This window comes from Thermochaetoides thermophila (assembly GCF_000221225.1).
Source record: "Thermochaetoides thermophila DSM 1495 unplaced genomic scaffold scf7180000011806, whole genome shotgun sequence".
Lineage (NCBI taxonomy): Eukaryota > Fungi > Ascomycota > Sordariomycetes > Sordariales > Chaetomiaceae > Thermochaetoides > Thermochaetoides thermophila.
In genome coordinates, this window is record NW_006383023.1 from 1,261,447 (window position 1) to 1,326,877 (window position 65,431).

General features: G+C 51.0%; 18 protein-coding genes across 18 annotated transcripts in view; 9 read left to right on the top strand and 9 right to left on the bottom strand.

The window, feature by feature from the left end:
- Window positions 1-890, top strand: part of CTHT_0003700 (uncharacterized protein) — a gene marked incomplete at both ends in the record, with an annotated part of 2,452 nt that extends 1,562 nt beyond the window's left edge. The window contains 3 exons of the mRNA XM_006690852.1: window positions 1-543; window positions 601-674; window positions 789-890. The exon at window positions 1-543 is cut by the window's left edge and continues 807 nt beyond it. Of these exons, the coding sequence (XP_006690915.1) occupies window positions 1-543; window positions 601-674; window positions 789-890 (719 nt within the window). The remainder of the gene's footprint in view (window positions 544-600; window positions 675-788) is intronic.
- A 4,034-nt stretch (window positions 891-4,924) lies between these two features.
- CTHT_0003710 (uncharacterized protein) lies at window positions 4,925-6,139 on the top strand (the record flags this gene model as incomplete). Its single annotated transcript, XM_006690853.1, has 4 exons — window positions 4,925-5,076; window positions 5,137-5,564; window positions 5,627-5,742; window positions 5,801-6,139. 4 exons carry the CDS (start codon window positions 4,925-4,927, stop codon window positions 6,137-6,139), a joined length of 1,035 nt encoding a protein of 344 aa, XP_006690916.1.
- Window positions 6,140-6,941: 802 nt separating this feature from the next.
- On the bottom strand, window positions 6,942-8,067 carry CTHT_0003720 (uncharacterized protein; the record flags this gene model as incomplete). The annotated part of the gene is made up of 3 exons (XM_006690854.1): window positions 6,942-7,819; window positions 7,885-7,948; window positions 8,011-8,067. The coding sequence occupies 3 exons, from the start codon at window positions 8,065-8,067 to the stop codon at window positions 6,942-6,944; spliced, it is 999 nt and encodes a 332-aa protein (XP_006690917.1).
- A 500-nt stretch (window positions 8,068-8,567) lies between these two features.
- Window positions 8,568-9,852, top strand: CTHT_0003730 (uncharacterized protein; the record flags this gene model as incomplete). Its single annotated transcript, XM_006690855.1, has 4 exons — window positions 8,568-8,597; window positions 8,673-8,820; window positions 8,893-9,517; window positions 9,798-9,852. 4 exons carry the CDS (start codon window positions 8,568-8,570, stop codon window positions 9,850-9,852), a joined length of 858 nt encoding a protein of 285 aa, XP_006690918.1.
- Window positions 9,853-10,041: 189 nt separating this feature from the next.
- On the bottom strand, window positions 10,042-12,657 carry CTHT_0003740 (uncharacterized protein; the record flags this gene model as incomplete). The annotated part of the gene is made up of 5 exons (XM_006690856.1): window positions 10,042-10,262; window positions 10,325-11,907; window positions 11,985-12,216; window positions 12,376-12,446; window positions 12,506-12,657. The coding sequence occupies 5 exons, from the start codon at window positions 12,655-12,657 to the stop codon at window positions 10,042-10,044; spliced, it is 2,259 nt and encodes a 752-aa protein (XP_006690919.1).
- A 2,851-nt stretch (window positions 12,658-15,508) lies between these two features.
- On the bottom strand, window positions 15,509-16,889 carry CTHT_0003750 (26S protease subunit RPT4 (26S protease subunit SUG2)-like protein; the record flags this gene model as incomplete). Its single annotated transcript, XM_006690857.1, has 4 exons — window positions 15,509-15,629; window positions 15,691-16,147; window positions 16,225-16,611; window positions 16,679-16,889. The coding sequence occupies 4 exons, from the start codon at window positions 16,887-16,889 to the stop codon at window positions 15,509-15,511; spliced, it is 1,176 nt and encodes a 391-aa protein (XP_006690920.1).
- Window positions 16,890-18,384: 1,495 nt separating this feature from the next.
- CTHT_0003760 (uncharacterized protein) lies at window positions 18,385-19,327 on the bottom strand (the record flags this gene model as incomplete). Its single annotated transcript, XM_006690858.1, has 2 exons — window positions 18,385-19,154; window positions 19,219-19,327. The coding sequence occupies 2 exons, from the start codon at window positions 19,325-19,327 to the stop codon at window positions 18,385-18,387; spliced, it is 879 nt and encodes a 292-aa protein (XP_006690921.1).
- A 4,183-nt stretch (window positions 19,328-23,510) lies between these two features.
- CTHT_0003770 (glutamine synthetase-like protein) lies at window positions 23,511-25,267 on the top strand (the record flags this gene model as incomplete). Its single annotated transcript, XM_006690859.1, has 9 exons — window positions 23,511-23,513; window positions 23,656-23,688; window positions 23,757-23,812; window positions 23,889-23,925; window positions 24,088-24,404; window positions 24,463-24,656; window positions 24,712-24,866; window positions 24,926-25,194; window positions 25,249-25,267. 9 exons carry the CDS (start codon window positions 23,511-23,513, stop codon window positions 25,265-25,267), a joined length of 1,083 nt encoding a protein of 360 aa, XP_006690922.1.
- A 371-nt stretch (window positions 25,268-25,638) lies between these two features.
- On the top strand, window positions 25,639-26,718 carry CTHT_0003780 (uncharacterized protein; the record flags this gene model as incomplete). The annotated part of the gene is made up of 1 exon (XM_006690860.1): window positions 25,639-26,718. One exon carries the CDS (start codon window positions 25,639-25,641, stop codon window positions 26,716-26,718), a length of 1,080 nt encoding a protein of 359 aa, XP_006690923.1.
- A 1,501-nt stretch (window positions 26,719-28,219) lies between these two features.
- On the bottom strand, window positions 28,220-29,360 carry CTHT_0003790 (uncharacterized protein; the record flags this gene model as incomplete). Its single annotated transcript, XM_006690861.1, has 4 exons — window positions 28,220-28,249; window positions 28,338-28,409; window positions 28,518-28,889; window positions 28,953-29,360. The coding sequence occupies 4 exons, from the start codon at window positions 29,358-29,360 to the stop codon at window positions 28,220-28,222; spliced, it is 882 nt and encodes a 293-aa protein (XP_006690924.1).
- A 320-nt stretch (window positions 29,361-29,680) lies between these two features.
- On the top strand, window positions 29,681-31,401 carry CTHT_0003800 (uncharacterized protein; the record flags this gene model as incomplete). Its single annotated transcript, XM_006690862.1, has 2 exons — window positions 29,681-30,734; window positions 30,797-31,401. 2 exons carry the CDS (start codon window positions 29,681-29,683, stop codon window positions 31,399-31,401), a joined length of 1,659 nt encoding a protein of 552 aa, XP_006690925.1.
- A 482-nt stretch (window positions 31,402-31,883) lies between these two features.
- Window positions 31,884-33,279, bottom strand: CTHT_0003810 (alpha-1,3-glucanase-like protein; the record flags this gene model as incomplete). Its single annotated transcript, XM_006690863.1, has 2 exons — window positions 31,884-33,125; window positions 33,187-33,279. The coding sequence occupies 2 exons, from the start codon at window positions 33,277-33,279 to the stop codon at window positions 31,884-31,886; spliced, it is 1,335 nt and encodes a 444-aa protein (XP_006690926.1).
- A 7,080-nt stretch (window positions 33,280-40,359) lies between these two features.
- On the bottom strand, window positions 40,360-42,165 carry CTHT_0003820 (uncharacterized protein; the record flags this gene model as incomplete). The annotated part of the gene is made up of 4 exons (XM_006690864.1): window positions 40,360-40,529; window positions 40,593-40,905; window positions 40,968-41,689; window positions 41,931-42,165. 4 exons carry the CDS (start codon window positions 42,163-42,165, stop codon window positions 40,360-40,362), a joined length of 1,440 nt encoding a protein of 479 aa, XP_006690927.1.
- Window positions 42,166-44,255: 2,090 nt separating this feature from the next.
- CTHT_0003830 (uncharacterized protein) lies at window positions 44,256-45,522 on the top strand (the record flags this gene model as incomplete). The annotated part of the gene is made up of 5 exons (XM_006690865.1): window positions 44,256-44,309; window positions 44,382-44,418; window positions 44,497-44,553; window positions 44,618-45,038; window positions 45,108-45,522. The coding sequence occupies 5 exons, from the start codon at window positions 44,256-44,258 to the stop codon at window positions 45,520-45,522; spliced, it is 984 nt and encodes a 327-aa protein (XP_006690928.1).
- Window positions 45,523-47,106: 1,584 nt separating this feature from the next.
- CTHT_0003840 (dehydrogenase-like protein) lies at window positions 47,107-48,788 on the top strand (the record flags this gene model as incomplete). Its single annotated transcript, XM_006690866.1, has 4 exons — window positions 47,107-47,389; window positions 47,462-47,474; window positions 47,558-48,124; window positions 48,203-48,788. 4 exons carry the CDS (start codon window positions 47,107-47,109, stop codon window positions 48,786-48,788), a joined length of 1,449 nt encoding a protein of 482 aa, XP_006690929.1.
- A 144-nt stretch (window positions 48,789-48,932) lies between these two features.
- CTHT_0003850 (putative high affinity copper protein) lies at window positions 48,933-49,594 on the bottom strand (the record flags this gene model as incomplete). The annotated part of the gene is made up of 2 exons (XM_006690867.1): window positions 48,933-49,484; window positions 49,541-49,594. 2 exons carry the CDS (start codon window positions 49,592-49,594, stop codon window positions 48,933-48,935), a joined length of 606 nt encoding a protein of 201 aa, XP_006690930.1.
- Window positions 49,595-50,984: 1,390 nt separating this feature from the next.
- On the top strand, window positions 50,985-52,907 carry CTHT_0003860 (putative FAD binding protein; the record flags this gene model as incomplete). The annotated part of the gene is made up of 1 exon (XM_006690868.1): window positions 50,985-52,907. One exon carries the CDS (start codon window positions 50,985-50,987, stop codon window positions 52,905-52,907), a length of 1,923 nt encoding a protein of 640 aa, XP_006690931.1.
- Window positions 52,908-58,838: 5,931 nt separating this feature from the next.
- On the bottom strand, window positions 58,839-59,999 carry CTHT_0003870 (uncharacterized protein; the record flags this gene model as incomplete). Its single annotated transcript, XM_006690869.1, has 1 exon — window positions 58,839-59,999. The coding sequence occupies one exon, from the start codon at window positions 59,997-59,999 to the stop codon at window positions 58,839-58,841; it is 1,161 nt and encodes a 386-aa protein (XP_006690932.1).
- Between the last annotated feature and the right edge of the window lie 5,432 nt (window positions 60,000-65,431).

Genomic DNA, 65,431 nt, shown 5'->3' on the forward strand with positions numbered 1-65,431 from the left:
ACGAAAAGGCCGCCCTCGAAGCCGCCATGCAGTTCAACCCCAACCCTTCCCCGACAGGAGGAGCTGCTGCGAAGCAAACTACCGGATCCGACAAGCCTAACGCCGCCGCCGGCAGCGGCATCGGCCAGCAAATGTTCTTTGGCACGGCCGCTGATCTAACCTGGCACACCACCCTGCCCTGGCTGGCCAAGCACGCCCGCGGCCTACCGATCGTGCTCAAGGGCATTCAGACGCACGAAGACGCGTACTTGGCTGCTCGCTATGCCCGCGCACACCCGGGCACGGTGCAGGCCATCATCCTGAGTAATCACGGAGGGAGGTCGGTCGATACGGCGCCGCCGGCTGTGCACACGCTGCTGGAGATTCGGAAGTACTGTCCAGAGGTGTTTGATGTGATTGAGGTGTGGGTGGATGGCGGCGTGAAGAGGGGCACGGATGTGGTGAAGGCGTTGTGTCTGGGGGCGAAGGCGGTTGGTGTGGGCAGGCCGGCGCTATGGGGATTGGGAGCGGGTGGTTGGAAGGGGGTTGAGAGGGTCTTTGAGAGTAAGTACATCTCTTGGTCAGGAGAAGTTAGCATGGGAAATGCTGACTCTGATGCAGTCTTTCAGGATGAAATCGTCACCTGTATGAAGATGCTTGGCGCAAGGAATCTCTCTGAGCTGGGCCCTCACTTCGTAAGTCTTGCCGTCTTTGGCTGTTTTCCTCAAGTTCTGCCATGATATGACATTCAGAAGATCGTCGTTTATTTCTCATATCCGTGGATTGCCAAAGCTAACCACCATCACCAGCTCAACACCCGTATGGTCGAGCGCGATATTTATGACGGCCCCTCCAACATCGACAGGTTAGGGCTGTGGGAGCCGCAAACCCCGTCCCGCGCCAAGCTCTAAGCTGGGACAGTAACCCGGGGATACAGAAACACGGTATGAGGGGTCCGGTCGGGGAATGCCTGGCCTAGGCAGCTCCATGCGGAGTCTTGCTGCGTCTCCCCTCGTGGGGGATGGGGACCGGATGGGGAATCGTGTTTCTCGGTTGGCGAGATCTAGTTGTCCTCCACGTGCATATGCTGTTGAAGTGGTCTGCTTTTTGGCGTGCCAACCAATCTCTTCCCCACGACATGTGGTAGTGGGCCGGTAAAGCCTACGCGGGGAGTGGTGCCAGAGGCCTACATTAGTATGGTGTAGCTAATGCTAGATGCATGCGTGAGGATTTATGATTCAGGGGAAGCGTGTTTCATACCCAGGTGTGTACGTTAACTTCGTGGAGCCGTTAATGAGTTGTCGTTGTATCGGAGCCTTTGCTGTTCTAGTTGAGCTGGACGGCGAGCAACCTCTTTGCACTACACGACGCCAGCTTAGCTTCTTGCTATTGTCTAACCCGTAGATTAGTCCATTTTCCCGGTCTCCTGTTTTTGGCTCTGAACTGATAATCAAATAACTCTGAACCTTCTTCCTACTGGCCACGCCGACAGGATAGTGTGTACCGAAGAATGTTAAATATCCTAGCTGTCTGCTTTCTTATAGTTCCCAAGTTCTCGATCTTGGGTTAAGATGTTTACACACTGTAAATAAATATTCAAGCCTGCTTGTCAATATCACACTGGTTCCTGGAAACCAACTGGCAGATCGCCGCAGATCCACTCGTCCTGCAGCCACACCAAATCGCTCGCAGCAGTAAAGCTCTGTGATGCTGCATCGTCACTGGCAGCATAGACGATGTTTTCCCATACTGTACTGCGCGTACCGAGCCGATCTTCAGTCAGCTCGGCGTCGAGTCCTCCCGTCGGCTCGCCGCCTGCTGATTGATTCATGAATTCCAGACATCAGATGATCTAGCTTACGAGCTGCGACTGAGTAACATTCGAACACCCCTTTGCAGTCGCCTTGAGATGATCGTGTTACTGCAGCAGGAAATGAGAGTCTAATGAATCCCAGCAGCCCTAATGCACACTGCTCGCTAGGTAGTGTAAGTGCCGAGTGCAAGAGTCAAAAGTTGGCTGATTCAATGTCCAGATGCTACTCTTGAACCGCATGTTAGGTCATTCCCAACATCTGATTGGCTGGACGGGCACAGTTGGATGGCAAGGCATTGAAAGTGTGATCCCTCCCTTTCATCGGCCCAACCGAGCGGCTGGAGCGCCTACGAGGCTGTTAGATCAATTGTACGGCAAGAGAATGTGGAATTGCAGAGGATTCTACACTTCCAGTTTGGAGTCTGGAGGATAGTGTGGTCATTTGTGTGGCTTTCAGAGATCCAGGTTGCAACTGCTTGCTTTAGGGCCCCCAGCAATTGCTGTTAGCCATCTGGCACATTGCCGTCATTACGAAGTCAGGTTTTGTTCATGTTGTCATGAAAATCTGGAGATTGGAGTCAGGGTCGCAACCCCTGGGTACATCCCAGACAGCCAATGTCTTCAATTCCTCGACGCAAATTTCCGGGTGGCAGCAGCCCGCTCTCAACGATTCTTGCGAATCACCTTTCTTGCCGCCATCCATTGTTGAGCTCTTCGTGGAGTAGCAAGCTTTTTTGTTGGAGAGCAGTGGACCTCCATATGGTGGATACCTAGAGTGTGGTGGAGAGGCAGGACTGAAGAAGACTTTTCTTGGGAACCTTGACGGGGACCCTTGACTTCCTATGACAGCCATAAAGCATCGCCGTCTCGCCAAAACTGGCCGAGATGCACTGCGGAACGATTCCCTCAGCTGCGATGCGCCGCGACGGCTGTTCTCAGGTTCGACAACCGAAGCACGTGTCTAACAGACCCGACGGTTGGTTCCCATCTCGTACTCGGGCAAAGGTGGTTGTGCATTGGGTTGTTTTGTTCTCTGGCGTTACACCGAGCACCCAATAGTCGCCCACGGCTTTGTGATTAGAAACTGTGATCTGAAGAAGAGACGCATGATAGCAACCACGCGGGCAGCAAAATCCAAAAGCAATCCAGATTCGACTTTGATCAGATTTGCCAGATTTTTCTCATGTGCCCCGTCCAACACATTGATTAATGGTCACAGTGGTGGGCTCACTACTTGCCGAGACCATCCCGTTAGACCAGGGTTAGATGGGACATTATCCTTGGCGGACCAGGGTTAGCATGCCATCCCGGCGCCTCCCCCAGATAGAAGCGGAGACCAGCAGTGGGCCGATCTCTTGGCGGGCGCCTCTTCTGGTAGTTACGCCGGACCGCGTGAAACCGTTCCTCTGCGACAGAGTCCTGCAATCGTTGCATTCATTCAAATTGCTGCGGCAAGACAGGAGCAAAGTAAAGTCTCCGTAAGCAGAAGTGGCCACTGTACTACATCATTATTGCAAACAACAAAACAAACCAACCTTGAACTCATGCACCAGCCGCCATCCCATCCAACTTCATCCAGAGGTAGCCTGCAACATCGTATCTTCACCACCGCTGCTGCGATGCCTTTGTAGACCGAAATGCCCATGTATCGCCTAAGTAAGTATCTGCCCAAGAAGGGGTCTAACACCGCTGGCGATGCTTGCAATGCCCGGCGATGCTGCCCGAATGCGGCAAGTTGATCGGGGTCGTCAGCTTTTTGTGACTGGCCACGCAGCCCGGGGGTTCGGAGGTTCCCCGCGACTGGCAACGCCGATACCACTCGGGGGACTCCACCATCCCCAGCACCCCAAGAGTGTCAAAAGGCGCGAGATATCATGATGCCACTGCTGATGACTGGCCTGAGTAGCCTCTCCTCCACATTCCCCGCACCTGTCATTGTGCCCTGTCCGGCCCCATATTCCAAGAAGAGACAAGAAAGCCATCGTCGCCGACGCATCGCGGGCGACCGTCAGCACGCTGTTGCAGCGATGCGATTCTTGGGCGCAGAAGGCAGAAGCCCAACTCCAACTTTCAAGTGCAGGACACTGGACACTGTGCGCCGCATGGACAGTTGACAGATCGGCAGCATGTGAAAATGCGAAAGCAATGGCTTGGCTGAAGCGGCAGTCAGAGCGGCGCCATGGGCCGTTCTGCAGCATTCTGCAACCTGCTGCCCCTTGTTCTGCTGGGTGGTCGAGCTCTTTGGCTCTTGGCCTGTATCAATGTAGCCGTCCCACTACGAGGAGCTCAGGGTTAGGGTTTATGCTGTTGGTTGCTGCTGCTTGCCTGTCGCCCCCTCCTCTCCCCCCCCCCTTTTTTTTTTTCCTTTCCGCTCCTTCCCTCGGTTTTTGCGGGGAGAATGCGGTTCGGACGACCTGCTTGAACAGGCTAGCTGACCTGCCATGTGAGACCCCAGAAATGGGGTCCAAGGCCCAACATCAACCTGCCAATAAGTGAGGAGTCCAATTGACGGTCGGGAAAAAGCTCAACTGGCGACTCGGTGGTGGCAACCTGGAACACGGTTCGCCGTTTCCTCCGTCGTGCCCCCTTCCATTGCTGATGATCCTGGCCTCCATCCCCGTGAGCAACCTGCGGGCGACTGTGGGATGCCACTGTGGAAGCTTGCTGCAAAACTCGCATGGAGCCATGTCCCTGCCGATCCGTTCCATCGATCCAAACCGAGTCCACAGTCCACACCTGTTTCCCAACCACTGCGTTAGCGCCGGCTAGCGCAGGTCCTCAACCAGGAAAGTATTTCGTACTGTGTTGTGTAAATCGGCCGTTGTTCCTCCCGGCCTCTCGGTCGTCTCGCTGGACCCCTCTCTGTTATAAGTGCCCATCAGCTCCCACATCTTCCAGTCTTTGTGACCACACACATATGTTCCTTTCAGTGTCGATCACTTCTGTCGATCTGTCCCTGCCATCACCATTCCGCACGTGGTGATCGAGACCCCGGCTCAAGTGTGATCAGTTCTCATAATCATCACCGAGCTCCAACTTGAACACGGCTTGAAGCTTCTTCCCTAATCCCATCGACCCTAATCCCATTGACCTACCTTACCCGCTAATCGAGCTACACTCGAGCTCTTCACTATGGCCGACGTCGATAAGGGCGCCGTCGCCCAGGCGGAAAATGTCTCCGAGAAGCCCCAGCGCCGCGGAGGCTTCCTTGGCCACTGCGCCAGGTTCTGGTGGGCGTATCTAATTTTCCTTTGCGTGGTGGTCGTCGTTGTCGTACCTTGCGTGTAAGTATCCGTAATATCAAGCCCTGGTAGCTTTAGAGCAAGACTCTGACCCCTTTCCAGCTTGTTGGTTGCTGTGCCCAAGTTGGCTCAGGAGAAGCTCGACGAGGCCGAGCTCACTCTTGACAAGATCACTGTCACCGGCACTCAGAGCAAGCGCCTGACCATGAAGATTGACACCCAAATCCACACTGACGGCTCTGTTCACGCCACTGTCATGGGCTTCGAGGGTGTTATGTACCTCACGGACTACGAGCCGCAGACTCCTTTCGCTCGGATCAACTTCCCAGAGACCACCAGCGAGAAGCACCAAGTTGTCAACGTTACTCAGGAGATTGAGATTGATGACGTCGAAGCCCTGACTCGCTTCAACACCTGGTTGCTTCACAACGAAACTGTCCGTGTTACCGTCGAGGGCGACACCAAGGTCAAGGTCAGGGGTATTCCTCGCAAGTATGGTGTCACCTTCAAGAAGACTATTGAGATGCCTGGTAAGTTCCTGTTCAGTCAGCACTTTGCGTCCGCTGAGCTTTCCTGCTGACACGTTTTACAGGCTTGAAGATGTTTGAGGGTCTCAAGGTTAACGAGACTTCCATCAACCTCAACCCCACCGACAACTTCTGGGGCACTGCTTGGATTCCCAACCGCTCTCAGGTCGCCATTGAGCTTGTAAGTTGACTTGAGCATATCCAAACTGCTGAAATTGGCCTGCTAATCATGCTCCCAGGGCAATGTTACCTTCCACGACTACCTCTTGGGTGAGGAGGTTGGTGAGGTCTACCTCGATAACCTGACTCTGCAACCCGGCATGAACCGTCACATTATGCGTGCGACAATCGAGGCCGACCCAGTCTTGAACGCCATGCAGAGCGAGCCTTACTGCCACCCGGGCAAGGGCATCCTGCCCTTCGTTATCCGCGGTAAGAAGGTCGTTAACAACGGCCAGTCGCTCGACTACCTTGCCAACGCACTCGCGACTGGCAACCAGACCGTTCCCATTGACATCGGCTGGACCCTCAAGAACTCGCTCAACATCACCCTTCCTTGCAAAGACGACAGCGAGTAAGCCCATCTCACTCAACGTAGTGTTGAGGGCGTTTGCTTTACATACAATATCGTCCTTTTCTGTCTTAATATTTTTGTCGTCATTTTTATGCGTGGGATCGGTTATACCACTTTTGATGGGTCTACGAGGCAAGATACCATGAATATCGGGGGTTATGTCTTTTGGGAACATATATGATGAGAGACCTTAGTAATATAACTCTATCTGCCTGTGGCAGAGGGCAAGATGCTGCTGCCAAATCGCCTAGTCGGGAACCTATGTTAGATACGTGAGCGGGATCCGGGATCTTGATTTCTGTCGGTAGTTGGCGAGGTACCAGGTTTTCTAGTAGCGCCACATATGAAACAATGATGACCGACATTAGCTTTGACGTCTGTGCGATTTTTGTGCCGACTTGGCATGGGAAACGAATGAAACGCTGAGTTTGTTCTCATTACCGATAGGGTATTCTCGAACAGGGCCAGACTCAGTGAAGAATTCAATCTGCCATCCTAGGACGCTTAAACCTTTTGGGATGCTACTCCCGGCTCGACATTAGTATCTGTTCTCTCTATGCATTTTGAGAAACAAGACCAACGTGGCTGTGATTGAGACTTGATCTGTTCTGCATGTTGGGAAGCTACGCGTCTGTGGGTCCTCGAGGCCAACAGGGCAGCTGAAAGGTGAAACTCTGGCGGCATGTCTGTAGATTAGCATTACTTGAGCCATCGCGATGCTTGTGGAACATGTAAACAATGAAGATATGCCCAGATAGCCTTTCTCCTCCTTACAAAACAAGAATGCTTCACCACGTTGTCATATGTCAATCCCATCTACCTTTCCACTTGACTCCTCCAACCCCAGGTGTGTCCGACCTGCTTCCACTTCGCTCACCGCTGTCAGCCCCAGTGCCCGCAGCAGACCCCGTATTTGAAGACGAAGCCGACACAAACTCAATCGGCTCCCCCGGCTTTCTCGCCCTCTCTCGCTCCGCCCGTTCCGTCAACCTCTTCAACCCCCCTCGGAAAGCCCACGCCGGAAACCCATGCGGATCCCATACTTCCCTTGACAGCACCGTCGCATACTGTTCCGTTGCTTTCTCAACTACCCTTTGCTGCTGCGAAGTTCCTTGACCTTCATAATACTCTGCTTCTCCAAAGTCAATCTCTGTTTCGACCCCGACAAATCCTAACAATCGGTCCATCATCGCTGGGTTGCGCATGCCCTTGCTGTCGGCCAGCCGCTGGTTGAAATGCACGCCTTTGGTGCGCTTCAGCTGGAGGAAGTGTTCAAATTTGGAGGTAAGCGCGTCGTGCCCTGGAGGAGGGGTACCCCCTGGAGAAGGGGGGATGTCGAGGTTTGGGACGGCCGGAAGGGTTAGGTCCCGAAGGAGGGTGCGGGTCGCGGTATAGGGGGATTTAGGAGGGCCTGTTGGGGCGCTGCCGTTTTGTGGGGCATCGTTGTCGAGGAAGGAGAGGTCGACTTCGTCATCGGGGTCGGGGAGGGTTGAGGATTGGCGCAATTGGGAGGGGGAGGGGAGGGAGGGACCAAGGGCTGGGCCCAGGACTGGGGTTTGAGAGGGGCCGGGAGCTGGGCCGAGGGGTTCTTGTTGAGGTGGTAGTTCGGAAGTTTGGAGTTGTTGAAATGTTGTAGCTATAGGTTGTGAGACAGCTGATGGTATGGAGGGGGTACTTGGTTGCTCTGCTCGAGGAAGGTTAGCACATATGGTTGATTGTTGAGGTTTAGCTTCGAGTCAGGGAGCCTACCAGAAGCATCAATGGAGGCCTTTTTCTGTGTTTCTGAAGTTTCTTTTGCTGATTGAACAGAAGCCTGCAATTATGTCTTAGAATGATGTCGAAAGTAAATTAAATTGACCAAATGTAGATTCATACCTGGGGCTCATCTTGCATCTCATCATCGTCGCTGCTGTCGTACTGAACAAGGCCCATGCTTGATTCAATGTTATAATCTTTATACTGTCACAATTCTATAAAGTTCTAGAACAGTTCAAATTTACTTTAACCAGCGCGATGTGATGTGTTTGTTCACTTGCTTCGGTGAAGTCGGTTGATGAAAGTTATGTGCTGATGAATGATGTCACGTGCTCTGGCTTGGCTGAAGCCAGCCCAAGACCCCTGCAAGTGGCTCTACCTGAGTACCGCAGCACAGTCTCGGCGCTTGGCAGCCAAGCCCAACGTCAGCGACGCCTGTGGAAGGCAGCACTTGGACGCGAAGCTCCCAGCCGCATCATCGTCCAGTTCAACAAGGCTTTGGGGTTGCCACTCGCTCCCCTCAACGCACCACCACAACGAGAAATCTCTCAACACCAATCTAATTTCACGGACCTCGAGTGTCAGGCAACATATTTCCAGCGCAGTACTCCTCCATTCCCAATCAAGTCGCTCCCATCAGCCACGGTCGCAGCCCCGCACCGCCCTAAACCATCGTCATGGATCACCGTCCGCAGGCCTGGGGTCGTGTACGTCTTCTCTAAACTCTTCCTCTAACCCTCGCTTGCCCATGCCAGTACCACAGTCGCACTGACCCATCACAGCCCAGAGACGACGTCTTTGGGCCCTACGATCCCTCCTACCTTCAGACAACGGGCCCCAAGACGGCAACACAACAACCCATCGTGACGGGCACATCAGTCATAGCCATCAAGTTTAAAGATGGCGTGGTCATGGCTGCTGACAACCTGGGTTTGTTTCCGTCCTACTGATCTTCATCCTTGTACCGTCCAGTGCCAATGACTAATTCCCTTTCCCGAACAGCCTCCTACGGCTCCCTAGCCCGCTTCACCGACGTCAAGCGTCTTCACCCCTTCCTAGGCCACACGATCGTCGGCTTCGGCGGCGATGTCTCCGACATGCAATATCTAACACGCCACCTCAATGAGCTCGCAATCGACGAAGCCTATGACCACGAAGCGGCCTCAGCTCAGTCGGGTGGCGGCAGCCACCTCAACGCAGCCAATCTGCACAAATACCTTTCCAAGCTGATGTACCGGCGGCGGAACAGCTTCGACCCGCTGTGGAACGCAATCCTGGTCGCTGGGTTTGATAGCCAAGGGAAGCCGTTCCTAGGGTCAGTTGATTTGCGGGGCACGGCATTCACGTCGCCTTCGCTGGCGACAGGATTCGGTGCTATGCTTGCACAGCCTATCATGCGGAAGTATGCGGCGACAGAGGGAGATACGGAGAATATGACCCGGGACGAAGCGGTGCGCGTGGTTAAGGAATGCATGAAAGTGCTGTTCTACCGTGATGCTCGGTCGCTGGACCGGTACAGCCTCGCGGTTGTTACGAAGGATGGTGTGGAACTGAGCGAAGACGAGCAGTTGGAACAGCAAAGCTGGGCCTTCGCCGAGCGCATCCGGGGCTATGGCACCCAGACTGTGTAAGAAGGCTGCATTACAATACAATCCCCAGTGATATCTTTTGCACTTCCTACAGCCTTAAATCTACATATAAGCCATGGACAGGCATGCCATGGAGAGGAGTGATTGAAGCAAAGATTAGCCAGACGGACACAGTTCTAATAAGTACTAGTGAGGCAACTCATGTCGTGAGGTTAAGTATATTCGCATGTCGCTGGCTGCAAACGCCTCCTGACACTATGACGACCGGTCAGGGTTTTCCAATCCAGACCATCCCTTCTCACACTGTTTACCAATCAGCCCCTCACTTTCCGGCTCCGAGACCATCTCGGCGCTGTTGGCCCTGTACCCTTGACGCGACTTGTGTCCTTTTCCCAGCGCCGACTCCTACCGGCGGGTGACTGCAAGGTAACTAATAAAGTACTAGTACATGCTAGATAAGTCTATTATTCAAGGAGAGAGTGACCTCGTCGTGGTCCAACCCTCGGCTTTTGGACGTCCTATCGTTTTTGATTCAACCATGAAGTCCACACCCTGGCCCGCTTCATTCAACAGTCACCGACTTGGCCAGGTTGCGCGGGAAGTCCACATTAAGACCTTCCATGACGGCGAGCCAGTAAGCGATGAGCTGCAGAGGAATGACGTTCAAGATGCCTTGCAGGCAGTCCACCGTCTTGGGAATCTCAATCTTCTCAGCCTGGCTGGACTTGAACTCCTCGTCGCCCTCGTTGCAAATAACAATAGGCTTGCCGCCGCGAGCGATGACTGTAGGGGAAATACCTTGTTAGCCGTTTGTTTAAAGTCTTCGTGCGCATAGGAGAACAAACCTTGTTGGTAAGCATTCAGGCTCTTCTTGAAGAGGTTGTCCCTCGTCAAAATCATGATGATGGGCAAGTTCTCGTCGACAAGAGCGAGCACACCATGCTTGAGCTCACCACTCATGACGGCTTCGCAGTGGAGATAGCTAATTTCCTTGATTTTCAGGGCACCTTCAAGCGCCGTGGCGTGTTGGCTGCCGCGGCCAAGGAGGAGAATGCTCTTCTGACCTTTGAACTTCTTCTCGCACAACTCCTTGATTTTCTGGTCCTGTTCCAGAACAGCCTTGATCTGGTCGCTGATCTTGCTCAGGCCCTCCATGATCTCCTCACGCCGCTTTTGCTTCGAAGCACGATCCTCACTGAGCGACAGCGCGAACATGACCATGGCAATGAACTGAGAGGTATACGCCTTCGTCGAGGCAACGCCAATCTCGGGACCGGCGTTGACGTGGACACCGCAGTGAGTGAGCAGAGAGATGCTAGAGCCCACCACATTCACGATACCGACGGTTAGAGCACCGCGCTCCAGGCAGTATCTGAGTGCCATGAGCGAATCAGCGGTCTCACCGGACTGAGACACGAAGACGCACGTGTCGTCTCTGAAGACAGGGGCTTGGCGGTCCAGAAAGTCGGACGCAAGCTCCACAGAAATCGGTATCTCGACAAGCTCCTCGAAGATGCCACGAACGGCCATGCAGCTGTGATACGACGTACCGCAAGCAATGAAGATGATGCGGCGGCAGCGGCGAATAGTGCTGATATAATTCCTCAGACCACCAAGGGTCACTGTCTTGTTGGCGATATCGAGACGGCCACGCATCGTGTTGATAACAGACTCGGGCTGCTCGAAAATCTCCTTCTGCATGAAGTGATCGAACTTGCCCTTCATAATCTCCTGCAGCTCAAGCTCGAGTGTCTGGATGGCGCGCACATTACTGCTACCATCAGCCTTCTTGAGCCGGTGGATGTTGAGCTGGCCCTCGTGAATGTGGGCGATGTCGTCATCTTCAAGGTACATAACCTTCTTTGTGTGCTCCACAATGGCCGACGGGTCGGAAGACAGGAAGAACTCGGTGGGCATGGGCTGTCCATCGTCTGTCATAAAGGCGCGGGACTGCGAGCGGTGGAGCAGAGACTTGTCAGCAGCGGCCAGCAGGCCATTGGGAGCGAGAAGGCTGCCAGAGCCCGACGACTTCTTCAGAGCCACATTCTGCGATGCCGTCTCGGCGGGAAGTGCGGTGTTCTCATCCGAATATTCGACATCGACGAAGTCAACCTTCATGCGCTTCGAGGTCTTCACACCAATGACCAGGGGTGAACCCTTGCGAGCGGCAATCACTTCATGAGGATAGTGCACGCTCTTGATAAGGAGACCATAGGCGCCCTCAAGCTCGCTGATAACGGCCTTGGCCAGATCGGTGAAGCCCACATTCGGGTGCTGATCATAGATGTATTTAGCCAGCTTGGCGATGCACTCGGTATCCGTGTCGGTCTCGAACTTGAACCCCTTGCTCTCAAGCAAGGTCTTCAGCTCCTTGTAGTTGGTGATGATGCCATTGTGGACGACTGAGAACTCCCAGCTAGGGTCGGAGCTACATTTATCACTTTCGTCAGCTTTGTGTCCCAAATTCTTATTGTAACCTGTGTCCCTGGCCGGGTGTTGCCTTACCGGTGGGGGTGGCAGTTGAGCCGGGATGGAGGGCCGTGAGTCGCCCAGCGGGTGTGCGCAATGCCGCAGTGGGAGTCGAAGGTCTTGGTAAGGTCAAGCTGGGCCTCATCGATGAGTTGCTTCAGCTTCGCGACCTTGCCGACCTCCTTGAAGGCGAAGACCTCATTCTTCTTGTCGCCATCGACAGCAAGACCGGCAGAGTCATAGCCACGATACTCGAGACGGAGGAGACCTAATTGCCGCGGAAGAGCACACGTCAGCACTTAAAGACATTGTGGAGCGAAGTAAGACCGTCCAATGGGTTGTCATCCTGCACCGAGCCTGAGCCGGCGCAGGTCGCTATAGAGCGGTACGCAGGTCGACCGGAGAGCTCCAAACATAAGCAACGTACCATTGATCAGGGTCTCAATAATAAACTTCCGGTCTTTTTCCACCAGATAGTTAACGTAGCCGAAAATGCCACTGCAGAAGAAAATGCGGTGTCAGCACAACCGTCGTCTTCGTGTCGCCGCCACAGGGACCAGAGCGCATCAGGGGGAATTCTCTGTGTCCTGAAGACACCGTCCCTCCCCATTTGAGAGACGCCGCGCACAGTGACCACAAAGAGCAGCTCAGGGCACAACTGGGGGACGGATTCGGGGGGGAAGAGGGGGGAGGCTGTTTCGTACCACATGTTGATAGATTAGACTAGCGAACGACAGGAGGGGCAATTGACAGGACACCGAAGATGTTGGCAGATAACTCAAGCGTAGGGGTATCAGCAATGATTATGAGGGAATCCCCAAAATGCCAGAGGGCGGGCGCAGTTCTGCACGACGACGAGGATGAAGGGAAAAAAATGAAATAATATGGATGGATAGCCAGGCTTGTTGACTGGATAGAAGCTGGGGACGGGAGCTTGACGACTTTATGGTTGGCCGTGGAGGGGGGTGGGACTTGGGAAGGAGCAACGCTGCTGCTGGCGCACCCTCTGCAGGGCCGCAGGCGATGTGGAACCCCCAGCGGCCTGGCAAAACAGGGGTCAGCAGCCCAGCAAGTGGTCCAGCGGCCAGCGGCCAGCGACCGCCGACACGGGTGAGGGTCCAAGTGGCTGTCACTTGTCACCGCAGCGCCTTCTAACTGGAAGGCTAACCGGACGCTGGCCTGGAGCAACACACTTGATTCGGTCACTCAGGAAGGAGATTGCTTCTCTTTGCGTGATGTCCCTCCCTGCTTGCGTCCCCTTTGCATGCCGTTATCAATACATTCGCTTTCTGGTGCCATCTAGGTCCAGTCACCTCGACAGCCAATCCACTTTGACCACAGCTTCAGCTTTCAGCGGCACTGAATGGACACTTTGCGATGCTGGACTGGGTGCTTTTCACCAGAGCACCCTATACTCTGACAAAAAAACAAGCACAAAAGCATGCCTACCCGACAAAAACGCTACTTTTTCCTCCGCTCCGCTTGCTACTGCTTGTTGGATCCCACTTGGTTTCCCAAACGTCCCGTCCTTGGGTACTTTTCAGCTTGCTGACATGAGACGGCGTGCTCTGCTCACCGCGCAGCAGGGATCCCGCGAGCTGGATGTCCCATGTTTTGGTGCAGTGGCGCCTTGCGCAGCCCCTCGGCCCCTCCACCATTCTCAACACCCCACTTTTGCTCCCCTCCCCGGCGCGGTGTGTTCTGACAGTCTGTCCATGTTGGTCTCGTCGCAAGGCTTTGACTTTGTTCAAAATAGATGAGAGAGTCACGCCTCGAGATGGTGAACCCGGATCATGAGCCGGGTCCAGCTTTTTGCTGTTGTGGAAACCTGCAAGCTCACACTTCCTACTGCAACTGAAAACTGGTTGCGCTGCTTACCGGGATTGTCTTCTCGTTTGGCTGCACCGCCTTCGCAATCCATAGCGGGAAGAATTCATCTCGTAGATGGCTAGGTTCTACCTCTTGTATGCCCTTCCTGGACAGCCCCCTAGCTCTCTTCTTCCCAAGACGTTTCCAGCCTGCCCTGTGAAGATGCGTGGCGCTATTAGACTAGCAGTACGCAGCATGCCCCCAATTCTCAGATCTGAACATTGGTCCATCGCAAAGTACTTGGCTCTGCGCCCTTCCATTGGCGGCTGTTCAGCTCTTCCGGATGCATTCCCCAAGCATCCAGCGCAAACTCCTGCGGCTGGAAGCAACGTTGATCTACTTACACTACGTGTCGGATTTTTACAAGCATCTCTCCATCGCATGCTGGCCCGCGGCGGTTCTTCTCGTACGCGCCAAGTCATCTGTTGTGCATCCTTTGGGCTCACCGCCATCCGGCCATTGATCGCCATCCCGACGCGCCCTTCTCCAAACACATACGGCCGGCCCGGACTTGGCAGACGGTTCCGGATACCACTCTTCGACCAAACTGGTGGAGATCGGGAACTTCGTATCGCGTGTGTGTGGGGCGGACGATCTGGAATAGTTGCGTCTGCTGCAACCCCATGGACTTCTGCTTGCTCTCTCGAGATGGTCCCCATCAACCGCTTGGATAGCCCATCATGCCATGAGAGACCCGAACAAGTGATTCTTGCGTACAGATCCTTCGTCCTGTCCATCCTCCAAGCTCTGTAGGCACTTGCGGTTCTCTCTGTACAGCCGTCTGTATGTTTGAACAGACGATCCCCTACCCCTGGGTGGAAAACAAGGAAGAGCCGGTCACCATTTGCCCTGTCGATGCAAACCCTCAGATGGATCTTCCCGCGATGCACAGCCTGTCGCAGTTGTTTCCCAACCAGGCTGTGGCTTTGCAGTGCCACAGGCGCGATGGCGAATGTTCGGTGGGAGCATTTCCCATCATTCGTAATTTACCCCAGGTTCGCCTATTTGCCGAATCAATAGGCCGGCTCTGGTGTAAGTTTTGTTATAATGTGTAATTACCAGCCCACATTTCGAGGCTGTGAAGGACCCGAAGATAGGGATTACCCCTTGGCTTACGTCTATTCTTAGCAGGTGGTGGGCAGTCCCCCCACGAGACCCAGGCCAGCATCTTGATAGACGGGTTTCGAACACGAGGAAGGGAACGATCGTCGCTAAAACAAGCTTTTCTCCGGATGTAAGTAAGTGGGCGCAAACGGAGCGATGGGCCCCTAATTTGTTGACCATACGTCATTGGAGCATGCGCCGAGCAGGAGGGACCGGACAAGGGACAAGATGCAAATGATCACGCATGCAGATTGGCAAGAATGCAGAACTTGGAGCAGGTCTGCGGAGAATGGTATCGCAATATCTTCTGCAGAGAACTGATAAGCGCCATCGCCGTCGTAGTCGTCGTGGCGCGAGTTTTGATATGTGCTACATCTCCGTTTATAACTGACACGCGAATGTCCCCAAACCTAATCACCATCGAGGAGTCAGAAGGGTCCCATAAGTTACTGGATAACACGGTCTTTGTGGTTCGTTGCATTCGCTGCGGTTTTGTTGCTACCAGATTACACTATGTACGTATGCCACCGAACACAACACGAGCCGAAACCGTGTTGAAAATGATCTGGGTGCCCTTTTCGAGTGTATCAAAGCTTTTGATATTCCAGTTTGCCCTCGAGCTTCTTCGCTTCCGCCAATTTGCGAACGGCCTTGTTGAAGTCATCCTGGTTGATGGCATCTCTGCCAGCCTTGATAGCGAACAAACCCCTGAGCACGACAATTAGCAACCGTAGGAGAGTGCTCTTCCAAAGAAATCCCAACAACTTACGCTTCCGTCACCACATTCCGCAGATCAGCGCCATTGAACCCGTCGCTCATCTTTACGATGCTCTCAAAGTCGATCTCACCTTCCTTTGCCACACTGGCAGAGTGGATCTTGAGAATCTCAAGTCTCCCAACCTCGTTCGGCAAGGGAATCTCGATCTTGCGATCTAAACGACCAGCACGCAACAGCGCCGGGTCAAGCGTATCAGGCCGGTTTGTGGCCATGATAATCTTCGTCTTGCCCAAGTAGTCGAAGCCGTCGAGCTGGTTGAGCAGCTCCATTAGAGTACGCTGAATCTCGCGGTCTGCGCTGGTGCCTTCACTGAAGCGACGGCCGCCAATGGCATCGATCTCGTCCATGAAGATGATGCACGGTTCATGTTCCTTGGCATAGCCGAACATCTCGCGGATCAACCGCGCCGATTCGCCAATGTACTTATCAACAATTGCAGACGAAACAACTATTTAGCGGCGGCGTGACTATTAGCAAATCGGAGTCTAGGGTTCAAGGGAAGGAGCACAGACATCAGAGACGTACCCTTGAGGAAGTTTGTTTCTAAGCTGCTAGCCACAGCCCTCGCAAGCAGGGTCTTGCCGGTGCCTGGTGGGCCATAGAGGAGAACACCCTTCGGCGGCTTGATGCCAACTCTCTGGAACAGTTCTGGGTTCTTGAGCGGAAGCTCAATCACCTCTCTCAACTCCCGGATCTGGTCGTTCAGGCCGCCGATTCCAGCGAAGCTAACCTGGCCGGGGTCCTCGAGCGACATGTTGTAGACAAGCGGATCAACCTCGCGCGGCAGCATCCGCATGATGGTAAGAGTCGTCATATCGAGGGCTACACGTGTCCCTTGCTTCAGCTTGGACTTGTCGACCTTTGACCGGCACCCCACAACGTAGCGCGGGCCGGAAGAGGCCTTGACGATAACTGTCGGAAAATTGATGTCAGTAGCTGTGGCGGCAATCGGCTTCTGAAAGCGGGGGGGCAAGCGCACATCTCTCATCGTCAAGCTGCTTCAGCACTTCGCCGACAATCTGACCAACACTTTGTAACGCCTTGATGTTTTCTTCCGTCCTGTCGTACTCCTTCTGTAGCTCCTTTATCTCCAGACGCAGGTTCTTTAGTTTGGTTTCCCACTCTCGGGACTCGATTAACTTCTTTTTAAACTCGGCGAGGGCGTGCTCGCGCTCCTGGTCCGATGACATGGTAGCTGGTTGGAAGTCTAAATCGAGAACTCGGGAGTGGCAGCAAGCCTCGATAGTCTGACGTTCAATCTCCGTGGAAAGGAGCGCAAGCTTGGTCGTGGTGGTGGAGATATTATGACAGGCGAGCCTGGTCGTAGCTAGACGCTGTCAAGGCTGGTCAGATTGGTTGGCGATGGCACTTCAGCTGTAACGTGTAGCGGATGTAATGCAGCCCAGTGGTTGAGCTTACCCAAGCATCTGCTGCCTTAACAAAGTGGGCCCTCCAATTCCTTGGCATACGTGAGCTAGTTGCCTCTAAATTCAGGCAACAAGGCTTGAGCAAGGCTGACCAAAGTCGCCAAGCAACAACCAAAAGCACCTTTGATTCTTGAAGCTTTACCATACTTGGGTCTTTCTTCTGTATTATCATAAACACAGTGGGCTTGTTTTCTCTGTCATGGTTTTTGTTGTTTTGAGCTAATAGTACAGTTCGATGTGACCATATTCTACTTGTTGCTCCTCTTGACAACCACCTCGAGTAGCACGTTTGTGAGTGAAGTCAGTTCTCAAAAATCTATACACCCTTGCGCAGAACACAGACATCCTGAGTGAAGTTTATCTACCTATCCGTCATAAAGGAACTTGAGTGGTGATGTGTGGAGCCCACGGTTGTAAATGCTGGTGATATCTGCTGCAAGTACTGCCCCCAAACACCTGGTTCCTACCCAGCTGAGACTACTACAGCAGTTGGATTTGGACTGGATTTTCAAGCAGAGTTAATTAGAGGAATAGACTTATGTATGATTACAGTATCACATCACTAGGGTCCGTTGCTGAATCCGAGTTCACAACGATAAATTCCCCCCTGTCAATTGAAGCTTCATTCTGAATAGATCAATCAAATCAATACCTACCTATGATGCATCGATTTCCTCGCTGTGTGAATTGATGGCATTAAAAGTGTGTTGGATGAATGGCAAGTACGTGCGTAAGTCAAAAGTTGAATCATCCAACCAAAATTCTTGTCGCTAGGTAGATATGAACCTGTAAATAAGGTGCACATTACTTGCATATCATCCTTTCCCAACGCATATTGGAAACTAGATAGGTATTATTCTTTTCTCCACCCAACTCTTTTTCCTGTTTGGACTTCTCCATTGTGCTGTCCCTAGTTTTTCGTTTCCTTACCACCATTTGTTAGTTGCACCACAATATATTTATGGCTCTCCGATTACGAAGCAGGGCTAACCAAGGGCTAAGCATAGCCCAAAGATTGGAATTTTGATATTTAAAAGTCCCGAAATCTCTTCAAATTCTTTGGCAAAACAGCGCTTCTAGCTTATGCTCGACCTTCTTGATGAAATCTTACAAATGACAAACAAACCGTCAGTAGATGCACAAGTCCTTGACCCATCCGACTCCCAATAAACCCGGTGTGTGCTGTACAGAGAATGACACAAATGCTGACCACCCAACCGTTCTTTGAAACCTCAAACCCATTTTAACCCGAGTCAATCTACTGGCCATTCACAGCACCATCAGCCTTTGACGCATTCTCTCCGTTGGCCTTATCCCCGTTCTCCTGAACTTTAAGCCCAGCCATAGATGTCGATAAACCACTAAAAGGGCAGACGCTGCCAGCAGCGGCAGCTCTCTGGCCTGGGCAACCAGTGGCCGTGTCGTCACTACTGCTGCTCTCCGAGAGGCTCAACTCCTCCTCGGGAGATAGGACCTTCTTGCCATGCAGATAACCCTCCTTCTCAACAATCGCCTCATAGTCCACTCCCTCGGTGTACTCTTCGCCGTCGTGGACATACCACTTGGCAAAGAGGTCGTTCTGGATCCAGATGACCTTGCCAAGGGCCTTAATGATGGCAATCTTGCGGGCGATGTGGAGACGCGGGTGCGACAAAATAGCCTCGGTCAACACGTCCTGAATAACTGCCAGAGTAGCACCAACATGAATATATTCGATATGCAGCGGGTGTGCGCGACCAATACCGGTATGCATCATGCCAACTTTGTCAAGGTACTCCCAAAACTCCATCTGAGTCGGGTCCGAGCACAGCTTCTTAAGATAGGCGCGGAGGAACGACTTGCGGTGCAGAATCTGGGGAGAGGACTCGTCGGGCTGCTCGTCAACAGGTCCCTCGAAGGCCGTGCTCCGGGTCGTGAAGGCGCGCGCGGTAATATCATACTGCAAAAGCTTGCGGTATACAATATTGACCACAGCGGGAATCAGCGCCTGGATGTACTTGGCGCCGCTCTTGAGAGCTTCAATGTCGTCTGGAGGTGTCCTGATTAGCCTTTTGTTAAGACTTGGTGGGGTCCAAAAGACGGGCTGACTTACTGGTCCCAAAATCAAGGAAAGAGTGCAGGTAGCGAATGCGTGCCTCCAAGTTGGTGTAGAGCTCCTTGCGGTCGACGTGCTGCATCGGCCGTGTCCTTGCCGTCGACATCTTGACTTATTGTGTTTTTTGATTATTTTTTTTTTTTTGCTTGCTGAGAAGGAGGGTTTATCGAGTGTCGAAGGTAAAAGACGCAGGAGCTGGAAGCACGAGAAGTTTGGGTGGGGCAGACTCGGACGGCGGGGTTCAGGGTGCGAGGGGCTTTTTGAACCAACGCCTAAAAGGCCAAACTAGAAATAGATCAAATGGGAATCATGGGAATCATGGAATTCATGGCGAGAGACAGAGGATTTTTTAGACTTTTTGAAGGATTGTCAAGATGGTGTCTGGTCGACGTGATGGCAGTAGCATGGTGTGAGCGTGACAAATGAAGTGGTGGTGGCCTGATCCGGGAACAAGATCGAACCATCCCGAGCCGGGCCCGCGCCTGCATCTGTGATTGGCTGAAAGCATGTTGGCGCAGCCGCATCGGGAAAGAGGCAAAACCGGTTTTCCCCATGGCCGCATGGCCGACCAGCCGCTTCCTCCACCTTGCAACGGGCTGACTTTTGCATGAAAGTAGATTGGCAGGCTGCTCAGCCCATCTTCCTATTCTCCCCGACCGGCACCAAAAAATTCAAATGATGCCGCGTGTTAGGTAACTTCCGTCTTCTTTCGACCATGCCACATTTCCGTTGTCTTCAAAGTCGCATTTTTCGTGCTAACGACTATGCGAAAATGCCATTCTGAAACTCCTGATCAATGCTCCGTTCGGGCCCTTCCGACTGCGAAGTCACCCGTTTGCTCGGGGAGTTTTGGAAATACACAATATCGAAACGTCTTTGCTGACGTCATGTTGGCTTTCGGCGGGCACTTTGAGCCAGGGGACGAGGATCGGATGCGACTACGGGTGGTGCCTAGGACAGCTGAAGCCCTGGGCTTGTGGAGCAGAGGTGGAAGTGGGGGCGAGGCTTCTCAAAAAGGAGGGGTTACAACTTCAGGTGAGGGGCATCGCAAATTGCGAGATAAAAGTGCAGATCTGCCTAGAATGATAAGCTTCTTGTGGCCTTTTCACCCTCTCTCTACAGTTAGTAGACTCAATCGTTTCACAGAGACATTGGATCGCCGTTCTGGACCCTAGCCCAGTTGACGACGTTTGTTGACTATTGCCAGAAGTGAACTCTGAATAGAATGTGATCTGTTGTTACATGCTTCTATGGGAATCATAAGTTTGGTGTTGACCGAGCTGTAGAGGCCCAACAAGGAATTTTTGGATCTTGAGAGGTCTTTCGAATTTTATGGATGCCAACATTCTTTCATAGAGCTCCTAGGATCATGAAAGCTTGTTGCTGACTCGAGTGGTAAGAGTTTACTCTTCAGAGTGCCTACTTAACATTCCATATCGTCAAAGGCAAAACAACCTTAGCTGAAAATGATAACCTTTTTTGGAAGTGCACAATCCTCACCATCCCTAGGTTAATACAGGTGAGATTTCTTTTGAAGTGTATCTGTCCATCGTAAGAGGGTCTTGTACACGAACATGACTTTAGTAAGTTTGACAGATGACTATCTGTTTTGGTATTAGGACCGCGAGCTATCCATCATGTCTTCTCTCAACAAAGGCCGCGACAACTTGGGAAGTCATACCATCTCTGAGAATCGCGAGATGTCTCCACGGATCATCGGCTATCAAACTAGTGGCCTAGCTGTCTGTATGTGGATATGGGGATTCTCCACGAATTCAGAGATTGAGAGCCAATGGCTGAATTCCCACTTCCTATCTCTTGTGGCTGAGTTGACTCGTCTTGCGGCTGGATGGATGTTCTATCACCACACCACGAGCTGAGGTCGTCTCAGCAGGCATTTTCCGATTCATTCCACTCGAGTTCAACCCAGCGCACGGATAGACTTGGTGTTATCAGCTGGGGTAGATGGCTCTGTTATGATGTTCCATCCCTCAAGCCAGGCTTTAAAGCATGCAGGTGCACCGTATTTCTCCCTGTTACTCGCTTTCTTTCGTCCAGAGCAAACAAGTCAACTTAAGTCCGCCGAGGACGGTCGGACTGGATGTCGTCATTGGCACACCCTTCAAATGACACTCATCCAATCCACAATGCTTATCAGATCCCTAGGCGCTCACTAGTCTACGTTGTCTATGACTGCCGAGCAAGCAAACACTTAACTCAAGCGTCAGGACAGTAACGGCCCATCATGGAGATGAGGGCCATGAGCCCTGAAGTTTATCACCCAAAGACACTTCTACCAGCACTCCATCCAGTCGAATAGGAAAGGGCTAGGGATTTCGCTCCGAGCCATCCGATGACATAGCTGAAGTTCCAGCCACTCGGGTACGGTACCAATGCGATGGTTTATATGCATAATGACAGAATCTGCCCCTGAGGTCGTTGCTTAGATCTGGGTAGTGGGGTCTTGATCTCGCGTGTTGCTGTGAGAACAGTCACTGGAGTCATGACTTCTAGGCAGATTTTTGGATAACTTATCAAGATGACTTGGCAGTCACAAGTCATCTACATGCTTCTTGATAGAAAAGTAGTTCAACGCGGTAAATGATGAGCAGTTTCCCAATCAAGTCGCAGACGGCGATTGAACGTCATGTTGAACGATTTTGATGGTGACGAACAATCACAGATACGGTATGTTGTTTGAGACCCAGCAGGGCGGAGAGTGACTCCTAATGGAGGGGCCATGTTGCATGTAGGGTGTAACTGTGAAACCGATGACAAATTTCGTTGACTGCTGCCATGACCGGGGCCGCACCAAATCCCCCCGTTCGGGTAACCTGGCCCAAAACACTGTGTGAGGGGCATGTTCAGTGTCATATGGACGAAGCAAGTGAACACAACGTGGAGGAACAGAACTGAGCGGGTGACAAGCAACCGAGCAAACTATGGCTGTGGGAGCTGAAGCGGTGGTCAGTTGAAAGGTTGGGATGATGGAGCTGTCGCGGGGCAGAAAATCCCTCCCGGCGGGGGACGCGGGCTGTTTTTGGATATTTGCCTTGGGGGTCAATAGAAGTAGTTGGGTATGGTGCCAGGTGAGAGACGCTCTAGGATCGGAAGGGAAACTCTATCACAATAGCCATTGCTGGGAAACGGGAGGGCGCATCGAGCTGAATCAACTCCTGGTTGCAGTGGTTGGGGGTCCCGGGCGGCATTTGAATGTCTGGTGTTTAGATCCAGATGAGCGGCGTCTGGGGCTGCTCTGGATGGGTAGCACACCGACGGGTAATAGTGGCGACAGATCCGGGGCTGAGAACCTGTGGTCAGTGTTTTTTTATATAATGATTTCTGGATCGCATTTTGCGGTCTCGATGTCACCGCTCATCACCGTTGCTGACGCTTTTTCCCGCAGGAAGGTTTCTGACCATTTGGACGCATGCGATTTGCTCGGAAAAAGGCGGCCGTTGTGGACGGCGCCGGCCTGCAGGAAGGAAAACAGTGGTAGGCCTGCGATGTTTCAGCAGGCCGCGATAAGCAGGCCGCTTACTTGATGGCGTTTGGAGAACAGTATCACAAGGAGCTCCAGACTGGTCGCAGGCAGACCACTGGCTCGGGTTCGCTAAGGGCCGGCGATGGCAAACCCCTGCTGATCCCATATGGATAGATCTGGCGCAGGCAAATTCTGGGCCTTGCGTTGCCTTGCTGGGCACGAGGTGACCGGCTGGCGAGCGGCTGGCGAGCGCTGCGAGCCGATCTGGGAGCCGGAGAGCAGCGGAGTGCTGCGGTCGTTCGTGCATCTTCCGTCTGCATTCTGTGAATAAAGCATGGCAATGAACCAATAGGAGACCGCCGATAAGGCTGTGTCGCCCCCGCGCGGGCCCCGCGGGGCTGTGGGCAGCGCACCTGCGTTGGAGTGGGCAGGCCTGGCAGAGGTGGACCACGGCACCGTTTTGGCATGTTCGACGCTTCTGGCCTCGTGGTTTCTGAGAAATCGTTTTGTATCAATGTATTGTTGTATCAGCTCCTGTTCGTCCCAAGTCGACGGCTTAAGATAAGGAGCGATGGCCGTATCTCGCCTGCTCCTACGCCGCTATCGGTCACAGGTCTAAAAAGGCCGCGAACCCTCCTCGACCGCAGCGCCCTCTCTGCTCCAAGTGTCACCGTCAACTTCTCTCGTCCATTAACAACAGTCTGCTTCTTGCTCGTCCACCTCCAGGTCGGATTCAGCACCTAGTATTCGTACTCAACCAGTCTTGCACCCGTCTCCGAGTCCCAGGGACCAGACAGCAGCAACAATGGTGCGTACCCCACTGTCAGCCTGCTTGCCGAGTACTGCTGAGTGCTCATCCCTGTCCCTCCCCTTGAACCCCCCCCTCCTCAGCAGTCGACACAAACCCATTGCGCGTGGTTTTTGGTATACTGACAGGCGTTGTGACGCAGGCTTCCTCGAGCTTCACCTCGAACGCCCCCAACGTAGGGACATCCCATATTCATCAATCGACGTGTTTGTCACCAGCAGCATGCACTAACTCCCCGAGCAGCTCCAGAAGTACCTGGACCTCGACCAGAACGGCAAGATTATCGCCGAGTACATCTGGTTCGTCTGCCCTGCTACAAAGAGATGGGATGGGATGAAAAAGGAGATGAGAGCAATGACTGACGACGTTGCTCAGGATCGACTCTGAGGGCCAGACCCGCTCCAAGGCGAGGGTGAGTGAGCTCCAACATCCCGCAATTTCGTCCGATCTTTATCGTCAGCGCCAATTGGCGAATTCACTGTTCTCATTCCACAATCCACAGCCCACAATCACATCAACCCTGCTCCCAGCCCCATGGGTGATGAGCTGAGACTGACGTACTCCACCTCGACAGACCCTACCTGAGAAGGAGGGCGGTTACAAGCCTGAGGACCTCCCTACCTGGAACTTCGACGGCTCGTCGACTGGGCAGGCTCCTGGTGACAACTCTGATGTCTACCTGAAGCCCGTCGCCGTCTTTCCGGACCCGTTCCGTCGGGGCAAGAATATCCTTGTCCTCGCTGAATGCTGGGATGCTGATGGCACTCCCAACAAGTATAACCACCGCCACGAGACCGTCAAGCTCATGGAGGCTCATGCCGAGCATGAGCCGTGGTTCGGTCTGGAGCAGGAGTACACTATGCTCGACCTGAACGATCGTCCATATGGCTGGTAAGCGGTTCTCTGCGTCTTTTATTACTCTAAATAGCCATTAACAGCTCCTTCACAGGCCGCCGAATGGCTACCCCGCTCCTCAGGGCCCCTACTACTGCGGTGTCGGTGCCGGCAAGGTTGTGCAGCGCGATATTGTTGAGGCTCACTACCGTGCTTGCCTGTATGCCGGCATCAAGATCTCCGGTATTAACGCTGAGGTCATGCCCGCCCAGTGGGAGTTCCAGGTCGGCCCTTGCGTGGGCATTGAGAGTAAGCCAAACCCAGCTAGGTCCTGCAATGTTTCACAGAAACTAACCATTAATAGTGGGCGATCAACTCTGGGTTGCTCGTTACCTGCTGCACCGCATTGCTGAGGAGTTCGGCGTCAAGATCTCTGTTCACCCTAAGCCAATCCCTGGCGACTGGAATGGCGCTGGTCTCCACACCAACTTCTCAACCAAGGAGATGCGTGACCCCGAGGTAATTACTTCCCTAACTCTGGACCAATATCAATAGGCAGTGTCTGACTTTCTTTGTAGAATGGCATGAAGGCCATTGAGGCTGCCATTCAGAAGCTTGGCACTCGCCACGCCGAGCACATTGCTGTCTACGGCGAGGAGAACGAGAAGCGCCTCACCGGCAAGCACGAGACTGGCCGCATCGACCAATTCACCTACGGCGTTGCCAACCGTGGCTCTTCGATCCGTATCCCGCGTGAGGTCGCTGCCAAGGGCTACGGCTACTTCGAGGACCGCCGGCCGGCGTCCAACGCCGACCCCTACCAAATCACTGGTATCATCATGGAGACGTAAGTCGGAATCCTGACGTAGAATCATCGTCGACGAGACTAACATTGACCTAGTATCTTCGGCGCTGTTTAAATACCCTTTGGTTTTGGCTTGGATGTGTTTTGGTAAAGGGATTATTCTTGTTCACTATACTTAGTACTTGGTATCAGGTTACCCCGGTAGCGAGGCTTGCGTTTGTTTTGGGTTTTGTGATGACCAGGGATGGTGGACCGGAGCCTCCCATCAATATAACAATTATGACAAAGATCCTGAGTGATATAGTATCCGAATGTGATGTTGACCAGCCCTTCCAGCTATGTTATATTCCCAAAAAAGAAGGTTGCATTGCTGGGAGACATCCCCACTGCCGGACGTTCTGTCGGCATGACTCACCTAAACCTTTGGAGGATAAAAGGAAAACAACTCTCGACATTATTGTATGGGCTCACGGAAACCGAAACGCCATGTCGATGAAGCCTGCTGTGTTGGTTACTGGCTCCTCTGGACATCTGGGCAAGGCCCTGATGTTATCTCTCCCCGAGCTGGGCTATAACCCGATCGGTATCGATATCAACTCCAGCAACACAACTACTCATATAGGCTCCATCACGGACCCCAGCTTCCTCTCCAACGTTTTCTCATCTTACAATATCGCCCACGTCATACACGCGGCTACTCTGCACAAGCCCCATATCTGCTCTCACTCCAAAGCCGAGTTCGTCCAGACCAACATCGCTGGCACACTAGCTTTGCTGGAGGTAGCTTCATCCTCTCCCAATCCCTCTTCCCCTGTTAAGTCCTTCATTTATATCTCCACAACCTCGGCTTTCGGTACATCTCTCAGCCCTCCCGAAGGTAGTCCCGCGGCCTGGATCAACGACGACACCCCAACCACGTCCCACAAAAACATCTACGGCCTGACTAAGTCTACCGCAGAGGACCTATGCCAGCTCATTGCCAAGGAGAAGGGCCTACCGACCGTTGTGCTGCGCACCAGTCGGTTCTTCCCCGAAGAAGATGATGACGAGGCTCGCAGGGCTGAGGTACCGGATGAAGAGAACCTGAAGGTGCTGGAGCTGGCGTACAGGCGGGTTGATGTGGCGGATGTAGTGAGCGCGTGTGTTTGCGCGATGGAGAGGTGTGCTGAGGGCACGATCAGGTGGGGAAAGTTTATCGTAAGCGCACCGACGCCGTTTGGGAGGGAGGACTTGGATGCTCTCAGTAAGGATGCGGAGGGGGTGCTCAGGGGGTTGAGGGTTGGGGTGGGGGTTAAGGTTGGGGAGGTGTTTGATTTGAAAAGGTGGAAGTTTTTGAGAAGGATCGATAGGGTGTATGATTCATCTAGGGCTATAAGGGAGTTGGGATGGAGGCCGGAGTACACGTTTGAGAGGGCGGTTGAGAAAGTTGCTAAAGGAGAGGAGTGGAAGAGCGAGTTAACGAGGAGAATTGGCCGATTGGGCTATCATGCTGTGTCGGTTGGCGTTTACACAAAGAGGGACGACAAGGAGGGGGGCAGCGGGCAGCATGGCGCCCCTCTGGCTTGATGTGGCTTCATAGGGCTGACCAGTGACTCAAAACGCTGATGCGTTAACCTCCGATTCACTCCAGTCCCTGGAATCTAACTCCTTGAGTTGAAGACTTGCATTAGGCGAACTCGCATCGCCTTCGGAGCGGACACAGGCAAAGAATTCGGATTGGTCCTTGCCCTAGGGCTGGAGAGAAAATCTTGACCATCCTCCACATGCGGGCGGTTGCTGTCTCGCTGATGCGTAGAAGATCGAGTCTTGGTTGCCGGAAGTCCTTGTCAGCCGCACTCCACCAGAACAGTATCCCGATGGCCACCTGGAACCGCACAAAACGCCAAATGCAGCAATGCCAAGTAGCTTTGCTTGCTACAAAGTATTCTGATGATTTGAAATCCTGGGACATAGCCCGCTTGCCACACATTCCTGGTTGGAGAAGGCTGGGAGGATATGAAATGAGGTTGGCCAGGGCGTCGCATATTCATCGGGTTGCTCTAGCCTGAGGGCAGTTCAAGGGCCTCTTCTACTTCTTGCTGGGGAGAATAGAGAGGGATCGATATCCACATGTTTTCGCTTTCTTCAACTGTTCAACAATCGTCTTTATATTGCTTTGGATCGCGACCAGGTTTGTTTGATTCTCTTTCGCTACGACCTTCCGAGGACTGCTGCCATCACTGCCACATTTTAAATTTGCTCTTCCATGCTCCAATATAACTCTCATCATGGCTCCTCCTTCGAATAGAAAATCAGTGCGTTGGCAACGCTTAAAGGGGGTAGATGTGTCGAGTACGTAAAGTCATTATTCTATGATGAAACGCTGCTTCACGTTGCTAACAACAATCAGAAAAGGGAAATCCAACTCCAAGACCATTACTCTCCCGCATATACGGAATGCTAGTGGTTCTGATCATTACACTTGCTCTCCTCGGCGTCGTCATATGGCTTCGAAGTACACCTCCATATGGTTCCGAGCCATCTTCACTTCCACAGACAACAGTGACGTTGAAGCAACGAGGGGACAAGACAACAGGCTTGTCGGTTACTGCGACAGTTGAAGCTCGTCCTACTCATACCTACGATGAACTGAAAGAAAGGCGCCAATTGACTTTCGGGCTTCCTATATCAGTTATTGGTTCAGCCCCATTGTTGTGCCGTTGGATACCCACGACTATCTCTTGGTGCAAAGAAGTAGCAAGAGACCTCCATGACCGAAATTTGGTATGCTTTACAAGCGTGTCTGTCACAACAGTTTGCCTTGATCCTCCATCGGTTCCTCCTGTAACCTTGACGACCTCCACCACAATAACTCCACCTCCATTGCCGCCGATATCTTTCAAACATCCTGCGGATTGCAAGACAACCACAGTGGACTGTCAGCGAATCTTAAAAGGCAGAGACCTACAAGCTCGGCAACTGGTATGTTATACATCCACCTTCTCAATCTCTGGCTGCACCCCCTCCATACCGGTCACAACTGCGTCGACTTCATCAATCCCCATCACACGTCCCACATCCTCTACCTCTAGAGGGCATCAATCTTGCATGACAAGCACTGTGATTTGCGATTTTATAGCAAGGGGTTTGCAAGAGCGTCAGCAAGTCTGTTGGACTAGTTCAATTCCAATCCCTAACTGCAGTACCTCCGGTTCTGCCACAAAAACTCTCTCAGTATCCATAACACCACCACCGTCAATCTCTTCAGTACCAGATCCCTGTATTACAAGCACAGTTAGTTGTCAAATTATCAAGGAAAGAGAGATACAGAAGCGCCAGCAAGTCTGTTTTACCAGTCTCTATACGATTCCCAACTGCCCTGCTACTTCGACATCTATTCCAATAACCTCCTTGCACAGAATCAGCTCAACTACTACCAAACCATTCAGCGCTACCAATTCATCGACGTCTCTTGTCCCGTCAAGCACGTCCACAACTATCTCAACAACATGGTCCTTAACATCCAGCGTGTCCCCTTCGAACCTTTTCACCCCAACCTTTGTTCCATCTATCGTTACGAGCTCGACGCTGCTACCTTCTTCCCACTCCAGCAACTCCAGCTCTTTTGTCTGGTCAACCTCTAGCGACACAACGAGCAATTCATCTGTTGTGTCAATGACATCGACAGAGACCTTGTCATCTTCCACATCCCAGATCTTTTCCGCCACGTCCTCAATATCGTCTACAATAACTGTCATCTCTCAAACATTTACATCACTTAGTATCAGCACAGAAATAACAGCCTCAATTCTGTTTCCTACCTCAGTTGGGAGCACATCTAGCGAGTCGCAGACCTTTACTGAAACCTCTACTGAAACCTCAGTATTCACCCAATCGTTGCCTGCAACTTCATCACAGTCATCAACGAGTTCTTTATCCTCTTCCAGCACATCGTATACATCTTCGACAAGATCTTCGATCCTCATGAGCTCGATGATTGCTTCATCAATGAACTCTTTGACGTCACTTGTTGAATCATCCACTTCGGCGATCTCAAGCTCATCCGCAGAATCAAAATTCTTGACGGTGTCTTCCAATTCTCGCGCTCCTTCAAACATGTTTCCATTATCTCCCATGACAACAGGCTTTACTTCCTCCATCTCCGCGGAAAGCTCAACCCTTATGCTCACCCAGTCCACAGCCTCAACAAACTTCCTCCAAGTCTTCATCGGTGAGAGCACACTTTCGACGCTTTCCGCAAATTCCTTTTCATTAGAGACCGCAACACTTTTGTCCACTGCAGCATCAGGCCCAAGCTTTATGATTCCAGCAATCTCCGAGACATCAAATCGACAGATCTCTACTGACTTTTTGACAATGACGCTCATAAGTCTCACAGAACCATCATCCGCAGTGCCAACAATCCCCAATATTCTTACGTCAAGAGAGTCTCCAATATCAGAAATCCTGACGAATTATCAATTCTTTGACCCAAATGCCTGCTGTCGCGCAAACGTCCGCTCAGCCACCTAGTCAAGAACCTTCTACAATGCCAGCCCCGCCGGCAAGCTCTGAGCTCTCACGCAGCTCAAGTGCAGCACCTACCACGGAAGCGCCATCAACTGCCAGCCAAACAGAGACGCCCACAGCAAATGCCTTCTCAAGCACGGGTCCTCCTCTCCCTACAGCTAGTGATGATAGCCCGCAGTCTGACATCAAGCTCTGGCTCGATTGGGACGTCAAGCACACCATCGTGGGCAACTATGTACCTATGGTCGTGGCAAGGGGTTTCGTGGTTCTGATGAATCCGTTCTATAATCAAATGATTACCTGGGAGCCAGTACGTCAGATGCTTGGGGATGGGGCTTCGGGGGCACTGTTGGCTGGAGCATACTTTGGCGCAGCCCATATCGGACTTATCACAGCCAATCTGGGCTCTGTGTTTGTTGCTGCTGGAACATATGTTGATACCGGGTATTGTGAAACTGGACCGGGTACTTGCGAGCCAAAGGTGAACATCAAGCCGTGGGCCTACAATGTCGTAATCACGGCGCTTGGGATCCAGGTTCTTGTAGTTGCACAGGCTGCAGCAAAGTGGTTCCAGAGGCCTGGAAGGGTATCAGCAGACCCCACCACTGTCGCCGGGGTGGTAGCAGTGACAGGACATCCTGCGGTCGAAAGGATGTTTGCCTCGTTTCCTTCAGACATTACAGAGAAGCAGCTTCAAGAAGCTCTGAAGGACTACAAGTTCAGGTTGGGCACATTTACTACGGAGGTTGGAACGACGAAGTATGGCATTATGCCGGTGTCTCAGGAAGAGATCGAAGCATCGCGTCAGAAACAGGGGTTCTTCGCGAAGCTTGGTGTATTCACTGCATTTCTCTCAGAAAGGCTGGCGATCCTGGGGAAGTTCAAGGTCAATACACTAATCGTCGATATCTTGTTTGGGGCTTACCTCCTTGGTCTCCTTGCACTCTGTGTGGTGGCTCTGGCCAAGATTGACGAGCCGAAGTCGATGTTTCCTGACAATCCAATCGCGATGAGGATCGTATTTAGCATTTTGGGCATTATAGTCACAATGTATTGGACAAAAGTGTTTGAAGGTACGTGAACCTCACTTTCCTCACTGTCAACTACAAGGCTAACGTCACTTTGCCCACTGCAGACACTCAAGCGATGTCACCATTCTCGCTCCTGTCGTCAGGCCCATCCTCTCCACACCGCACCATTCTGCTCGCCCGCCATACCAGTCCTATTTGCTCTATTATTCCTTTCCTCCGCCGTGGCCACTTCCCTGCTGCAGCAGTTGCTTTTACAGCCCTAATGGCTGAGATCCTGATTATCTTCCTCGCCGCTCTACCCTACCGGCCTGAAGGGCAGCTGCGAACCGAGTATCACGTCTGCGCAATCGTGTCCGCAATAATCCTTACTTTCATGATCGCGCAGCTCGCCGGTATCGCGATCACATGGCGCAAGACAACCTTGCCCCACATGCCGAGGAAACCGAACACGATCGCGGCGGTCTTGACATACATCTCGCAAACCAGGATGGCCAGAAGGTTTGATGTGTTGGATGGGCTGTCAAGTAAGGAACGAGATAGGACGATTAAAGGATGGGGACAGAAGTACATGTATGGTTGGCGCAGGGAGGAGGTGGTACAACCAGACGGGAGGAGAGGTTGGAGAGGTAGATGGGTAGTGGATGAAACCGAGGGTGAAGGAGAGGCTAAGGCATTCCTATCCGGACCCCAGAAGGACAGAACTGATTGATATTAAATGTCTATCTTTTGTTTGCATTATACTCTAGGTTAAGGTTAACATCATTGGTGTTCAGGCTTGGATAAGGGGCGGAGGACTAGACTGGCTCGAGTGACCAGCCGGTGAGCCGAGCTCGTCAGACATTTAGACAGGTGCATCGTCGGGTTAAGGTCGAAGATCCCAGACTGTATCTTCCCCATGAGATTACTTATTACAAGTGAAGCGGTTCAACTTGATCCACGAAAAAAGAACAGGGACGGCCATGGCCACGTCCTGGTAGGCCCCTGAATGGTTGCTGCGGCAACTCTCAGGGGTAAATCAACAGCAACAGCACTGGTAGCCGGAACAATCTCACTATCCAATGAAGTCATTTAAACGCAAAGGTAAGAATACTGATATAACAGCCTTTCTCCTCAGAATTGTACAGAAGTGAACAAATGCTACTCCAATGACGTAGGACAATCATCTAAAGTGAGAAACACAATCGCTTGGTTCTAAATGGCCACAGCATTCCAATTCTGCGTGCCGTTTTCGCAAATGTTGGCTATCGGTTTCCCCCCCCCAATCCTCGAAATGACTTTACTGCCTCGTAACACAGCAACGACCACGTCCCCAGTTCTACCCGCAAATGGCACACTCCCCGTGTACACTCCAGGTGTTCCGCGTCCTGCTGCAGGAAACTCCGTGAATACCCCTGTTTGCTCGTTGTCTCCAATACGCACGGTAATGGTGACTCCGTGATCAGTGTTCAGCAAGGTGGAGAAAAACACATTGTCATCGACCAAGTGCTCCGGCGGCATCACACTCTCACCATGGGCGGCACTACCACCAGATGTACCACCGTTCGGACATGCATAGGCAGGTGTCGTGCGGTAATAGGCATATACATTTTCGTCAACTTGTTGTGGAGCTTTGCCTGTCTTGTAGACCTCGATGTAATAGGGCAAGAACTTCCTCCAGCCATCATGAGTAACACCCTGCGCGTAGTTAATGGGCGCATTCGCCACTTGAAAGAGCCCTAAGGCCTTCTCCGGTATTGGTCCGATGTAATGTGACTCGCCGAAGTCATTCCAGGTTAGAATCTGTACGAAGTCAGGCTGTATCTTAATTACCTGACGCCAACGCCGATCCCAGAGCCCATCGCCCCTCCACATCCAATTCTTTCCGCCAAAGCCCGGCAAATTCGTGTAGAACCACGGGCTGACTGGCATCATGTACACCCTTCTAGCGCCCAATGCAGCGCGGAATGTGTCATCCATATCGGTAGTCATGTTCTCCCGTCCGGACGGCCAGGCCTTGAAGCTAAACAGGCCGTCCACGACACCCCCAGCTAGTTTAACGGCATGGGCTGCGCTAACTGAACTCCAGTCTGGCACAAAAAATGCGTTTGTGGCGGCTTTGATGGCTGGCCAGTCCTCAGCGCACTCGGCGCCTTCAAAGGTGGAGACGAATGGCCGCTTTCCATCATGTTTAAAGTAGGCCGGGTGCCGGGTATATTTTCGAAGAAGCTCAGTAACCGCGTCGCGGGACCAAGGACCTTGGGCTCGGTAGTCGAACGAAAACAGCAGCTTGAAGTTCCCCACAGCAGAGGCAGCTTCGAAGGCAAGATCGAGGGAATGCTCATTTGATGGGTCATGGGCCGCTATGTTGAGTACAAATCCGTCGATTTTGGAAGATTGTGCTATTCGGATGTCGGATACCCAATCCGTGAAATTGAACGTTCGGAGGTTCCCGACCTGGATTGGGGTCAGCCGGATATATGTCCGTAAAAGGTTGACTTTGAAGCAAGAGCCTTACAATAACATGGGCGAAGACTTCCTTTATTGCATATATATGCAGAGAAAAAGATATCAGCAAGAATGCTGATAACTTGAACCGGAAGCCGCCCATGATATGAGATCCAGGTTGGTTTTGCTGAGGTCGTGGCGAATCAGTAGCTGGTTGAGCTGCTGATGGTAGATACTGAGAAACGATGCAAATGGCAGATCTCCAGCTTGTGGAAACGTAAAGAAACTTGGTCAGCACAGTCTGCCATTAAGATATAACAACTGTAGCTGCTGGCACATGGGATAAGATAAAAAATGATCACTATGACCAAACATCACGTCCATTCATCAGATCTCTAAAGATATAGCTGTAGGAGAGAAGGTTCCTACATATATGCATACAGCCATATGATCCAGTTCACAACGGACTAGCATGTGTTCCCTGCTAATAATAACCGGAATATGCGGATAGGACTATTGAAAAAGTTCGTTGCAGGGCTTCATTGTTGATGTAGGCCAATGAGCAAAGTCACAGTTAAACGTAAGTGGCAGCTACAATCTGTTAATTAATTACAGATGCAACGCATATTGAAGAAGTATACAGAACCCAGGAATCACTGTTGATTCCATTAGAACGGTCAAGTCGTGTGAACGAAATATTTTGCAACCGGGAAGGTATGAACCAATGCATCGGGCCGTTTCAAAGTACTAGACGGGAGTTGTTTGTCGACCTTAGACGGCAGGCTACGGCTGAAACACATTTGTTGGGAGTCTGGCACTACAGGAAAGTCCTATCCATACGGTAATGGATATATAACGTGTTATATAGCATATCCTTGTGAAAGGGGTCTTTGATAGTAGAGTTAAGCCTAATATTTCAAGAAAAGAAGTTCACGTAGCGCATTCCTTGCGTTTGTGCAAAAGTGAGAAACTTTAGATAATGTTGCAAACAATTGACAAGTTTCTGTCAAAGGCTGTTCAGTGTGCGCGCATCTCTTCTTTCCTTTTGCCTTTCTTCAAGCTTAAATGATTTAGCTAAAAGAAGGGCTGAGAGGACTATGCTGCATGGTGGCAAAAATCCACATGTGGCCTCTCCCATAAGTTATCAAAACATAGGGATATGCGAATCTGGGAACAATGATGTGGCGATAATAATAAATCATAAAATCAAATTGAGATGTAGGGTTATGAGGTACCCCACACATCATCAAGGAATCCGTCATTGATCTTTGATTGTGGTATCAAAACGGATTTTATGATTCACTGCGTCTTGGAATATTGAGGGTTAGGGTCGTGACAGCAGACAAGGCCAGTGCGCCCTTGGTACCATCTTCTGCGCCAATCCCCCGCAATGGGGCTCGTTAATTTCTTCCAAGTTATATGCCTTCAGGTGGCACAAGTGTGTGATTATGAATCCTGTATGCAGAATGATAGAAACGCTTCTAAAACGAATCAAGTGTATGGAGATGAAGGATTAAAAGGGTTAAGTAACTACGTACATAGGTCAATGCTCAACTCTGAACCTGTTGTCGAAACCAACCCTACCTAGTTTACCTCGATCTCGTGCACCACCCCGGCGGAAAAAAGGACCGGCCCGTCCAAGTGGGGCCCGCTTCCTCTGAACCCCCAGACCCGGACGACCGGAGACACCAGCCTAGTTAGTGCTTTTTGGACAACTTTTGTGCAAGTCACTCATTATAGAGATTGCCAGAAGGACACTGACAGGTTTGCGTATTGATACGTGACATGATGTGTTCTATGCAGATGTATATTTTAGAGAACAAAGGTGACAAGCCATTAGGAATAGGGGCACTCAAGTGGTCACACAAATAGTTTTGGTCGTTGCATGAATTACTTGCTTACACCTCTAATGGCTTTACTGAACTTGGTATAAAACAAGAAAATAAAGAGCCTGCTAGATCCTCTAAACCTTCTCAAGTTCGCCCCAATCTGAAGTAAGTGGGCAACCAAGTCACTTAGTCAGTGGCGTGATTAGCGAGGCAGTCGTCGCTCATCGTCATCTTTGTGTCGCGCGATCCCTGGCCCTCGGTACCTAGGCTCGAATAGGAGTGTCGTCGATGATGCCCATGTCTCGGAATATCTAGGGGGTTGGACGTTGGGAAGCCGCCAGAGAAGACAGCCATTCGATCTCTGGCGGCCATCTGGCGCATGAAATTCGCGAGCAGTGGCACAGATCTCTGATTTTGAGTGGTTATACTTAGTCTTGTTTGGCTTTGAGAGTCAAGGACGTGTTTCATGCTGTGTCGACGCGAAGTTTGGGTCAACGATTGACGAAAGTATCTTGGGGGTGTTCTTGTTATAGATTCGCTGCTGCGTCTTTGGGGCAGCCTTGTCGGCGTGTCGATGTCTTAGTGTCGGTGACCGTGTGTCGTTTAAAAAAGGTCATTGGAGAGCATATGCCCTCCAGTTTTGTTGGCGGCGGTGCTCGGGAGTGATACCCTTGTACCGACTGGACGGTGTCGTGTGGTGAGTGGGCTTTGCATCATTTTGTTACAGGTAATATTCGGGCTCATATCGAAGCCACTCGTTCTGCTCATCGGAGGCATGGTGCGTGACTCTTGAAGGTTCGACAGGGATCCAGTGCTTGCCTGCTTTTTGACAAGATGCCATAGACTGCAAAGGGAGATCAGAACATGTTTCTTGTTACATTTTATGGTGGGTGTGCAGGCGTTGGACTCCTTCCGCTTGAAGATCAGAAGGCCAAAATTCTTGAATTTAAAGGCTCTCTCCCTCCTTTGGTCGTGTAGGCAATGTAGTCTTGGCTTCTGGTCTCGTCATACCTGTATTCGCTCTGGCACCTGCTTTGAAGTTCCCATACATTACGGATCATCGGCTTCAGATCAAGAGTATGAGAAGGATTGCCGGTGATATCCATCCAGTTGGAGATAGTACCGTTCATGTTGCGGACAAGTTTCTTCAGCTCATCCATGGCCTCACCAGTTCCATAAGCTGTGCAACCCTCAATGAAAAGACCCAGGGAGTTCTGTAACTCACAAGGGTGAGCAATGGTAGTACTGGAGGCACCATAATTGTCAACGAATCTTCAGGAAACCCGGCTTGGCTCTACTCGCCTAATTAGAAGTCTGGAAGAGCAGAGAAGGACTTCCAATGTGCCCATATATTCCCAAAGTGGACATCATCATGTTGTATGAGTTTGCTACTTGCTGTGTGAATATTCGAGCTTTCTGAGAACTTGATCAATCATGTGCGCAACAGTTTGAACTGGGGGCTTAGCTTCTCCATGGACTCAATGGGAGGAAGCGGATTCGCCAATTTAAACTTTCCGTAGACCATTCCCTTCTTGCCCTAGCCAGACAAGCCGATGTCTCGGGCCTTGACGAACTGGACGCCTTCGCGTTACATGATAAAAGGTCGGATACTTGAAGCTTGGAGTGCCGCATGTGGTTGTAATGGTCTGCAAAATCCGAACTTTGTAAGATCCCATTTAAAGAATAGCATAGTATGCTCCCCTCCCATCTTTGTTGAACGTGGATTATGGAACACCTTAAGCACCAGCCGCTCTCCGCTGTCTACATCTTTGACCAACTAAGCTGCGCAATCAGCCTCAATTTCTTTGTTGCAAACGAAGAGCAGTTGGTGGTTGTCCCATCGGAATATATACGTGTATTTCTCCTCCTGTGCAGTGGTGTGCTTGTTGGAGCCGGGTATTTTGAACTTACCGGAGAAATGGGCGCTGTCTTGGAGGATGCCATCTGGGTTCAGAGAGCTATACTAGTTCAAACATTTACAGTGAGTTCAAGCAAGTCTTCCTCTTTTTACATTCTTAGGTCATCGGATGCAAATCTTGAACCAAGTTCCAACACAAAGCAAATTCTATGTTCAAATTTGCCTGCTCGATCATGCTAGGCAAAAGGGTATCTCAAACAGAGAACAAGGGCCCTCTGGACTTTTCTGATATACAAGATTGTAACAGAGTCATGCGGTTTCTTGAACAAAATGTTTCCAAGCATATTGCCAAAAGTCTTCCACCGCGTAGCACATGTTAACCGAAGGTGTGCCAAGCCAAGTGAATGTCAAGTAGAAGACACTCAAAAGAACAAAAGAAGCAGAGCAGGAAGTTACTGCCTGGGAAGAATACAAGAATGATCTCAATGCATGTGGCTTTGATCACTGGACGCAGAAAGGTTGAATTGCTTGTGTATAAATGGCGTGGTTTGAGTTTTGGTCGGTTTGTTTATTTTGGAGCACTGCTCACATAGTGCTGGCTTGCAGCACTGCTGCTAGGTAGTTACCGGATCTTCCAAGATGAGATGCCTCCCCGATGTCTTTTCGTGTTACATCAACAGCTTCATCTCTTGGGCGAGGAACGGGCCCAGAGATGTCTATTTAGCCCCCAGGAACACAGAACGAGTCGCCCTCAAAGCTCTTGCACGTCAAGCCGGAGCAGCAATCGGCAGTGGTACGACAAAATGTCAAGATAGGATGGCAAGCCTGTGTCGGGTTAGGCAAAAACGGTTCGAGATTACGTTATTTTCGGTTCTAGACATACGTCTTTGCGCTGGAACTCGGCAACGGCATAGTGCTGTCGAGTATGGTGGCGGGGGATGGCAAAACCGGCAACCAGGCCGAGCAAGTAAAAGAGGACAACATAAAAGAGTGAGGTTTTCATGTTGCCCGAGAGGTCAAAGCGCAAAAGAAGGAGTGACAAGAAAAGAAAGCAGCTAAACTGCTGACGAAAGGAACGCTGAAGCTTCAAGCGACAGGCTGGCAGCTTACCAAACTCCAAACCTGAGAGTTGGGTGATGTGCCGGGCCGCACCCGCATTTTAAGGCTTCTGCCGGCATGTGCCGCGGCGACAGTTGTTTGGCTCAAAGTGCAACGGATCACCAAGAGGCGCAGTCGCCGCGGGGCTCAGGATTGTTTTTATCCCAGTCTGAGACTTTGGTTCGACCCAAGAGGCCCCTGGGATGTTTGACATGCTAACAGGATTATTAGGGTCTTAAACTATCAGTTGTTAGTGTGACTAACCTCACCACCGCCGCCGAAGGGTTGCATAAAAGTGTAGGTGTTTCAAGTTAAATTGACGGTTGACGGGGTCTTGGCAGCTAGTACCTATTGGGTTTTTCGATGACAGGATTGCAAGACTTGGCCTCGCTCTATTTGTTCGTCGCATGTTGCTTTCCACCACCTTATCGATAATTGTCCATGCGTCATCGACCCACAGTTCTGTTTGAGAAAGGTTGGAATATCTACAGTCCTCCTCCGGTCTTGTTCCTCCGAATACGAACTGTATTGGGCATGTTCAGTTGTCTACATGTTAGCAAAACTTTGCTTCCTTCCGGTATCCTCTTTTCTGATTTTTTCGAGGACTTGGTGCAGCATCTGACGGGAGTGAGTTGCGGCCTGCAGGCAGCAGAAGCAGTATCTTTCGCTCCCATTTTCCAGGGTACGGGAATCCTGGCCATTCCGGGGTTTTCTCAAAAGCCAACGTCTGGATAGGGCTGATGGCTGTATTAAAACCTTGTTGAAACGTGTCAAAGAACCGATTAACTCGATGGATTTTCTTATACTTTGCTTCTATACAGTCTGATCACCGCATAACGATCATACTGTTAACGATCAAAAACATTCTAACGATCAGGCCGACGGCACACTCCACTAGTATATATGTGACGGCCAACGGAACGAGGGAAGCCTGCCAAGAAAAGCAAGACGGGAGATGTCAAAAGGACAGTCCAGTCAAGATTTTCATCACCGCCAAGATCAAATGATTGCGGCGTGATACTCCACTATCGCCGGTGATACTCGTAATGACAGGAATGATACTGGAGGAGATCATCATGTATATAGGACCTAGCTAGCCACTCGCTAGGAGGAGTTCGAAATAGAAACAGAGTCAACCAACAACTGGTGACTGCAGTAAATCACGTACATTATTATGTGAGAACCCCAGTCCCTCAGGTTCTATAACCTAGCTGCTACCTTCGAAACCATCTCAGGAAGTTGTGGTATCGTCACGATACAGAATTTTTGAAACCCTCAATATTCATATCAACGATCAAGATCTTGTTATCCATACAAATCGTTACAGTCAGCTATTTTTAAACGAGCTTTAGCTGATCCTCTTTCCCCTAGACCTTAAAATTCTCGACTAGATTTCAATCACCCCTAAATTATGAAAAGTTACTCTATAAGAAATATGTCTCCCAAAATTTTAGATTTTCAGTTCAAGAATGAATTCTTGAAACTCGGCTTTTTGTTTACTTAGAACTGTCTTGGAATTGTACACAGCCATGGTTCAAGGTCGGTGGCAAAATACACACATGAAGGATATCCACAGTATAACGATCGGAATTTGGGTGACGGATCTGATCGTTACGTGGCGGTTAGAGCTGACTAAACAAATTAGCAGAGGCTCTTTGGTGGCTTCCCGCAACCCTGGCTCTCTCGCGAACCTGATTGGCTAGCTTGGCCTTGATGGTCACGTTGTGGCTTTGTGTCACCATGGCGTAATGACATGCGCATACCGCCTCAGACAGCCTCGTCAGACAACCATGTTTTGACATATTGCGAGGATCAAGTGTGCTGAAACCGCAACGCATCGAAGGTATTGGTTATTCATCTCTCAAAATGTGCCATAAAGTCCGCTGCAGCAAGTGTGGTATGTAACTGTCAAGTGAAGCCCATGAGCTGGCATGCGACTGAGAATAGCCCAGTACTGATAATCCCTCACCTAGGCAAGGAATCATGGGCCGGTTGTGGGAACCATATTCCCAGTGTGATGGAAAAGATACCACGAGATCAATGGTGCACCTGTGAGCCCAAAGTAGAAAAGGACGGAAAGCAGTATCCGCCGATGGGCTCCATTCTCTCAGCTTGTGAGTTGATGTAGTTGGGACAGGGGTGAGAACTGAGGAATGACATTGACTTTGTCATTAGATGACCGGCAAATAGCTTTGTTTGTATGCTAGGGACAAAGTAGTGGCCACGATTTGATTTCAACCAACTTCTTAATTATCACCTGAAGTCAACCGTCAAGTATGCACAAACTGTTAACATGTACACTACAAACAGATAATGGTAAGATGTCCAATGCTATACGAATTCCCACTCCATGTCGCCGATAAGCATCAGCTTCAAGGGGGGAGGGGTGGGAGCTTAACAATCACTCTCCAAATCCGAACAGTCCCTATGCAAAATCACCTGTTAACATAACACCAGGTCATGCCTTTTCAGACACTTGGCTGAACTCGCGATTCAAGAAATCTTGAAATTTCGTCCACTGGCCCTTCACCTTATAGGCACAGGTCCAGTAGTTCCCCTTCTCATCCTTGCCAATGACGAAGAATCCATCAACCGGCTTGACAGGGCCGTGGTTTTCCTGAATAAATACTGGACGACACGGTCTATCTTTCCCTGTCTTAGACGCTGGAGAGAAGTCAAGGTCGAACAAACCAGCTTTGGTCCAGTTGGAAAAGCCGATCTGGTACATGCCGCCATCTCCAAAAATGATGATGGGCAAGCCCTTGCCAACCGTCCGCACCATGTCGTAGTATGCCTCGTGTTGCGCTCGGGTGCCCTGCTCGTTGATGGCTCGTCGGACCTGCCGAGCCAACCAGCTCAACGGCTTGTTCATCACCTCGCTGGCGGTAACAAGCACATTACCCCATCCAAAGGCGTTGCCAATATAAGGGTGTTCCTTTTCATTTTCTGGAAGGAGGTCGCCCTGGAAGGCTTTCCGAAGAGACATGGCGATCGATCCTGCGACCTGTTCGGCCAAAACTGTCAGCACTTCTGCTAGGCAGTCAAGGTGTTCACAACTCCACGTACAACTCTGTTAGGGTCCATATTCATGGACCCAACCACACACTTCATCGTCCATGCGGTCAAGATATCTCCCTCGGTTAAAAACACTTTGTCTGGATCCTCTCCATTTATCTCAGCCTCTTTCCTTAGCTCCTGAAGAGCCTTTTCGAGCTGAGGTTCCCAGAATGACCGCGGCACGCACACCATCCTGTTCTCCTTGGCCCTTACTAACATATCGATGCCGTAACCGGCACCCCATTTCAGCATGCCCCAGATGCCAACTTTTCTATCCATCAACAAGTGTCTCTCGGTGGGCTTGCGTGCACCTGTCGCCAGAGGCTCGAAAGGATCTTTGTCCACACCACAAGGGGTCGGGACTTCGTCCTCTCGCCCCCACAGGACCTTCATCCAACCATTCACGACATGTTGCATGCCAAGTGCATCGAAAGCAACATGCTGCCACTTGAGCACGACGATGGTTCTGTCTGTGAAGGAGTGTACCTTCAGTCCAAGCACCGGCAGGTCTGTGTTCAGGTAGTCTTTAATGCCATTAGGCCGGCGACCCGGCTCCCAGACCAGATCCTCCAGGAGATCCGGATCGCTAACTACCGAAGGACGGATACTGGGCTCGGGGATCTTCGATGCGACTGGGTGCTGCGATGCCGGAATGCAGTGGTCGACGTGTGTGAAGTGGATGGCCGGCCGTGACGGGGTGAACTCTCGGGGGATGTGCCATTCGATTTTTCCTGTGGACGGCTGGTCGAAGTGAGAACTTGCTCATGCATTGTTATCATAACGCCAAGCAAGGAACATGCAATGTCTGTTTGGCTGAGGTTGTGCAGCGGACAGGGGCAAAAGTTGCGGGAACAGATTCAGCCTCTGTAACCGTGATGTAGTCCATGTCTCCTTCGTGTATCATGGAACTCTGGATGTCCCCATGGGAAGTGACCTTGAAAAGAGAAAAATACAATAAAAGCAAAAACTTACGAACATTTTTCCTGAGACGGCCACCGAGCCTCTGCCAGCCGTCTCGCTTGACGAGACCCTCAAGAGAACTTCTCAACATCTCGGGATCCAGCACATCGTCGAACACGAGAGAGACAGCCATGTTGTTCCCCTGGACCAACAGGCTGTCCTCAAAGAAGTGAAGCGGGACGACCCGATCTTCTGAGCCTGTCACTGGCGAGCTGGTAAGTCGCTTTCGCTTAAAGAGCTTTTCCATCTTGTGCACGAGTTGTCAACTTTGTTCGGGTTATCTGCCGGTCACAATCATGAGGGAAATGGCTCTCTCCTTTGCTAGAATCTGAGTGTATGGGTGCATCCAAATTCAAATACAAAGCTGTGATGGAACTGATAAGAGGTCGTGGAACTCGCAAAGTTGAGGCACCCGGGAACTGGGATGCTACTGCTGCACACATCCCTACTGCATCACACACCGTCGCCCCCCGAAGACCCGGCAGGGAGACTCGAAACCCTCGTTACCAACCATTATGTCCGATCATTGCCTATTTTGATCGTGATGATGAGTTATCAATCATGTACGGAGTGCTTTTAGGAAAAATAGGCAAAGCTTCCGGTATGCATTTCAACATTGTGATACCAGGGAGTGATCACGATATACCGCTTGGTTGGAGGGGGCTCTCCGGATTTTGCATCCGTTGGCTTTGTTGGCACGTTTGGTGGGGCAAACCTTTGCATTCACCAATGTCAATATCCATCCGGGGGATGCGGCGGTCCCATACCGGAAACGAGCCGCATCGGACCCTAGTCGTGCTCCGCTCTAAGTTTCCGAATACGTAGTGGTCTCTTGCCGCTGTGGCCTTGTGGGTCCTCGTCCCCAGTTGCCAGGCCGTTCGCCACAGGACTGGGGTTCCTTGACATGGCGTGATGTTTATCGCGATCGACGTTCTTCGAAGGCAGCGGGGTTCCCAGAAAAAGAGGCGGGATTACACAGTACAAGACGTGCCGGGTTGGTTTTTGTTACCAAATCCATGGCAAGCTCTCTTGCCCGATCGAGCCAAAGGACCCCACAAACCCTCGCCAAAGAACTAAAAAAACAAACTCCGGCTCTTTGTAGTTTGTATCGGTCGCCCTCTCGCCCTCCGCATGTACAAACAACACCTACAAGTAATTTGTAGGCGGGTATGCAGAGAGATGTGAGTTGGTGGAGAGAAGTTGAAAACCTTTTCAGGGGCGACTTCAGCTTTTGGGACGGAACTCAGCGGCACCAGTAGCACTGGATCACCGCGAATACCGCTTTTGGCATGCTGCACGATATCTCCGTCATCTGAGCCGATCCTGCGGTACTGCAAACTCTGACTCGAATGCTTAAATGGACCGGTTCCAAGCTTTATTTCTCGTCTCCTCGTGGCCGTCGACGTGTGCCGAGAATGCTTACCACCTTGCCACTGCCGTACTTAAGAACACGTGATTTTGTCAAAATGTTGGGATTCGTCTTCATAATATCCCACAGAGATAAAAAAAGAAAAGCACTACGATCGCCATTATATAGCGAAGAGAATCCACAGGGCCCCGCAAGGCTCTATATTGGTTCATTAAGGCCAAAGGACCTTGAGGCTCCAGGGGCATTGGTGATCACTAACTGGACATAGAATGAAAACTTGCTCGAGGGAAGAGGCAAAAAGGCCCGTTGTCGTTGCTACCTGTTGCTTTTTTCCTGTCAAAGTGCCGCCAGTCGTTTGGTATCCGCTTCATCCCCTAGGAGAAGCCCACTTGCCCTCCAACGGCATCCCCCACACTGTAATATACGAGTGAGGTTGACAGGGATGTGTTGCGCTGTTCGTAACTTTGTCAAGATGCATATTCGTTTTTTAGACCCAGGCGCCGTTCCGGTTGGCCTTCCAGGTGGGTATCAGGCATGGATTATGCCGAAACAGAACGAAATCGACAGTCTTCCGGCGTTGCGACAGGAAGGAAGGAGAAGGCGGAGTAAAAAAAAAAAAGTCTCGTTGAGCATCCTTGTCTGAATGCTTGCTTGTCATTCCACTTGTAACGTGTAGCGAAGAACAGATGATGCAGGGCGTAGGGCATGGGTAGGTCTGGCCCATGAGCTTAAGCTCGGGTTCGGCCAGCCTCTGTCCGCCTACTTTTCCTACAATGTCATGATCGTCTGGGCTGTTCCAGACCGTCGGGTCACACTCAACGTTGTCTTCCATGATTGCGTCTTTACCATCCACCACATCGGTGTCTACGATAGTATATACATAACACGGCTCCCTCAACAGCATAGCATCCTTGGGCAAGACTTACCGTCAGATTTTTGAAAACGCTGTTCTCTGAGTCGGTTACATTATGGATGGACTGTCCCAAACCTCCATTGTGGGGGCTCCCTACAACAAGATCCAAGTAGGGACGTGTGTGTCCTTCGCTATCACTTACTTTTTTGCAACCATTTTCCTTGCTCTTCGATATGTCCAGACTGTAAATATCACGAAAAAATTCGAACTTGATCTAGGTAAGTTTTCTGTCTGCTTGAAAATCAAACAAGGTTGACCAGGAGCGAGCTTTGGTACTAACACTCTGATAATAACAGTGATCATAACCATCGCTTACGGACTTTCCTTGTACTACTTTATCACCTTGATAGAATGTAGGTCAAACGTCGAGGATAATCAGAGAGAGGACCCAACACAGTTTCTGACACGTCTCGGCAGTGATGCGAGTAGGATGGGGCCGGCATATTTGGGAGCTCTCCCTGAGCGACCTGATGGAGTTCAACGAAATTCTCCTCCCCAACACTCTGACGTACCTAATCACTCCATCCGTTACGAAAATGTCTATTCTCTCAGTTCTTTATCTCATCAACCCGTCTCGCATGTACCAGTTCACCATCATCGCCATTGGCATCTGCATCTTGGTCTACACCCTCACCCTGTCGATTATCACCGGCGGCCCATGCGCTCCGACTAAACCTGACACATTGACTTGCCTTCAAAATGTTGCTATTTCCCACGCCGTTCTCAACATCGTTTCTGATTTTGCCGTTATTTTCACGCCGATCCCTACCATCCACTCGCTGCAACTATCGCTGAACAAGCGTCTTTCTGTCGGTTTTATCTTAGCTATCGGCTCAGGGTATGGCTATCTACGCTGTTTTTTTTTTGCTCATTTCCCTTTGATTTACTGCTAACTTTCCCCCTTCAGCGTCGTTATCTGCTCAATCGCACGCCTTCCATACGTCCTCATCCTCAAGAGCGCCACCGACGTCACCTACCAAGAAGGTATTCTTGGCATCTGGTCGCTGGTGGAAATCAATCTTGGCATTCTCTGTGGCTGTCTGATGAGACTGAAGAAGTTGATCGTGGCATATCTTCCCATGTTGGGCTTGGGTACGTCTCTGGCGAAGCACAGCGGATCTGGCACCAAGCCGTTTGGCTCGTCCGTTTCTACCGGCACGATGGGTGGACACCACAGACTGCGTGACATTGAAGGGGGGACGCCATCCCCCGGGGACCATCAATTGCGTACTATGCAGAAAGAGAGCATGGATCACCCGTCATCAAGGGATGGGGGTGCGAGTACGGAGGGGATCTTGACACGGGACGCATGGAAAGATTGAAAGCTGAGACTCTCAAAAGAGTTCGGAGTCGGAATTTTTTTCGTCTTTTTTATACAGTTCTCCTGACAAAAAGAGATGAATGTTTTTGGATGAGGGAACATTGAGGCAAGGGGTATTTTTTCTCTTTCTCCAGGTTTGAGATCGAAAAGCCAGCGAAGCTCTGAGGGCATTGTGTTAATTTAGCACGAGTAAAATGTACATGACACGTAGGATACCTTCAACATAGAGACGACGGTCACACGGAGGAAGATTGATTGTAGAGGTATAGAGTCATCTGGGATTCTTAGCTGACTGCATTGCAACATGAAGCTAGAAGTTGGAGTTCGGTTCTTTTTGAATTTATCTCTTTTATTTATTTATTCCCACCCTTTCACTACTGGGGGTGCTAAGTCGTGCCCACGGCGCCGACGGGCAAGAGCTATCTAAGATATGTCGATTACAATTGACTCCAGAGGAAAACCCGCGTGGGAGAAAACCTACGCAAGATATTGAAGGGCTGTTATGTCACATGGTTGAGGGGAGGGAGAATAGTTCCGGGGAGCCGTGACCGGCCCTCGGGTTCGAAGAGAAATCTGGGAAAGGATGAATGTGGAGAGAAGGAGAGCTGTCACTGAGCCAGGCTTCGCAGGCTACCCCCAGAGTTCGGCTCGTCGGTTCTTTTGAAGTCTCCAGGTGGCGTGGTTTGTGTCGTTGATTAAACATGCCATGTGTTGTGGCTGCGGGAACTTGCAGCTCGGGCCAATTGTCTTGCAGCTCCGGGGTTAGCGGAAATTTTCTCGCAGGCACCAAAAATCCAGCTCCTTGACAACCTGATAGCTGATAACAGGCCGATGTTTTGGATCTCAGACAATTTTAGCAAGTAATCTAAAAGTTGATTCTCATGATGCTGAGGACAAAGAAACTACAAAACGGTATTGTGTAAGAAGGAATTTAGCATCCAGCGCTTGGCACACTCTTTTCTCAACTAACGTGCTGATGAAGACGACAGGAAGGGTGGTGATAGCGCAGTCATGCGATGTGGGAGTACAAGGGGGGTAAATTGCTACGCGGATGCAATCGGACGTACACTCTTCTGGCCTTGGCACATTCTACAATGGTGTAACTGCGCCTGGCACGCTGGAGCGCCGCATGGGACGGGTGTTCCCGTTGGCAGTCCACTGGTAGGTCGCTTTTTCAATCCTGATTTGCTGTTATTTTTGCTGCAATTTTGGATGCAGCTTGTTGCAGGGCTAGGAACTTTCGGGGTACCGGTAGTTAAGGTATTAAGGTAGGGATGGAAGTCGCTCGCAACCGCGAGATGGGTCAGATGGTGGGGGGGGGGTGGTTGCAAGGACTTGGGGCTCTGACGGAGCTTCCAGAACAAGAACGGGAGCGTCGGAATGCGGATTGCGCACAGCCCGTTCTGCAGCCTGTTGCTGCTTCTCGCTCAATTCTGCTTTCTTCTTCTGATAGGTCATGTCTGTCTCGTCATCCAGACCAACAAGATCATCAAGAAGGAAGGAATAAGAAAAGAGGTAAAGGTGGAAAGCACACCACGCTCACGTCTGCAAACGCATGACCGCATGCTAGTGCAGCAATGACACAATGGTGGACCTCCTTCCCCTTGACCAGCCTCTGTCCCCGGAAAAGAGTGCTCTGGGAGCTGTCATTGTATTCCTAGTCCTCCTGATAATCTACCTCGTGAGACTCAATCAACTACTCCTTGGCACCCCCGACGAGATCAACAAGGTTGTACAGGAACCATGGACCAAAGAGGTACTCCTCGAGACATATCAGCGCTTGGAGAAGAATCCCATCACCACGAGCAGTTATGCCGATCGCATCCCACCCAAGCTCGACCGACGGTACATCATCACGGGAGGCTCAGGTGAGAATGCCTCTGCAGAGGTAGTTACCACGCAGACAATTCCTTCAAAAATCTAACCGTGTCGTGATCCAGGTCTCATAGGAGGGTACATCGTCCTCCAGCTGCTTGAGCGCGGCCAGCCCCCATCCAGCATCCGCATCATCGACTTCAAGTGCCCGAGCCGACCAGACCTTGCATCAAACCCCGCGCGCAGCAGGTTGACTTCGTACAGGCGGATATCTCCTCCGCAGCTGCCACGGAACGTGCCTTCTCCAAGCCCTGGCCGGCTGAGGTCTCCCATCTACCCCTGACCGTATTCCACACTGCCGCCGTCATCGTCCCATCGGACCGGTCGAAGCTTGTTTATGGCCTATGTGATGCTGTCAATGTGCGCGGCACGCAGCACGTGGTGGACGCCGCGCGGCGTGCGGGAGCCGATGTGTTCGTGTCGACAACGTCAGCGAGCATTAGCATCAGACCCGTGGAGTTGTGGGTGTCGCCGTGGAGGGTGCTGAGAGGAGAGGGGCCCCGGCGGTTTTGGCAGGCGCTGGATGAGAGGGATTTCTTTGAGCCTATGCGCGAGCACGACGAGTTCTATGCGAATTATGCCGCGTCTAAGGCTAGGGCGGAGAGAATTGTCTGCGAGGCAAATTCTTCGGAGTTTCGCACAGGATGTATCAGGCCTGCGAACGGAGTGTATGGGAACTTCACCGATAATACGGTTGGCGGAGCTCTGGCCAGATCAATCTGTCCAACGTAAGGAGACCGTATTCGTCCCTTCTGTCACCTGTAGGAGGGACAAAACATACCTAGGCTTGCTGACGCTTCTGACAGATGGACCTCCCATATCGTACACAGCTTTGTGCACGGCATCAACGTTGCCATGGCACACCTCAACTTTGAGGCCATCCTCATTGACCCCAAATCCGCATCTTCGCCACAGGCTGGGCGCCCCTTCGTGGTTACTGACCCAAATCCTCCAATCCGATACCGAGACTTGTACTTCCTGCTACAGACACTGGCCGTTACCCCATTCCGGATCCTACCTCTTCAACCTGTGGTCATGGTACTACTGTCGTACGTAATTGAGTGGTACACATTGTTACTTGTCAAGCATCCCCTTCTGCGTAAGATGCTGCCTGAGATTACCGGCGAGGCAAAGCATCTCAAGCCGGGGCTCTTCAGCATCTGCACACACCTGGTTGGCTCCAACGCGGTTGCAAGCAAGCCTGTGTCTGAGGGTGAGCTTGGATATGTCGGAGTCCTGACGACGCTAGAGGGCATGGTACAAGAGGTAATTGAGTGGAATCAAGACCACAAGAACGCTCCGCAAAACATCAAGTCGTACCAGACTAGTGTGTTGTTGGCAGACGAGATAGCACGAGCAGCAGCAGCGGCTGGTGCCGTATCTAGGGGTTGAAAAAAGCCTCAATGTTTGACTACATTGTTCCTGGAATCATATGGGGGTATCAGTCATTAAATCCAACGCAAATCAACCTACAGTTCCTATTACACCACCTCTCCCTCCGTTGTCGGAGTCGTGGACGATTACAGATGTCCAGTCTCACCCACAGCACACTGTCGGCTCCTCAATGCCGGTTGGAGGAGTAACCACGCCCTTATTGGCCTGCGAGCCACCAATGACAACCGTCTTACTCATCCAATCGCACAGGAATTTCCCCAGAAGTGCACCGATCAGGATAGAAAATATGATGTAGCCGTTGTAATACATGGCCAACAGCATGACAATGTATGCCAGGCCGAAGGTCGCAGCGTGAATTAATGCACGAATGAACTGCTGCAACGGCGACGCACGGAAGGTCACCGTTTGCGGGGCTAGCGCTTCCCCAGTCGAAGAGGAGCTGTTCGTGGTCCCGCCGGCGCCGCAGGAAGGGGCAGAAGTGTTAGAGCTGACTCCTTGTGAAAGCAGGGCCACTCGGGCGGCAAACTGGCGTTGTATGTACTCGTCGTACTCTTTGCCTAGTCGACGGAGGGCCTCGAGCGTGATAACCATGAACACCACGCCGATGCAGGTGGCTGCGAAGGCCCCATGGGACTTGATGTGCCACGATTTCGACAGGAAACAGGCATCGATTGTGTACCAGTTCCAAAGCATCTGGCGACGTCGAGTCAGCAATAGCGAAGAAGACGGACTGACAAATCGATACATACGGAAATCTTGCAGGCGGCAGAGTCGTCTGACCCTCCGTGATCACCGTGATTCATTTTGGCAGATGGACCCCGCGAAGACGACGAACAGTTTCAACAGCACGACGTCTTGTCAACCTCTGTTTCTGTTGTCGGTGGGGAGATGGAGAGATGCAGCATGAACCGAAGGACGCCGATGACCTGCCTAACACCAAAAAGCGGCCAGGCGAGAGCCAGTTGAGTTGTCAGCCGTGATTTGGCTTTTTGGTGTTGTCAATGGCAATTATGCCCAGCCAAAGATGCTGAAGTCGGGCTAGTCGACGTAGTCGACGGGCAAGCTTCGCTTAGAGAGCGGCGACAGTGTTTAAGAGGGGAATGCTCGTTCTTGCGTGCAACCCCAAGGCAACTAGTGACCCCTCTGCGGAAGGGAGCCTTTTTCGGGATCTCGTGGTGTATTCCGGCCGCGGCGCAACCATAACTCGGCGTCCGTTGGTGACGTGAGCTGAGCCAATGGCCGGCGATGAGCAAGAATGCGCCAGAATCACGGGCGCTGTAGCCTTGATGATCCTGCTGTCGGCCCCCCTAGGCCGACGGGTGCCAAGCACACTTTAAAAGGCGGGACGCTGGTGTTGCAGGGCCCGTGCTAGACTAGGGTCGCGTTCTGGATCCGGAGACGTCCTCCCATTGGCTGGTTGGTTCTGTAGCTGGTTGATGGTAGCCCGCTCAATCGGGTCCCACCGCTGATGCGGAAAACGTGCTCAAAGCTGCTCAGCTAGTGTAACCACCGCTGTGGATGCGGCAATGATAACAGACAAAAAGAGAGTGATATCGACGAAACACACTGAGCAAGTTGTAACTACAGAAAATTGACAAAAAGCGAGTGCATGTCTATTTACATTACTGCATTCAATCAATTGACAGCTTAACTCTATTTATACGATTGGCTCGTTCCCTGCACATGCAATAATTTTTTGACATGGGATTTTCTTCCCCGCGATCGAAATCTGCTCGAACTTGCTTCCTCCATCGCAACCCTGGATCCCAAGACTTGCCAAGGTCACATCTACCATGACGATGGAGTTACTCGCCTCATGAACCCACGCTCCAGGAAGGGATCTGGGCGCAAACCGCCCGACACTCCGTACCGTATCCCTTGAGTTCAGGCGGCGTCGCTCTGACTAGGCTCCTGCCGTAGTCGGCCACATGCAAAGAGCAGACAGGATAAGAAGCAGTCCGGTCCCCACATGGTCGAGACGGCCCACAGCAGAACTCTCAAAGACGACCTCCCCCCCCCCCCCCAAGAAGAGCAGTCGAGTCAAGGCACGTCTTGTGAAAGGAAGGCCGCTCGACGCCGACTGAGCCAGTCAAAGGAGCCAGGTCGTTGTGATCTTGGCCAGTCATCGTCATATGTTGAATCTTGAAGCATGCTCAAGTCGGCTGACGAAAAGAACCGCTCCATCCGCCCATCATGAAGCTTGAACCGCGCCATATCCAGAACTTCTCCGAGGCAGCCTACCTCGAGCCGCACTGGGGCTATGCCGACCGTGCAAGACCATGCACCAACGACCCGGGCTCGTGCGAGTACCTCGACGTGGTCTACAGTGCCCACGACCGCGGCATGATATACACGGGCATCTTCTGGCTGACCATTGGCGGCATCATCCTCGTCTGGGCTGCCGCGCGACGCCTATTCCCTGCCCGCGATGCTCACGACGACCTCATCGCGCAGCTGGCGTCTTCTGACCCAGAGAAATCGCCACCCCCTCCCCAGTCCCGGACCGCTCGTCTCTTCAACTCCATGCGTTCCGCGAGCCGTCGATATCTCCTTCCGAACGCCCCATTTCCCTTCATCTTCGGCCACACAACCCGTTTGCAGCTGCTGATCCTGGCCATCCTCACCGGCTACCTGACCGTCTGGTCCTTCGTCGGCATGGTGTACAAGCGCTGGTTGACCCCGATCAAGAATCAACCCCCAGATGTATACAACACACGCTCTACACTGGGTCCGTGGGCCGATCGCGTCGGTGTCCTGGCCTACGCGTTGACCCCTCTTTCTGTGCTCCTCGCCAGCCGCGAGTCGCTCCTCAGCATCATGACAGGCGTCCCCTACACCAGCTTCCTCTTCCTGCACAAATGGGTTGGTTACATCATCCTCGTGCAAAGCTTGCTGCATACCTTGGGCTGGGTCCTGGTCGAGGCATGGCTGTACCGTCCGCAGCCCCAGGTGTGGAACACCTGGATTGCGCAGGACTATGCTCGCTGGGGAGTCGTGGCTTTGGTGCTGCTTGTGCTGCTCTGGATCGGCACGCTCGGTGTGGTCGTGCGTCGCGTCACGGGTTATGAGTTCTTTCGGAAGGCTCACTATGTTCTTGCCATGGTGTACATCGGGGCATTGATTGGTCATTGGGAGAAGCTGCAGTGCTTTTTGGTGCCAGGTCTGGTCCTCTGGGGCGCTGACAGGATTGCTCGTGCAGTGCGGACTGCGTTGTTGCATCATGGATACCTGAAGAACAGTGGGAGATGGGGTTTCGAGTCGGTGGAGGCCGTTGTGAAGCACTGGAAGGACGAACAGTTCGGAGATGTGGTCAGATTGGACTTCGACCACGTCCAGGCGCCGTGGAAGATTGGTCAGCACTTTTTCATCTGCTTCACTGAAGGCAGCATCTGGCAGAGCCACCCGTTCACCCCTCTGTCTCTTCCTGTTACCGATACCGTGGGCAAGGTCCGCCATTCGTATATCTTCCGTGCCAAGAAGGGTGAAACGAAGAGAATTGCCAACATTGTGGCTAAGAAGGTCGCTGCTGCCACGAAAGAGACCGCTGTCACCACGAATGTCATCCTTCAGGGTCCCTACGGAGTCGACGTGACCGAAGGGCTTATTCAGGATGTCAACGTATTGTGTGTTGCTGGCGGTACCGGCATTACTTACGTGTTGCCAGTTCTGTTGCGTTTAGTGCGCGGTCCAGTGGGCACGACAGGGAGGAAGATTGAGCTGGTTTGGGCGATGAAGCGGAAACGAGACCTGGAATGGGTTGCTCCTGAGCTGGAGGAGCTCCAGCGACTGGGTGCCGCCCATGGGTTGCAGATTTGCACGTTCGTCACTGCAGACCCGGAGGACTCGAGCTCCAAGGAGAGTGGGGATGAAAACGGGGCGACTGAGTCTGGCGATGATGTCAAGACTTTCCGGAGTCAACGGCCCGATGTTGGATTGGTAGTGCAGGAGTTTGTTAAGAGTGTATCGCAAGGCTCTGTTCGAGTATTTGGGAGTGGTCCCCCGGGCATGATCTGCGACCTGAGGGCTGCTGTGGCAAAGTGCAATTCTGGTTCTAAGGTGTGGAAAGGCGAAGATCGGTTTGATGTGCATCTTGTTTGCGATGACCGTTTGGAATGATACCCTGACCGTTTAGTTCTTTAATGCTAAATTTCTTCTTATTTCTCATCCCAGTTCCCGCCATGCTTTTTGTTTACATGATGTCTCTGATGCCACCCGGGTCTGAGATGACATAGAAAGCCGAAAGACATAAGATCCACATACTTCAACCCACCTACTTGCTTTGGAATACTGCGTACTGCAAACCAATGACGCAGAGCGGTTTGAATCTTCCAAAAAGGAAAAACTGGCTGTAGCAGTGATTCTTCACCCATTGGTTACGGATGTCAGTTCTATCCTGACTGAGTTCTTGAAGAAAGAGTCAGTCGAGGAAGAGAAGTTCCTGACCTCAGGGTATTCCACAGAGAAGGAAACGCCGGAACCACTTATTAACCTGGAACAGCGCTCATGGTTTCCTGTCCAGATGCAACGTTTCCTCTGATCATGCTCTCGCAGCAAAGTCGAACCTTAATTCGAGGATCATACAAATGCTGGACTAGTGAATTCTCTCCTGCAGCATGGTTGTCGAGTCCTGGACGATGACTCTGAGCAATCCGACATGCCTAATTTTCAAGAAGCGAATTTAACAATTCCGTCCCCTGCTAAGATTGCTTTTCTCAAGCTTTACGACTGGAGATTTGCTCCTCAGTTACGTCATGACAGCCGTCTACCGACTTGTTCTCGTGAATTATTTGCAATATATGTCAAATTTGTATAAATGGGCTATTCTGGTGAGTTCATTGCTTTTTCGTGTCACTTCAAGGACGATGAAACCGACTCCATAGAATCGAGCGAGCCAGACGACGACAAAGATGATGAAGAGGATTGGGAAGTTGCAGGGCAAGAAACGGCCGTGGCAGATGTGTTCCTTCTTATGTACGAAGCCGAGATGGCAGTTTACCAGCGCCTGCAGACCTGGTAAGGCAAGATTGTGCTGCGCCTTCTCGCCAATGTGACCATCGACATCTGTCCCCCACCAACCTGAGCACTTCCGACTCCGAGGGATCTTGCTGCAGTACTTGCAAGGTCCGACGCTCAGAAAGATGCTGGTAATTTCATGTCTTTCCAGGAGACCTGACAGGGCATCCTGAATTAGAGTGGCAGGATTTGCGGACATCTTAGGTGACAACAATGTCCTCAACGACGAGGTACGCAGTAGTAACTTCATCGCTGTCTCTTGTGAAGACAGTGACTTATCTCAAGGAAGCAAGGAGTTTCGATTCTTCATCATGACTTTGGCCAGCACAGATTGCGGTGAGAGACCGAGTCGGATAAGCATTGGGGGCACGACAAGTAACGAGCTAATGAGGAGGGTGTTGTAGCGTTGAGAATTCAGCATGGCCTTAAAGCTTGCGGCATCAAAAATGGCCAAGTCCCTCTTATCGCTACATAGAATAGGCGCCAGGAACGGATGATTCAGGTTGGCTAGTCCGTGGTTTGTACAGTCTAGAATCAATTCGACCACCTCGTCCGAATGCGACAAGGTTAGAAACGTCTATTATTGTTATGCACTTAGTCTGTGTTTTGATTGACATATCTTCAAAAGTAATCGCATTACTTCGTCATTTTCATTATACAAATCAAATGGAAATTCAAAGGCAAGATATTGATATAGTAAACCTCTTGTCTGGTTGGAATAAGCAACCGGAAGCGATAGAACCAGCTAACTATTTTGTAAGTAAAAAACCCTTCTGAGACAGATATAGGTTCGCTCATTATATTTAGCAGTACGAATTTCTGGAAAGAAAAATGGTTCAGATAAAGGATTGACATTCAAGCATATCGTAGGTTGAGTAGGGATTGATGATCATCCTGAGCAATGCTCACACACTATCTCCCATGTTGATATGCTAAAAGGAGTGCATACCCTCCAAGTCCTAGTGCAACAGCTCGCTGTGTGCCGGGATGATGAATTTATATGCTGGTGTACTACTTGAGCTTATCATGCACCCATCACGTATATGTCTTGGCCTACGAACTGTCAGAACTTTGATAAAGACTTCTTGGCCTCTCAGGCCTTTCCATATGTGGTGTGCTACCCTTCGTTGCAGCAGGTTCAGTCTTTTTAGGCAGGACTGCCTAGCTCAATTGTCGCTCTTTCAGGGAAGCTGTCCGCACTGCATTGCACGTGCCCCGTCCTCATGAAGTATCAGTCAGCGAGGTAAACTCGACTTGAGGATTATGTGATACTGTCTAAGGCTTGATCAATCGTTCTGACCGTCCCCTGTACTTCAGCCTTACTTGTTCTTTAAACCGGGTTGAATGAATCGAGTTTCTGCCTTCATAAGTACACATCTCGTTTCCATTATCTCCATCGCCAAGTATATATCTGACCGTTGGCTCCCTCCAAATGGCCATGAAAGCCAAACGCCGCGGTATGGTCGTTCAATCCTCTTCCAGCATGCTAAACTACCCCTGACTCTAGGTTACACAGCTAGGTTCATCACGTACATACGCCATATAGCCAGTTGCGTATAAGCGGCGTTGCATTGATGCGTTCTATCTCGCGTGTGAGCAACAAAAGCTGAGCTGGAGGGGATGTGGCGTCCTGATAGTGCGGCTGCGCCGCAGCGTGGGGGAGCAATTCCGAACACAATCACACTGGGGGCTTAAGGCCATGGGCAGCTAGCTGCTGGTGGCAGAGCAACGGAAAACAATCCTGCCTCGAAGCTGCACAATCTCTTAAATCCCCCAGTTTCGCTCACCACGTCGTTTACGTCTTCAGTTATCGAGAGACTTTTGGATGCAGACTTCTTTTTAGGACGGTCTCCACCTCCAAATAATATAACAAGTCTCAGGCTGGCTGACTCGTCTTACCTTATGTTGATCAAGCCAGACAACCGCTCGCAGTCTTCGGATCTCTTTCAGTTCTTAATTTGTCCTACACTGTTACCAGCCCTTATTTCCCTATCAAGTTTTCGGTTTGCACGTTGTCAGGTGTCTAGCTTTCTGTAGCGCCCGCAAGCATGACCAATCGGACAGATGAAGTTTGGGAGCTGTTTCAGACTTTCTCGGGAGAAAGTACGTGGCCAGCAAAATGTGTCAACAAACTCAAAGAAGCTGCAGAGCAAAGCGAGAGCGAACGAAACCACATCTTCGCCGGCTTGGTGGGCATCGACGGCACAAGGGACGTGTTCGCCTCGAACAAGAGCGACTGGAGCACGGATGATATCTGGGGGATCAACCTTTCGCTCTGTAATCGATACTGCAGTCGAGAATCATTTCCAATGGTGTTCAACTACGAGATGTTTCTCACCCGCACGACAAACTATCTCCTTCCTTGGCTGGCTCTGACGGCCCAACTTCCCTATGAAGCCGGCGATGTCATCGATAACACAATGAGCTTCGTCATGGCACTAGGAAGTCCCATGCTCTTGACCTTTTCATTGATGATGACCATACTCAACCGTCGATGGCTCCGGGACAGGGTTCGAAGTATCCGATCAGGCTCGAACGGAAGTTTGTTAAGAGCGCGGTTGCACCACGTTAAAAGGTTCCTGGAAGCTGCACAACAGGTTCCACTGCGCTTAAGGCCCTATCCTGAGTGGATAGCAAGCCTCCTACTTCTCGATGTCAACGACGACTGGTGGGCCAACTTCTCTAGCCGCTTGGACGCGACCCGTCGCAAACCAACTTTGTCGCTCGTTGCACAAATGCTTGTTGCGGTAACAGCCTGGATTCTCACCATAATTGGTTCCTTTGGCTCTTCTCTAGGAGATCACGCAGAAGGTCTTGCGTTATCGTCAAGTTCATTGTGGACTTGGCTTGTGCCGTTGATCCTAGGATGGATCACAGTGGGCACCCAAAGCCGCCCTGACGATATCAGTGAGTATAGTAGTGAGGCCTATTGCGGCCCTTTGGAATCGAGAAGCTTAGCTTCTCGGCACCAACAAAAGGCCTTCAAGGTCCTAGATCCGAAAAACATGGACAAGACCAAGAAAGAGATAGACTATTGTCATGATCCATTGGAAACACTTCTCCGATGTCGACCTAACCAGCACCCGGACATACATACTCGTCCACGCCAAAACAGTACAGATGGCAATAGGCAATCTGCCATTCAACCCGACTCCCAAGGTCCCATCAGCTGGATTCGAAGCGCTTTTCATCCCATCAAAATTGTCAAACGACTTGGCACTCTTCTGAGAATCAGGCAACCCAGCATATCCTTCGAGCCAGAGATCGGTCTGGCCGAAAGCTCAGATGCATCTAAAGCATCTAGTAATGGACCTTCCTCGTTGCGCTTTGAGCGAGCAGGTGCAAATAGAAATCCACCTGCCACCGGTGATATTGGTTGCTTCGAGTCGCTTACTCATCCTGATCTTAGCTTCTTTGGTTTCAACATCCATGGCGATGGCCTTAAGAAAGGACCAGCCTACAACTATGCACGAATCTATACATGGAGGCATGCAGCAAATCAGCTGCTAAAAGCTATGGAGACAGTAAAAGAAAATATGGATGATGAAACTCAACAGCAGCAAGATCAAGGGCAGCAGTACCAACAGCGATACGACCGACCACAGCAAGGGAACGGACAACCGGGTCAACAATCTGAGACCAGCAACAGGAAGCCACCTCCACCACGGCCTTTCAACACAATTGTCTTTCCACAAGACGACGATCTAAGAGCCCCTGACGTAAGGACTCTAGCAGTGTACTGCGGGCTAGTGGAAGAAACCGAACCAGGCTCTAAGGAATCAGACCTGGTCCTAAAAGCCAAGCTAGAAGCATACCCGGATAGAGAAGACCTGGATGACAGGTTCCCGTTGCAAGTTATTGGTGCCATATTAGTCGCTGCGTTTTTACAATGGGGGACAACAAGCCCAGCCATTATCATCTCCATCCTTACCGATGTCAAGGGACTGGGTTGCCGCTCGGGAGGGTATCTGTTATATGGACTTCTGAGCACAGGTGCATTTTTCTGCTTCCTATTCTCTGTTGTAATGACGAGGGAGGCAATGCTAAGAGTACAGAAATTTGAAGCTCAGTTATACTCTGGAAATCCAAAGCATATCAGAGCGAAAGGTCCCGGTTTTTTATTCCATGTCTGCAAAATCATGTCGATATTGCTCCTCCTTATCGGAAGAGTAATAGTCATCGCAAACGCATTGTGGCTGGTGTTGACATCGTTGTTTGAATTGGTTGGATTCTACTATAACTGCTGGTGCGAATCGGTGTATCTTGTTTGGAGAGAGAGGGCTTGGGTGTTGCTATTCAAGGAAGGGGTCGATTTAGCTGAACAATCCAGGGGACCATGGGCTGGGAGTGTGACAATGTCCACTCTTGTTATGATCTTGTCCTATCTTGTTTTCGCTTTGTTGCATTGGGGAAACTGATGGTATGACAGTGAATTGTTTTGTAGGATGTTGTGAGAGCAACTGAGTACCCAGTCTAATGATGTGGAATAACGGAGACAGTTTGACAACGCTAGATCTCATCATGATAAGGATAATACTACTGCTTGTCAGCTTGCTACTCACTAAACGCCAATTTCCGTCAGCCTTCATCCTAATGCTAAAGTGCTAAATAGATAAGTATCCATAGACATCAATTGTTCTCATGCAGCAGCCCAATCGTGAGAGAAAATCCATCCAATATTGCGCGACAGAAAATGTAACATACTCCCAACAACTGTCTTTCGAGTATATAGAGTTAATCTCGTCGAGCTACATACCTACAACATATATGAGCTTTGGGTAAATGCTAACGTCCAGCTGAGCGACCGAAAAGGGATGAGATTGTCGGAGTGAAGTTGTTGAAGACGTGCCAGAGGACTGGAGAAGCAAGTGGGTTCGAGCTTCGATAGGCGATCATGTCATGGCAAAACCCAGAGTCAGTCTGCCAAAATAAGACGGCCGTTTCCGTGGAAACTCAATCCGATGACTTTAAGTCAAATTTTAGGACCGTCCCGATTGTGGAAAGGGGATAAGACCGGGCCAAGAAGACCGTCCACTACCAGATTAAGCCGTGACTTGGTTTCTCTTCTATATCGTGCTCTTTACGCTCCTGTCGCTTCCTCTTCTGCCTCACTTCGTTGCCACGAAAAACGTCGTGAACAGCCATCCAAATCAGGCCAACCAATGCCACAAAGAGCACCACGGCAATGATAACCATAACGATAATGGAGAACCAAAGCGATACTCCAAGGAATCTTGACCAGGCGCCATTCGGTACGCTGTCATTTATTTCTTTGTCGACTTCGAGCGCAGCCAAACCAACTTGCATGCAGCCAAGGACGACAGAGCACACTGCGAATATGGTGAGAAGGGGGGCCAACATATGCTTTAGGAAGTCACCCCATTGAGGGTAGATATGATAATAGGCCAGACTGCGGAATGTCATCATAGCAGCATTGTTGATGCGTGTCAGTCGAAGTTCGCCATAGTGATATCGGCGAGTCACCTCGTCATCGCCAACCTCGCCAAACGGGGCGATGAACTCGCACCACTCCTCGTAGGTCGGATGTCTGCTTCGTCCGTCTGGAGTGGAAATCAAGGGTATCAAATGTTTTTCGCAAGCCAGGGTGTAATCAATCTCGTATTGGATGAGATAGTAGTAGCTGCGCATGAAGCCAAGGCAAGCATGATAGAGATATTTATCGTCCTCGAGGTCTCTCAGGTATTCCCAGAAAGCTTTCGAAAAGAAGTAAAGAGGAACTGGCTTGATAAAAACCATGTTGTAATACCACACCAGATGCAAGCCAGGGTGCTCATCAACTTTGATCTCTCGAGCGTGTGATGTTTGATGATGCAAAGGCATAATATGGTCGTATGATGGCGTCTGGACGAAGATGAATCGTGTGAATGGCAAAAGGCCATCGAGGTGTTTGGTACTATGAGAGTTTTTGAGGTATTTGTACAACTTTGTCTGCGGGTCATCATTTGTGCTTCGTCTGGCATTCTCGTCAACTTCGAGCCGGATCCGGGGCTGCCCGGGAAGATAGCGCTTTTCTTTGTGGTCGGCTTTTGACTTCAAAAGTTTTCTTGTGCTAGCTCCATTGGCTTGGCCGCTGTTCGGGATACTATGACCACAGAAAAGGGTATCAACAAATTCTGCTCCTGGTCCTTCAAATGGCAGCTTACTGCTCTGTCGTTGAGGGCGAGTTGCCTCCATGTTCCTGGATGGCGTTGGCGGGCAAAGGACAGTTGGAGACAGCAAAGAAATCACAATCGTGTGTTGCTGAAACTGGTAGTCGACTTGGATGTCGCCAGTCCTGTGACAGCTAAATTTCTGATGAGCTCACGGTATCTCTTGAGCCGTCTCTGGCAAAAAGCACCATGGGAATTGCGGGTTCATATGAAGACCTTGGATCGCCCAGGCTGCTACGATGAGCAGGGAGAGCAGCGGAGAACCTCGACGCCCTTCAAAGCCAAGTGGTGGCTGCTTGGCGCCAACACCATCCCCATCGTTTCCGCGGTCTGCACCGTCACAGACCCAGCTGGGCGGCTGAGATGCTGGATATTGCCCCACCAATCGACGAAGAGAACACGGACCGCTGACATTGGCACAACATCAGTCCCCCGATCTGCGCCAAACCAAGAAGGGGAACAGCTATGTCGCTCCAGGCGTACAAAAACGCAATAGGACCACAGACATCAAGAAAGATCGAGGCGCTACACAGTACAGTATGTGCCCGCAGTCAAGAAGCTGATGGTGGAAGAGAGGCTGGGCAGGGAGCCAACCGATTAGGAGGTGAGAGCGGCGGCGCTACCCGGCAGCAGTTCCCCGCGCCAGATGTAACATCAAGAACTAACAAGACTCGGGTATCAATTGCCACCCGTCTCACAAGGCTCTGAACTAGCAGGTGTGAACCAAATCACCGAGAAGCATTGGTCGAGGAAATATAGCAAGTGTATATGCATGTGCTCAAGTAAGATATTAACGCAGTGATTCAAGAATATCCCAACCACAAAAAAAATGGTATCTCGTTCAATTCATACAGCAGAATGAATATTCCAAACAGCATGAGATACAAGAAAATATGCAAAAGCATGGCTGGCGGCCTAATTCTACTTGGTCATTGTCGCCCGTCAAATCAATCACAACAACATTTTGCGGCCCAATACGTGATGACGTGGTGTTAGGCACCAGCCCCCTCTTGAATCTCGGATGCGGTTCTGCCTTGGTTTTTGGAAGAGGCTCAGTTTTGACGTTGGCAGTTGGCTCGGCCTTGATCTTGCACTGCCCCTAGGTCAGCAGTGTTGGCGCTGCATGTTGGCGGTTCAAGCGGCTCTAAGAAACTGGCCTAAACCCCCCCAGCCAATGGGGACGAAAGGCGGCGCGGCAACACCCGAGATCGAAGATGGGGAAATCGACGTCGCGGGCGCTAAACGATGCCGCAGTGTTCGGTCCGCGCCATGTGCTCTTCTCTGTTTTCCTTTTACTGGCTGGAGTTTCTCAAAAAACGGGCAGGTTTGACTCGCGGAGTGGGACCGGTCTGCAATGCATGTTCGCCGAACCTGGCTGTCGTTTCATAGTGCTGCCGTTGCAAGTCATTCATTGTGTTCCAATGCCGCATTGTTGCAGCATTAATGGGCCCCAATGGCGGAGGTGGCGAGGGCCGACTTGTCGGGAGTGAATCTCAAAGAGTAGGTCATACCCAGACATCATCGACTCGGGACGGTGAAGAAGGAAGCTGATTGTTGTATCCAGTCGTCTGGTTGACTGGCCTCCGGTAATGGCTTGGGACTCTAGCGTATCCACGGTGTCCGTAGCTCAGTGTCATGTTGGCTGAATGGGACGGTATAGACAAATTGCCAGGTGGTGCCATGGCGCGCCTAATAAATGGTGAAAGTTTGGGGCTGCCTGAGGGCAGTATGTCCAGCTAGAGGATTCATCAGCAACGGAGGACCGCTCTCCAAGAACGGCCACACTCTCGATAAGATCAGGGTCATCAAGTTTGGTTCCCAAACAGTCGTCAGTCAGAAAGCCGAAAAATCCGATAGCGGTCGCTCACCAAAACAGTGCGCAAAGCCAGGCCATTGAGCTTGCTGAGTTTGTGCACTGACTTCTGCCTTCCTCTTGTCTCGTTCTCCTCCGCTTCGTACTGGTCAATATACTCTCTACCTTTCTGCTGATGAGCTCCTCATCCTCTGATGTCAGTCTGTAGCGGAGAAGAACCGAAAGTGGCAAAATGAAAAGGTTGAGATGTGTAAACTCATCCCGGTTGAGCGCGGAAAGCTTGACTGCAAGAGCAGCACTTGCAAGGAGATTTGCGATCCGCGCGCACATCCTGCACGGACAGTCGGTACCCCGATGATAACAGTATCAAGTCCTGGGCATAATCCAACATATTGAGCCAGATAGGATTAGGGTTGCGGCGATGAGGTGGCGATGGCGGGTGCTGGGTTGCAGGAGCTAGTGTGCCTGAAGAACTCCGGTAAGCTTCGCAACAAATGGGAGCCATATTGGATGGAAGCACTGTAGGCGAATGACTCCGCGTCGCGAACTAGCTCGAGCGTTAACCGTTGCAAATAGTTTCCAGACCTTCTGACAGCAAATCCGTGACGAACATGGCAAGATGATCTGCATCATCTGAGTAGTCACAAATTCTTGGTTTCAAAGGCTAACACTATCCGTGAAGCAGAGACAAAAGGTTCAGTCCATCAATGATGAGCTTCGTATGCTTTTTAAAAAGGTCCTTTAGGAGTTTTGGCAGTAATATGCGATCCGCATCCAGGCGACGGAGGGCTGTCAGAAGTCCGAGACCAAACGATGTAAGGTGAGAGTACTTTTCAACTACTGATAGGAGCCTGTGGCAGCAGTTCCGTCAATATTAGTTTTTTTTTTCCTTTTTTTACTCCATAGAAACCCTCTAGCCGGAGGGCTCACTCTAAAGCCAACAGTTTGAGGCCAAGGTAAAAAGGGGGCAGGCTGCCAATGCCTGCCTATCGGCAAAGCAACATAAGATTCCAGGGCGGACTAGATGCAAGGACCGTTTACTATTTACCTTACGGTAAAAGGGGGTTGATGGTTCTGGATGTCAAGCGCTGCAAGCTTCTTGGCCGCATCGCAGACATCGGAGATCGTGGATAGTCTTCATGGCAACGGCCACTAGAATGCCAAGACGTCAGTGTGTTAATAACTTGAGTAAAGGAATTTGGGGGAGACACCTACCCATTGGTTATGTCTGGAAGCGTCAGTTGACCGTTTTCCACTTGCATTACTATCCGAGAAAAGATTTGTGAAATCGATTCCCGCCCGAGGTGATTGGTCGCATTCTCAAAGAACTCCCAATCTTGGAGGTTCAAAACTGTCTTGAGCAGTTATACGTTCAACGACTTCAGCAAACGACAGACCATTTGTTGCGTCCGATTCCCATACCTCAACTCAAAGATCATGGAATAGCGAAAGCAAGCGAGTAGGGTATGGTTGGTCGGAGAAGCGTACAACAAAAATGATTGGTGAGGTATTGAAAAGCAGGAAGTCGAACTGGCTGATGGCGTGAACTTTAACCATGGGCTGCAAACATGTCTCAACAAAAAGTGGATTAGACGCTATCTCGTGTCATAAATTAAAATGGCCTTGATGGAGAACTGTCAGCCTTCTAGTTCGAAGATCTTGGTGATAATCTAAGTTGTTTCACTCACTACCTCACATCAAAGTACTGGTTACTGCTCTCTTGAAAGAGTGGGCTGTAACCAGCTTCCATGATCAATTGGAACATTGAGAAGCAGCTCATCGCCATCTGTATCAGATATCTTGCGGGTAACATAATATTGGCTAGCGTTGCCATCATCTCTGTCTAGCAAAATGAAGAAGACCTCGACTGGAACCTGCTCAATGATGGCTTCAAAAGTTTGGACAACTGCTTAACCGCGTTTTTTAGCGTCACGGGTGGGAATATATCTTCAGAATATCGATGCTCTAGCCGGAAACGGTACTAATTCAATGAAAGGATGTCTTGCTCTGACCAAATAACGTTATAGACCATCACAAACGTTCCTCGTCACATTTTATGCCGAGTGGCTGTCCGGCTTGGTTTGGGATAGAGTGGCTGGCGAAGGTGGTTGAGCTCAAGACCAATATCATCTCTGAAATCTTAGAACACATCAAATTGGAGATAGTCGAATAGGTATTTAGGAAGGAGACGAAGAGTCGTGCCGACTTGCTCAGCTTCGCTGTCTAAGCTCAAGACAATTGGCTCGATGGTCAGACCTTTGGAAATGCTAGCTGAGCCTCCACACAGCTATACTGTGGTATAACTCCGTTTCTTTGATGGTTGCACTGGCAATCAGGATCATTGGTCATTGACGAAGCACATAATGGTGCAGTTGACAGGGTTGAGGAGCGCGGGATGGTGATGTCAGCGCGGTTTGACGCGCTGCAAATGCATCTAGACGCGTGCCCACGAGTCTCCATAACTGAAGGTTCCACCAATAGGGACAGGAATCCCAGACGCACAGGTCACTATAGCGCCTTGAAAGTATTCAAGCTCGAACTCCGAAGGACAGAATGATGCCAAAACTGGGCTTGCTAGCCACACTATCTCCGAAGTTAAGTTTTCCCGAGGTTCTCACCCACACTCTGCTTTCTATAAAATGAAAGCCCCGCATGGACGTTACAATCGGGATCACCGATGTTCTAGAAAATATCAGGCCCCAGAATCCAGATCCGATTGACGGGTCAGTTCTCCAACAGGCTGGGTGAAAACGCTCGATGCTGATCTTCCAAGTCATATCTTGTCATTTATGGCTTGATGCTATGTAAAGTCTGATGTATACCCCGTAGTTCAGTGCCTGATTGGCATCATACATCAAAACAGGTGAACATGTTCCCATCCATCGTTCAAAAAGGGAAAGCCCTTGTAGGTATCCCCGCGCTTCATCCAGGCAATGAGTCGAGGAATAACTCCCACAAAACGACATTGATGAAGCAGTTTATCCCAAATTATTTCTATATGTTGTGCTTACAAAAGATTAGCCTGTGGAAGAGCCATGGTGAAAAGTAGGTACATTCAGCAGCATGTTCGTTGGGGTCTATGACACCGAATCTACAGTTCAACTCAGTAATGCCCAACTCCCTACACCAAAAACCAAAATTAGGATCATTCCAATTCTTATAATAGCAACCGTTTGTTTCTGGTTATTTTTAAAAGCATCCATATTTTACAGGAAATAATGCAGAGTGGAACAATCGGCTCCAGTTTCTCTCTTTCGCTCTTAGCGATGTTACCTGCTCATGACCATTTAGAGATGGCCAGGGGAATAATTGGTCTTAGGAAACTAGATAATACAACACAGATACTTTTTGACCGCTGACTGCCTAGCACATATGTCTCAAGTCATTTCCCAAACCTTGTCTTGTGTGACATCTACTGGGAACACTCCCCAGCAACGTACGCTCTCTAGGCACTTGGTGGGAATGAACATCCGAGTTTGCAGAGAGTAAGGCTAAACCGCCATCCGTGGTGGCACTGGCTAGAAAATTTCCACTCGGCTCTTGAGCATACACTTTCAGATACCTCCATGCTCAGTATCCATCCGGGCAAATATCACTGAATGACCATCCCATTCTCCGTTTTGACAGACTTTTGCTAGCATCAA